At 39.0% G+C, this 72,089-nt stretch overlaps 2 long non-coding RNA genes across 2 annotated transcripts; one reads left to right on the top strand and one right to left on the bottom strand.

Annotated features, from left to right (window-relative positions):
• Positions 1-17,200: 17,200 nt before the first annotated feature.
• On the bottom strand, positions 17,201-18,402 carry LOC134073848 (uncharacterized). Its single transcript, XR_009937367.1, has 3 exons — positions 18,247-18,402; positions 17,970-18,060; positions 17,201-17,281 (listed from the first exon to the last, which is right to left on the bottom strand). It is a non-coding gene; the product is annotated as an uncharacterized LOC134073848 (long non-coding RNA).
• A 15,519-nt stretch (positions 18,403-33,921) lies between these two features.
• LOC134073955 (uncharacterized) lies at positions 33,922-53,529 on the top strand. The gene is made up of 3 exons (XR_009937468.1): positions 33,922-33,971; positions 53,067-53,161; positions 53,416-53,529. It is a non-coding gene; the product is annotated as an uncharacterized LOC134073955 (long non-coding RNA).
• Positions 53,530-72,089: the final 18,560 nt, after the last annotated feature.

Raw genomic sequence — 72,089 nt, 5'->3', positions numbered from 1 at the left:
TTGATTATTACGCCAGATGAGAGTGTAGTTCCATGTCAAATCAGCCTAGAAAAACGCCAGGTTTCATTTTCAGTTGGTCTTATTGCACTTTCTAACTTGAGAGGAGACATGCTTTAAATGGGAAAATTACCAGAAATCTTAGTCACTTTTAAACATGAAGCTAGCAGGCGAGAAGCTAATGGTCTAATCCGATTCAATGATCTATGCTAGGCTGAAGCTAAAAGTTGTATCGCCAGACTCACAGAATGGCTGGATGAACGGGAACAAGGTAAATATCGATTGTTTTGCTCGAGGGGAGGTGGAAAATGAGCGTATTTCCAAAAATGGCGGAATATCCCTTTAACAAATTTGATTTTTTTGTGTTTGTTGACACTTGGACACTTGCATTTTTCATTTATCAGCCGCCAACAGCTACGTTTGAAATCCTGCCGGATGGATCAATAATGTTGAAGGAACAGTTGAACTACACTTTGTCAAAACAGTACAAATTAACAGTGAATGCCAGGGTATGTACGACTTCTGTTAATAAGTATTTTTGTGGTGTTTTATCATAAAAACTATATTGTGCTGTCGGTGAGTTGGACACTGTGTGCATGTTCCCAGAATGCTGTGCAAGTACTATAGTAGCCTCTTGTAGGCCTACAGATCTTGGTCTTGTTGTATGTGTTAGAGTGTATTGTGTATGTCATTGTGACTACCCTTGTGTATCGATGTCCATGTCCTCCACTCTCATTCAAAGAGCTTTCAGTTCAAGCCCCTGTGTTTTCATCCTGATCACAAGAAATCTAAATATTTAAATATATATTGCATACATTTATTATACAATTATTTTGTTTCTCTTGTGCATAAACATTTGTTTATTCTGTGTCATGTTCTCATCCAGCTTCTAAGCTAATATGAGATCTGATTATTAGGATATTGATGGGAAAACAGGAGAAACTACTGTGGTTGTTCATGTGTTAACCTCAGGTCCTCGTTTTGAACATGACCTTTATCATGCCATCATACTTGAAAATGAGGTATGTTTAACAATTAGGCCTACAATATCTCAAGATGTGGTATTTTTTGTTTTATTTATATGTTCCGTGTTGGTGGAATGAGTTGCCCAGTGCTCTCCGTTCCAGCAACAGCTTTGGATCGTTTAAGAGGGGTCTTAAGGCATATTTGTTTAATATGCACTTAGTCCTTTGAGTTTGTGATGTGTTATGGTTTGTATAATAGTATTGTTTTGTTATAATTTGTCCATTGATAGAATTTGCCATTTATTTTGCTATTGTCCTTAAATTTAGCCATACCATGCTTTAGTTATTATTGTTATATATAATTAACTGAGTGACTTATTTGATTGCTATTCTCATTTCACTGTTTTATTTCTCATTAGGTTAGTGCTTAAAAATATTGTTTTACTGATAATATTACTATTCTCCCTATTTTGTATTAGTTCACTGTTAATTTAATTTGTATTGTTATTTATTTGTATGTGGCTTTGGACAAAGGCGTCTGCTAAATAACCATAACCATAACCATAACCATAACCATGTATTAAAATTAGAGAGAAAATAACTACAGAAAAAGGCTAGTATTGTTATATCAGTTAGTAGGGTTCAATTGTTTATATCACACCATAACTTTCCAGGTTGGACCATTTCGAGCAATTAATCCAGCCCCAGTTAAGGTCTTTGAGGGTCAAGAGGTCATTTACAGCATCAGTAAAGGTAAAAACAAACAAAATGCAGCAACAAATAATCAGACAATTAGAAACCATGGCAACCCATCCAAATGAACTAGAACCAGAGAGGGTTAAAGCGGAGCGAGAGGCGCAAACGTTCGATCATTTCCGCGTTCTGTCTTTGCAAAGGGGAGGGGGGCGATATCCCCCTTTAAGCAGACCTGTTAGCATTCAAACTGAACTGCTTGCCAATCTGACAGAGATCGATATCCCACTATGACGTTTTTGCGACACGCCTCTTTAACCAGACAGGAACTGTTCGAATTTTTATTCCATAGATGCATTATGTTGCTCTATCTTGTCAGGAATGAAGGATCTTTGCTAGAACTACCAACTAACAGAAAGTTCATTTCAGGCATGGGTCTACTTATCACATCATAAAATATGTCAATAACTCAGTGGTTCCCATGGAGGTATTATAAGAACTGGAGAAAGTGAACAAGTCCCGCCCCCATTCATTTCAATGGGAATGCTAGGCTAGTGAAAAGTGCCAAAATTGAACGATTTTTTCAGGCTTCAACATGGCGTTTCAAGAGGCTTGTTTCCGGTGCCGTTTTACTTAGCCAATTAAGTGCCAGGTTACTGACTGACGTAAGGTACAGAACGAGAGCTCGTGCCCATACTAAGCTCGTGCATGAGCTGAGAGTGGAACAGCCACCAATCAGCATGAGGAAAACGCAGGGAAAACGGCACCGGACATGATGTATTTCTGGAAAATGGCGACGAGGAAGTGCCCTGCTAATCGGCGAAGCTAATCAGTCAAATCCTGACCCCCTGGTGGTTCCCAAACTTTTTTGGCTCACACAGCACCCCTAAACATACCTCTCTCCATCCACGGCACTCCTAATTTTTTGCATTATTTGTACTTCCATGCCATTCTATTTAACCTTGTGATATGTTGGATAGGCCATAACTGATTTTATTACCATAGCATTACTATGAGAAGGTGAGGTTTACTAGCCTGATAAACCAGCCTAAATGGATTGGATGTCTAATTTAGTCTGGCTCCGATGAATGGATACAACGGAACATTGTTGATGAGCACAACCCGTTGTCTTTCAAACCGTGTCTGTGCCTATAGGCCAACGCTCCCTCAAAACCCCGCCCCAGAGCCCTCTGCCCCGCCCGCGTTGATTCAAAACACATCTCTGCGTTGTGATTGGTTTAGTTGCCATCTGCCAGATTCAGGGCAGTGTTTTCAAAATGTACAGTGGTCCGAGGCCAGACCCAAATGCAGGCAAAACATTTTGCCGTCCAGCAGTTGGCGCTGGTTTTCCAGGCTAGAGGTTTACCTCATTTTTGTTTTACTCAAATTAACCACTCTCTATTAATTCAACTAATTTATTAGAACTTTTGAAAAACAGATAAGAATATGAACAGAAATATCACGAATAGGCCGTCAACTAGTGCATAAAACATCTGTACCTCCATCACAACTGTATTTAAATTATCAAGCCTTGGACTATTCCATGACACCCCTGAGCATGCGTCACGGCACCCGCTTTGAAAAACCCTGTTCTAACCTATCCCTGTTCTTACTTATAAATGTTGTTTCCCTCAGTATCTCCTGGACAGTTTTGGGGAAACTTTGCTATTCAGAAGGAAACTGGAGTCATCACTGTCGCAAATGAACTGAATAGAGAGACAGCATCCACAATAAACATGACCATAATGGTAGAAACAAATTTTAATTTATTTTCATTTAATAATATTAAGAAAATATTCTACAATTTCCATCTCATATTTGCTGGCTTCTAACACTGTTAGCCCATAGTATCTTTTCCAAGTCAACACAGACACTGTGTTAAGGTGTTGCATTTTTATCCCCCTATAGGCCTCGCTAAAGAATGACAGCATGAAGACAACAGATACCATGGTAACACTCTGAGACCACAACACATTTCTATGACAGGTTGATATGAAAACAATGAGCGACCAGATCACAATTGGACTGTGCTAGATACCAGTGTAAACAATACAAGTTGTGGTCTGATCACACAAGCCATTTGCTATGGTGGCCTGATACACTTTGGCCACAATTTGTTTAGTGGAAATGTTAATCACTCTTGATTGGTACTAATGAATGTAGGCTGTGTAGCCTACTGGACATCTGGTGGTCATCTGGACACCTTGAAGGTCCACAGGACTAATGTGTCTTTCTCTAAAACCATGTAAACAGTGCCAACTAAATGAGCAAGTATTATCTTTTAGAAACAGCCAGTGCTGTCTCCTGGACTCCTCCTCCTTGACTTGTCCATTCTGTTTCTCTGTCCACTCCTCTGTCCCTGTCTCTGTCCTCCTCTCTTCCTCCTCATCCCTACAGGTGGTGGTTAATGTGACAGATGTGAATGAGCCTCCAGTGTTCCATGCTTTGGCGTACTCACCTGTGATCTCCAATGAGATGCCACCTGGCTATCCTGTTGTGAAAATAGAGGTCAGACAACCTAAACACCCATGCACCTACTGAAGTTACTCAGACAGAAATCCTTTACAACACATTTGGAATTATTAATGTCTTACTTATTTTATTTTTTATTTTTAATTTATTTCTCACCACAGGCCACAGACCCTGATGTGGGGGAGACACTGAGTTACTCCCTGGTGGAGCCCAGCTCCATGTTTGCTGTAGAGCCCTCTAGTGGCCAGGTGTATGTAGTGTCAGTAGCTGGTGAGAGTGGGAAGGTGAGCCTGCAGGTGAAGGTAGAAGACCAGCAGGGACTCTATGACACAACAACAGTAGAGGTGAGTTAATTTACCATAGAGACAAATTAGAAGAAGGGCATTAATTCTCCTTACATAGCTACACATGTTTAGTTTTTGCCTACTCACAATGTCATCAGCGAATTCATATGGATGGTCAACAAAACAACAATAAATAATTACTTTGATTGGTGAGACCAGTTTGAACTTCACATTGAACTACGTTGAACATGAAAACATGTTCACCACGAACGTCCACTGTTTGCCAAGTTTGAATGCACGTCTGTTCTTTAGCTGCATGTGAGCAGAGAAGCCAGCTTCACATAAATAGGTGGTACTAAAAGGCAAAATCACTCTGGTTGCATGGTGACCAATGGCAGGATATTTGTGCACAATGCTTTGCCAGAACTGAGGGAGAGTCAACTCTGAAAACTTCTTCTGCAGGACGCGATTTGTCTAATCATGTGCAGAACCATGTTCAGATATAATGTTAGAATGGGGGCTTGGAAGTTTGTAGACTGAGGAATTGTTTTTTTTTTAAAATTTATTTTCATTTATTAAAATCGGAATTCAGTCTGCGAACCTTTCAGAATGTCCCACAACCCAAATTTTGGCCATGACCCAAAGGTTGAGAAACTAGACTAGACTGTCCAAACATAATGTGTAGATGGTCCTCACAATGACCAACATATGAGCTTAAACTAAGAAAATGACCATTAAAATGACCTACGCCTCGAAGGGTTAGTCAGTTCAATAAAAGTTCTTTTAATCTTCCCTCAGGTGACTATAGAAGACGTCAGCAGCTCTGTGACTATTTCCCTGAACCAGCCTCATGATGTGGTGATGGACAAGGTTATGGAGATGAAAGAGTGAGTCTTGGTTGTGTAACAGCACCCCTCATTTTCACTCTATGGCTTACATACAAACTAGAACAAAGCTCATTTAGGGCACGTTGCAACTGATGTCTGACACTCCTGTGATCCTAGATTTGGTTTAGAGTGATTTCCTGAGTGATCTCTCCTACACCACAACCTTCTCAGTCATCCCAAGCCTCTCTGGCTCCAGATCTCATTGGTAGACACACACATGAGCACACACGCACATGTTCACTCTGTCTTTCAGGGCACTCCAGAAAGCACTCGGATTGGATGTGGAGATCATTAGTGTGACTGAAGGCAGCAATGGAGAGACACTTCTCATGCTAATCGCCAAGGAAACCAGTGGAAACATAGTTCCAGCTGAGGACCTCAAAAAGTAAGCTGTTATTTTGTGCATAAATCAACCTCTGTGAACATGATTTTGTGTGGGATTTTGTTAACATTAAAGAGCTATTGAAGGTACCCTTAACAGTTTTTTACCTAACTTTTCCAAAATCATTTTGATGCCACACAACCTCATAACATGATCGGCCTTCTGCACACGATTACAGACCTACAGTAACAACTTTTCTAAACGATGAACTGTATACATTTTTAAGTTTATTTGGAGATTTTGCCATCTACAGTATATTGGCATTAATAAACATGTACGCATACCATGAGTTTTGAGTGACTTATGTTTGCAGTAACACCACAAAACTACTTGTAAGTACTTAATGTTGTCTATAGTCAAGATTTAACTAACCCTTTAGAAATACCTATAAATGGTTAATGTGTTTATTAGTGACGTATAAACTACTTGTAAGTAGTTAAATGTTTAGTTAACATCCCTTATTATATGCATATATTTATATACATTTACATTATATATAATACTTTTGTGTGTGTGTTTGTGTGTGTGTGTGTGTGTGTGTGTGTGTGTGTGTGTGTGTGTGTGTGTGTGTGTGTGTGTGTGTGTTTACTACAGTGAATTGATTAACGGAAAGGAGAAGGTACAGACAGAGCTTGCAGTGGTCTTTGGGCCTGACGTGGACTTTGGCATTATTGAAAAGGATTCGGACATGACCATGACTATTGTCCTTGCAACAGTGATACCTGTGATTGGCATCGCGACAATAGTAGCCGCAGTTTGGTAAGTCTGTCACGTGTCACTACGGTGATCGAAACAGTGAAAGGCTGGGTTTACATGGAGCAGAATATTCTGATAATAATCTGATGAAAAGGCTGATTGGCTACCAATGACAAATATGCTTATAACTAGATGCACCACAAAGCGGTACACAATATGATCACTGCTCAGTCCTGCACATTCTCTCCGCAAAAATATATCACGCTTGTCAATTTGTTTCCATCGTCTACTCCATCTCCTACAACTTTTATGTACTGTATGTAAATTAGTGTGTTCATGCGTGTGCGCATGCTTTTGTGTATGTGTGCTTCTCTGTCTGTGAGTTTTCACTTGAGAGTGTGTGTGGTGGGGGTAATGGGTTTGTGTGTGTGTGTGACAGTCATCCAGCAACCCTTCCCTTAACACCACCATCTGCAGGCCGATGGGTGTACGGTCACACGGTCACTAAATGTACATAAATTAATTTATTTCATAGCCCCATATGGATGAAATTACACAAAACGTGGCATACTCCCAGAGGGTGTCAGGTTAATCATACACATGAAATTGGTGCAGTTCATAACATCTCATCTGAAGATAGGGGCGATGAAAGCAATAGTATATTGCATTTTAATGTCTTATCATGGGGGTGCAAATCACAAATGACTGTTTATAAGCTAAATTGATGCGGGCTCTTGAGACCAACATACCATAAACATTCTGTCATCCCTAGTGCCATGGTTTAGGTAGTTATTTGGGGGGGGGGGAGGGGAATTGAGTTTCGGGCCAGCGCGGGGGTGGAGGACCAAACAACATTTTTCCGTACAAGTCTATTGGGGCTACATGCCCACCAAGTTTCATGTGCTCTGGTGTTACGGTGTCCCGGGAATCGTTGACGAAAAATTCAGGAAGTAGATGACTTTGACAATCACTATACAGTGTGCAAAATCAACATTTAAATGGACAAATTCAACTTTATTGGACTTCTCTCTTTTCTTTTTTGAAAGTCAAACTTTTTACATTTTACACACAGGACATTGAGAAGACAGAGAGGACATACATCTGCACGAAGGTATTCTAAAACAAATCTATACATATACATATCAAAAAGCACATGACAGTTCTGGTTTCTAATGATCTTTTTTTTCTCACAGGAAAAGTGAAAGTTCACTTGACACTATGGGTAATTTTTAGTCAGTTTCATCATTACACTGTCTGAACTACCATGGACGTGAACTGGTGATGGAACACATACTGCACTATGTCTGTTTGGTGCTACCAGACTACACACCTCAGGACAGGATTTATGAACTGAACAGTCCATCTAGAGGAACAGATTTTTGGCTTACACCATGTCCAAACCAGACACAATGCGAGCGAACATTAGCGAAAAAATGCAAAGAGTGTCCTGACTGCAAGCGATGCGATGTGATGCTGCGATGTGCGATGCGATGTGACGCTTTGAGAACTTTTTTCGGGAGTTTTGCTGGAGTTTTGCTGGTCTTGCTGGTTAACCATCATAGGGTGGTCAAATAAGCTGGTTAACAAGCTGGTCAACCAGCAAACCACCTTTAGCTGGTCAGGCTGTTTTTTTCAGCAGGGGTAGTAGTGTATGACCTTTATTTTTTGCCATTGTCAGAAAATGTACACTTTGTAAAAAAAAGTAATTAAATGTTGAATTCAAAAGTAATTATGGAATTGTGTTTTTATCATATCAGAACAGATGAAGAGACAGTGGTGTGTATGTGTGTGTATAGTATAGAGGCATAACAAAATGGATTTTAAAAAGGTTACCAGTTAATTTTACATTTCATACATTTATATTCCAAACATGCGTATTATTGTTGCGCTAAATCAAGATTTTTAAACAAATGATAGTGTACTTGAGCTCCATCCTTTAGATTTGACTTCTTTCTTTTCAATCAAATGATACTTGAGCTCCATTTGATTTTATTTCTCAGAGTTGCTTTTTTGTTCTTGTTTGCATGTTTATTGAAATTCAAACGTTAACATGTTACACACAGGACATTAAGAAGACAGAGAGGACGTGATGCTGGATGAGGGTTTTATATATTTAAAAAAAAACACATTATTATGTTATATGCTATTATATATATTATTATATTCTATATTATATTTCCATATCCACACATAGCTCTGTGACCTCAGAAAACAGAGATCTACTGTGTGAAAAATCAGATTTCTCCTGGAGACTACAATTTACTTTGTGTTACTCATGTCTGACCAGGGATGTCTTACATAACCACTATTCCTTGCCCTACTTTCTACAGTACAGCCAGGCTTCATAGGAGATGTGCACTGAAGTACACTGGAAATGAACTATAGGACAAAAAAACAATTCTCACCGATAATATTCACATGCCTCATCAGACATGGCATCAGGACATCAACTGTCATTTCGTTGGTCTCCTTTTATTGGTCAGTGTCAGTGCCAGTCAAGGTGACATATCAAGAAACCCCAAATATGCTTTGATCACATCATTGAACACACAACTTCCCTCAGTGAATTTCTGGGGGGATATCTCCTGCATACATATAACTCATTGATCTTCATATTGAATCATTATTATTATTAAATCATCATTAACAGTGTACAGGTACAGTAATAAAATAATCAAATTATACCACTCTACTCCTTGTCTTGCCTTCAGCCAGGCTTCAAAGGAGCGGCCCTTTGACTTGAAACAGTCCTCATAAAATGGAGATCAGTGGTTGACCTCTTGATCCTTTCACCACTTTACGTCTCACAGGATCCCTGATCTAAGATTTACACAGAGTGACGTATTAAAGAAACTACAAATAAGATAACAAAGTGATCACATATCGCAACGCATAACTAATTTCAACAGCGATTTCATGATGGACTTCTCCTTCAATCACATAAAAACAATGGCATTACATTAGTATTTAATGATTTACACGTACAGTCATAAAATAATCAAATGTAATTATTTTTTGATAAACTGTTTGACAAGTGAAAACATCCTTACACGTACAGTCATAAAATAATCAAATTTAATTATTTTTTGATTAATTGTTTGACAAGTGTAAACACCCTCACAGTATTCTTGAGGACTTAAAGCCGAGCCTACTCTTTACTTTGTCTCACTTATGTTCAACCAGGCTGGTCTTGTGTACACACTTTTCCGTGCCCTACTTTCGACATAGGAGTGCCCCTTTGTCCTGAATCATCCCTTGTAAAATGCAGATAAGTGATTGGTTTCTGAACCCTGTTACCACCCTGTCAGCAAGTATCCCTGATATTGTTCATTCAGTGACTACAAGGACGGCAAGTTTCTTGACAAAGATGTGAAAACATGATATTCGCTTGATATGCTTTTGATTTTGTGTAGAGATTTTCAAGACTGTATTACCTCCATATTTCCTGCTGGGAGTGGAGCTGGAACTTAACACATGAGAACATGGTGATTAGCCTCTGGGTCTGGACTGTCCTGCTCTTGGGCTTGGGGTTCACGGACAGCTTTCGAGACCTTCCAGTGTGTAAGTAAGACTGAACAAAAGATTAACCTGATTACATTCAAAAATAGAAATGGTAATATTGTTTTCATGTATACAAATAGTAACTGTCTGACTAAATTCAGTGACCTGATTGAAGAATTATCTAAGGCAACAATTGGGGTGGGGAAGGTACAATTAACTTCATACTGTAGGTAGTTGACAGGAATTCTAGGGAAAACATCAGGCAGCGTGATGATTCCAGTTTTGAAAAACTATTAGAAAACTATTAGCACTTTTGCACTATTGTAGCACTTTGAGATCATCGGTTTGAAGTAAAGTGCAATGTAAATAAAATGTATTATTATTATTATTATTATTATTGTTATTATTAGAAAAGAGTAATAATATAATATAATGTAATAATAATATACGTTTTTGGAGCATCGTATCACAAACCCTCTTGAAGAAAATAACAGTGTGAGGACTGTAGGTATGTGTGTGTGAGCACCTTTGTGTGTGTGTGTGTGTGTGTGTGTGTGTGTGTGTGTGTGTGTGTGTGTGTGTGTGTGTGTGTGTGTGTGTGTGTGTGTGTGTGTGTGTGTGTGTGTGTGTGCGTGTGTGTGTGTGTGTGTGTCCTTGTCCCACTATGACTCCAACACTAACAACAACGAGTTGTAGCCCATTACAGTTCAGATAAACACTGTGTGTCATGTATTTCCCATAGTCCATTACAGTTCAGATACACACTGTGTGTCATGGCATGTTGTTTCTGCCTTGATGTATTATTGCAGATACATCCATAGACTGTGAAACTCCACAGCCATTTTTTCTGGCGATCATTCCTGAGGAATACGAAGGTAAAAATACAAATAAAAATAAACATTCTTTATGTCAATGGATTGCAAGAGGCTTACAACTGTAAATCACGCCAGTTATACTGTAATACCACATACTTCTGATGTGGACTATCTATTTCTCTTCAATCCTTTGTCTCAGTGTTAATAATTATATATATTTGGATTGTCAAATTAATCCAAAATTTAATTTCTAAGCAGACTATTTTCAGAATAATTAGAAAAACAATCTGTCTGCAGGTGTGGTCGAATTTGTGAATATTTCACGTGGAACAGAAATATTTCTTGAGTCACCAACATGTCCAGTTTGTGTCTCATTCCTGGAGCTAAACTACACTGTTGGAGATGCATCAGCTTCAGTGATCACAACAAACCCTCTGGATGCAGATGCCCTTAAAGATGTGAATATAAAGATATTTTCAAAATGCATTGACTACAAGTCTTTGGGCTTAACCAATATGTATTTTGTACTCATAGTATGTCATTGTCTGTTCCATCTTCCTCCAAAGCCAAACGACCCTATTCCATATGGAGCAACTCTCTCATATTCCATCACATGTAGTAAAAGTGGGGTAAGTTCTATGAATAGTTGCAGATCTCAACATGCAACGGAGACAACATGCAATGTAACACATGGGCACAGAAAGACACACCCACCACAGGCACACGCACGCACACACACACACACACACACACACACACACACACACACACACACACACACACACACACACACACACACACACACACACATACACACACACACACACACACACACACACACAGCACTCCCACATTCCTCACACTCCTGTTGACCCCTTCAAGAGGGTTTACAATTTAGGTGATCCGATCACAAGTGGCCTGTTCTAAATTCAAGTGTAAACAATCACCACCCTACATTGTTATCTGATCACTAACACCTCTTGCTGAAGTGGACAAAGACACATTTGACCGAAAATCGTTTAATATTTTTAGTGTAAGCGCCAATGCGTTCTGATGTGTCCCGTCCTGGAAAAAGGGAGTTCTAAACTTGACGAATATAACTTTGGCAGAAGCCAATTCTAAACACAAGTGGTCACCAACGTCTATCCAGCCTCCTACTTTGGTCATAACCAATGCTTTCCTTTATAACTGGCTGATGTTTTAATTTAAGTGTACAAGATCTGATTGTGTCCTAAAAAGTGAACTACTGTATATTTGTAGCTTATGGATCGGCAGGTTTTGTCGGGGTGTTTATTTTTTACAGATTTAGTATCAAAACTGTCAAGATTTTGAAAATGAACAGTGACAATATAATGTTCTATACCAACATAAAAATAGTTTTCACTACAGTAACCATTGCAACTCTTATTTTGTTTATGTAGGTCAGAAACTATCAAACACTGGGGCTAAATGACATCAATGACAATGCACCAGTGTTTGAAAAAGAAATGTACACAGTGAGCGTATCAGAGGTAAGATAACTAAATGTGGGACTTGGAATTTGTTTTTAAAATCATTTGACGTCAGTTGTGCAAACACATTTGAATTGAAGAACAGTGTCTCACTGTCTTGTTTGATCATAATCTCACTGCAACTTACTCTGTCACCAGTCGATGCCAGTTGACACTTTGGTGACTCGTGTCAAAGCATATGATGCAGATTTCACCACACTCTATAGCGAAGTTAGATACAGCATCAAGGCAAGTTTGGATTCCCCTATTTATTCTAAATAGTTTGTTTAGTTCAGGTTTGGCTAACGCCAACATATTTTGTGTTTGTTTGTTCCAACAACACTTACATTCTAACATATATTTTGTTTTTCTTATAGCCGCCATCAACTACATTTGAAATCCGAAAAGATGGATCAATAATGTTGAAGAAACAGCTGGATTACACTATAACAAAACTGTACAACTTAACAGTGATAGGCATGGTAAATAAGAAACAATGTTATGTCCTGTCGTAAGAAGTACACAATTGCACAAGAATAGCTGCCAAGTATTTGCCAATTATTATCAGTTTTTTGTCTGTGTGTTAATAAACGTGTATTTTGTGTCATGTTTGTCCTTTGTCTCTTAACTAATGTAAGATGTGTTCATTAGGATTTTAAACGTGAAACAGGAGAAACTACTGTAATAGTTCATGTGATGAGAACCCCAAGACTTCATTTTGAACATGACCTTTACAATGCCATGATACACGAGAATGAGGTATGTTTAAATATTACAATATCCAAATTTGTTATATACATTCTCAATATTGCAATATTGCAATTTGTCATTGGCAATAAGTGTTATTTATGTTAATGTACTGTATGTATTTTACAGAGAAAATTACACAAATGTACGTTTCAAACTTTCAAACTTGTATTACCATATGTATCAGTTAGTAGGGTTTAATTAATTATTTCACACCGTATAATTTTCCAGGTGGGTCCATTTCTATCGATTCTTCCAGCCCCAGTATGGGCTTATTATGAGGATCACGAGATCTTTTACAACATCAGTGAAGGTAAAAGCAAATAATCAAACAGATCTCAAACCAGACATTTGTGTAATTTTCATGTGACAAAAAACATTATTTTTTCATGTGCAGATAAGAAACGGCCGAAACTTTGTTTTTCTAACTTGTGTGAAATGTAATTTTGCCTCAGTATCACCTGGAGAGTTTTGGGGAAACTTTGCCATTGAGGTACAAACTGGAGTCATCAATGTTGAAAAGGAACTGGATACAGAGAACAAATCAACAGTAAACTTGGTCATAATGGTAAAACAACAATTATAATTTATTTTCACGTAACAATGTCAACAATTATTGTATGATAGTCATCCCACATTTGCTGGCTTCCAAAATTGGTAGCCCAATATCCAACAGTGTTTTTTTGTGACTGACCAGGTATTGTTTACTGTACTGTATGTTAGTATCCCATACAGTTGTTGTGTTTCATCCCCCTATAGGCCTCACTAAAGAATGACAGCATGAAGACAGCAAACACCATGGTAACACTCTGAGACCACAGCACATTTCTATGACGGGTTTCTACTGTATATGAACACAATGAGCAATCAGATCACAATTGGACTGCATTAGGTACCAGTGTAAACTCTGACCAGATCACAATTGGACTCCACTAGGTACCACTGTAAACTCTGACCAATACATGTTGTGGTCTGATCACACAAGCCATTTGCTAAAGTGGCCTGACACACATTTGGTCACAATTTGTAGTGTAAATGCTAATACACAGTAAAGTAGGTAGTACTGCAAATCTGGTGCCCTTGATGTTCCATTAGACTATGTGTCTCTGTTTGTAAAACCATATGAACAGTGCCAACTAAATGAGCAAGTTTTATCTTTTAGAAACATCCATTCTTGTCTCCTTGTCATCTCCTCCTTGACCTGTCTGTGCCGTTTCTCTGTCCACTCCTCTGTCTCTGTCTCTGTCCTCCTCTCTTCCTCCTCATCCCTACAGGTGGTGGTTAATGTGGCAGATGTGAATGAGCCTCCAGTGTTCCATGCGGTGGCGTACTCACGCGTGATCTCCAATGAGATGCCACCTGGCTATCCTGTTGTGAAAGTCGAGGTCATACAACCTAAACACCCATGCAGCTGCTGAAGTTATCATTACTCAGACTGAAAACCTCGAGAACACATTTGGAACTTAATAATCTTTCAACTATTTGTTTGTTAATTTATTTCTCACCCCAGGCCACAGACCCTGATGTGGGGGAGACACTGAGTTACTCCCTGGTGGAGCCCAGCTCCATTTTTGCTGTAGAGCCCTCTAGTGGCCAGGTGTATGTAGTGTCAGTAGCTGGTGAGAGTGGGAAGGTGAGCCTGCAGGTGAAGGTAGAAGACCAGCAGGGACTCTATGCTACAACAACAGTGGAGGTGGGTGTGCCGTTTGTGTTTGGATGGTATATACTGTCCAGAAAAAAACAATTACCCTTATAATGACTAAGATATGGGTTTAAAAGTGAAGATAGAAAAACAACTGCGAAAAATAAGCAGTTCTTGAATAGAAGTTCTTTTAATCTACCCCCAGGTGACTATCGAAGACGTCAGCAAGTCTGTGACTATTTCCCTGAACCAGCCTCTTGATGTGGTGATGGACAAAGTTATGGAGATGAAAGAGTGAGTCTCGGTTGTGTATCAGCACTCTTCCCATTAACTTAATGGCTACATAAAATATAAACATAGAACACTATAGAACACTAGAGCAAAGCTCCTTTAGCCCTCCTGTCGTGTTTGGGTCAAATCTGACCGTTTCACAACTTAAAATACTCATAAATATTATGTTTTACATCTGATTACCTCAAGACCTTATGATATCCTCCCCACTGTGTACTTGAACATGTAAAAGTGATGATCACCAGATTTCATTCAATTTTGAGTGTTTTAATCAATTTTGTTACACCTGTGGTGTTCCCGGTCAAAAGTGACCGCCATAGGAAATGAATGGGTATCCAGAGTAAATTCATTCAACATACAGAAAACATCCCCAAACACACTGCCACAGCTCACTCGCACACTCTCACACACACACACTCTCTCTCTCTCACACACACACACACACACACACACTCTCACACTTCTGAACATCATTTATACATTTTTTGTGCTAATTTAAGAGCAGTTAAAACAGACCGGTCAATTTTGACCGGTAACACTAAAGTAGGGGGCTGGAGGCTAACACGACCGGAGGGTTAGGGCATGTTGCAACTGATGTCTTTGTCACTCCTGTGATCCCTGAGTGCCTCTCCGAATCTCCCCTCCACATCATACAGTTCACTGCCACTGTCGACCAGTGTCACCTTCCCAATGTTTGCCTACCACTGTGGTAGTCTGGGCCTGTGGCAGAAATATTCCCAAAACACAAATACAACAAAATAACCACCAAAAAACGATATTTTACAAAATGCAACATATTAGCAATATAGATCCAGTGTCACCTTCCCAATGTTGGCCTACCACTGTGGTAGTCTGGGCCTGTGGCAGAAATATTCCCAAAACACAAATAACCACCAAAATACGATATTATGCATACAAAATGCAACATTTGAACACCCATATTGGTGCTGTTTTTAGTATCTACACTGTAAAAAAAAATCCCGTTAAAAAACAGGAATCAACTGGCAGCAGGGTTTCCAGGCAATTCCTGTTATTTAACGGTGGCCTGGTATAACATTAAGTTCCTGTAAAATAACAACATTAACTTAATGTAAATTATCAGGAAACAACTGTTAAGATTTCCAGGAGCTTCCTGTTATTTAACAACTTTCTTGCGGAATTTGTAAAATTACAGGAAATAAGTGCCATTTGACTACTGTGAAATCATCATATTAAAAGGTGTCTTTACTATTGTAACCTTGAAGAATACAAGTTGGTTTAGCAATATTAGACTATGCTCACAATAAAGCTGGATTTAGAAACATCAACCTGACATTATAGCCTAAAATAAAGGTCCAGCTCTTGCATAATTGTGCTCTTGCACAACGGTGCCAAAGCTGAAAATAGTAAATAAATGTTAAGGGAAAAAATCGAATATCTGAAGCATATGCCAAGAATAATAGACAAAGCATAACTAATTAAACATTTAACTCATTTTATTACATGTCAAAGACACAAATCCATTTTTTCCACATCAGTTATCATTGTTTGCTGTTTAATTGTTTATTTGTTATTTAACTGAATAACAAATTTAACAAGTATTTTATTTCACATCACAAACAGCAAATGTAGTAGAACATAGTGATTAAAGCAAATGTAGATTTACTATAATGATATTTTTAGTATCAGTGAATAAAGCACAGAGGTAGGTAATTAAAAACAAAAACATTGCATTAGGCTCATGTACGAATGAACAGTATGTATGTGTATAAAATAATAATAATTATTATTATTATAGAAAACATCGCATTAGGCTCATATACACTATATTGCCAAAAGTATTTTGTCACCTGCTTTGACCCCCATATGAACTTCAGTCACATCCTATTCTTAATCCATAGGGCTTAATATGACATTGGTCCACCCTTTGCAGCTATAACATCTTCAACTCTTCAGGGAAGGCTTTCCACAAGGTTTAGAAGTGTGTTTACGAATAAATTAGAGCACAGGCTGAGAGCCTGTCCAACATCAGTGTGTGACCTCACAAATGCACTTCTGGAAGAATGGTCAAAAATGCCCAAAAACACACTCCTAAACCTTGTGGAAAGCCTTCCCTGAAGAATTGAAGCTGTTATAGGTACAAAGAGTGCACCGGCGTCATATCAAACCCTATGAATTAAGAATAGGATGTGACTGAAGTTCATATGGGGGTCAAGGCAGGTGACCAAATACTTTTGGCAATATAGTGTATGTACAGAATGTATGTGTACGTACAGTATGTATTATTAGAAAAAGAATAATTACAGAAAACAAAAACATTGCATTAGGCTTGTGGCTATTGTGTGCTATGTGGTTCTGCATGCAATCCTAAAGAAGAACCCATCAAGTAACATTCACTTTACTGTACTTTCTGATTGTACATCTCTTCTGGGCCTTTTTTCTGCATGAGAGAGAGAGAGAGAGAGAGAGAGAGGGGGGGGGGGGGGGAGAGAGAGAGAGAGTTACTAAGACTGATGGAGTATATTAGGATTCAAGCAGGGAAAAATTTCAGCTTCCTAAGGAAGGCAGTTGTCATCTTGGAGGTGTGTTCTTAAAGCAATATAACACTCATGGTCGCGGCCTTGATAGCGGATAAGTAACCACAGCCTTGCAAAATACGCTACGCTATATTCCTTTTATACAACAGTCCCATTGCCAACTTACATACTTTTAAGACACAAAATAGTATTTTTCACTGTTAAGTGTTTATTTCTGTTCGTTCATCCTCCACCTCAAAAAATAGTTCTGGACAGCAGATTCAGACTACATTGTGTGCTTACATACTTGCAAAAGTGTTCGGCTGTTGCAGAAAGAAATGGCCCACTATTAACAACTATTCATCCAATGCTGCAAAAGCACATTCTGTTTACTACTCTAACATCATTTTAAAAGGCTAACTGAGAAAACATTGAAAAACCCTTTTGCAATTATGTAAGCACAGAATGTAATCTGAAAACTGCTGCCCTGGGTAAAAAAGCAATGCAAATTATATCAGTTGGTATTCTGTCTATAATGGAGTGGAATAAAAAAAAAAATATCTATGCGTCTCCAAACCTTTGACTGTGGTGCTACATGTACTTGACACTTACCTCAAACGTGGTGTCTGCCTTGAGAGGCAATTGCCACCCCTGTCCCTGGCACCAATCAATCAATTTGTCATGGAATGTTTCTTTCAGCTTCCTGCAAGAAAAGGTTTTATAGATCATTTAATCGTTTAAAATGTTCTAATATAGCCTACACGTCTACATTACTGGCTGCTGTAGAAAATGCACTGTTTCACCTCTTGGAATTCTTGATTCTTTGACTGGGAAAAATAAAACTATATCAAATTTTAATTGTAGATATTCATATAATTTAGGACCTTACCTTGCTCCAGAAATCCTGATTAAGCCTACCTTACACTGACAAACTTTGACAAGATTTGGGAAAGATTCTTGAAAGATTGTAGTCTTTTGAGTAGCCTAAAACTTGAATGAGGGGCATATTATATTATATTAGTTAAAAGACTACAATCTTGTCAAGAATCTTTCCCAAATCTAGTCAAAGTCTGTCAGTGTAAGGTAGTGCTAGGCTTTGCAGCTCCATCCAGTACACCACTACGTTCCTTGATAACCTTATTGGAAAAAAAATAAGGACGTTAACACATAAAAAACAACAACAATGAAACATTCCTGCAAACGGCAAGCTAAAACCTGATCAGCGGATATATTCACCTGTATTGGCAACACAACCTTCGAAATTTGAAATTCAAATTAACGTAGTGATGGTGGGGGCGAACGCTAACTTTGAACAGAAAAGTTCGTTGACTTTTAAACGAGATTGCTAACCATTGACGTTATGCTAGCGTGCTATCAGAAACTTCACAGTAGGCTAGCAGCTATAGCTTCTTCATCAACCCAGTCTCTTACAGAAAAGTAAAACATGTCCAACGCTTATATTTCCTAATTCAATCATGACCGGCGAATCCCAACATTTAACAGAAAAAAGAGTTTGGCCAGCTTTGATATGGCATGCTAAAAGTTGCTAGCTAGTGTGCTAACGATAACATTACCAGCTAGCTGCCCCGACACCTCGTCAACCCAGTATATCCTCAGCACAAACGTTAAGTTTAGACATAGACGACAGGAATGATTAAGTTACTCTAGTAACTATTCGGACAAACTACATCTTACATTGTCAATCTTACCTTGGCTTTTGCCGAAGTCAGACAACCGTTGACAGGCAGCCATTGTTCTCCGGGGACTTCACTGACTTCACTCCAGAGACATCCGACGACGTACGCTAATGTCGTCAGATGTGAACCCGACAATTAACATATAACCCGACAATTTGAAACAACAGTGAATTTAAAGATAGACATTGTGTGCTATGCTATCTTTCAGAATAACGTTATTCAAACATGCCAGCGATCCTCCAAATGTGGCGTGGTGTCTGTGTGACACTGGTGTGACACAGGTCCGGTTGTAGGATAACAGGAAGTGTCTGTGTTCCGGGGAAAACATTAGCCTATGTTAAATAACAGTATTTTAGTGAGATTTAACCCACTCATTTTACCAATGACAGGAAAGTCATGTTTATTCAAAATAACAGGTGAATAATGTTGGAATCTGGCTGTAAATTCACAGAAACTTTTTACAGTGTATTGTACGTGATTACACATATTTCAAGCGGTATTTCTCCGGCCCCTCAGTTGTGATACTTTTCATGAACTGGCCCCTATTACAAACTAATTGAATAGCCCTGATATAGCCTTTATCTTCCTCCCTGGCTGTCTCATGAACAAACACACGCACATGTTCACTCTGTCTTTCAGGGCACTCCAGAAAGCACTCGGATTGGATGTGGAGATCCTTAGTGTGACTGAAGGCAGCAATGGAGAGACACTTGTCGTGCTAATCGCCAAGGAAACCAGTGGCAACATACTTCCAGCTGAGGACCTCAAAAAGTAAGCTGTAATGCTTTACTGTCTGTAATGCTTTACTGTCTGTAATCCAGTTCGTCTAACAATTACAATACACAAACTTGCTGGTCAATCAGGACTGTTGACTGCAGTAACTGGGTTAAGTTTGACCCATTTGCAAACAATGTGTGCGTGTGTGTGTGTGTGTGTGTGTGTGTGTGTGTGTGTTTTCCTATAGTGAATTTATTAATGACAAGGAGAAAGTTCAAACAGAGCTTGCAGTGGTCTTTGGGCCTGACGTGGACTTCGACATTTTTGAAAAGGATTCGGACACAACCATGACTATTATCCTTGCAACCGTGATACCTTTGATTGGCATCGCTACAATAGTAGCAGCAGTTTGGTAAGTGTCTCACGTGTCGCTATGGTGACCAAAACAGTCAAAAGCTAGATTTACATGGAGTAAAACATTCTGACAATAATCTGACGAAAGGTTGATTGGAATGAAATTGCTTAATTGTTTAATTAAATATGTCTTATTATATGCAACATAATTACAACTTACACTGTGCCCTAACTGCATAGAGTGTAAGCAATATTCATGCAGTGTGACATTTTTTGCTTGTTTGTTGAAAACAAGCTATGTTTTGATTGTTTGTTGTTGTCCTGTGTGAAAACATTGCAATTTTGTACACAGGACAATAAGAAGACAGACAGGACGTAAAGCTAAACGAAGGTAATATAGAATTGGAAGTGGTATTTGTTGTTAAAATAGCAAAAAAGCATGTGAAAGTTCTGATATCAAACTTATATCTTTTTTTTTCTCCCCTCGCAGCAACAGTGAAAATTCACTTGACATCATGGGTAATTTTTAGTCAGTCTCACCATTAGACTCAGGACTCCCAGACTCTAATGCACGTTCTTGGTGCATTTCAGATGGTCTGGGCTCTCCCACTTTACGATCTTGAAGGGCATGAGGGCTGCATGTGGGTATTTTTTTAACCTTCGAAGCCTTCATACTCAATCACTCCTCAACAGATGTCATGTCAGTTAAGTGTTTGATGGACCTGCTTGAGAGCACAGAAGGAGCCAATGCTTCCTGCCTGGGGCTTTTGAGGTCCATTGTGTTAAATGGTCATGGTCAATCTGGTGCAGAGATCACTAAGCTGTGAATATACTACGGTGTAAAACTAAAATACTCTAGCCTGCACAGTATATGTCATAAATGTTAGGTCATAACTGATGGATTCACTCTTAACAAACCAACTGTGAGTAATAACAACATGCAATACAATTGTGTATTGTGGTCTTTATTTTAAACTGCAATGGTCTGTTGCTTTGTTACTTTCTTTATATGCACTAAGACAGTATTTTCTACCAGTTTGGATATAAGTATGTCCATATTACATGTCATATTTTGAAAACTGTTTAGTATTAATAATTAATGTATAATATACTGTACACTGTATAACATGTACTGTATTAAGAAACATCAACATCCAAGGACCAGCAGAAAGCAGTTTAAAAAACAAAGGAAGTGTATCACTTCATATTGATTTGATTTAGATCTTTGGGTTTACTGCACTGCATGCCTGTTTTGTTCTACTTCTAATGGTTCCAACCAGCAGCACTGTCACACACACACACACACACACACACACACACACACACACAGACACACACACACAGTTTCTCAGAACATATGAACTATTTTTAAAATGATTAAATGTTCATTTCAAAAGTCATTTTGGATTTGTGTTTTTATTATGTAAGAACAGATTAAACCAGAATGATCCGTCTTATTGCACATTCTCAGTGACTTATAAAGCATGGGATATTGCATATTATTCTAGTCTAGGTTCTGTTATTGTTTGTCCTTCTATTATGTTTTGCGATCATTCATGCATGTTGTGATTGATTTATTTGTAGCCAAGGCCTTGTTGCGCTAGACACGCAAGAAGGAGTGTGTGCTCCATTTCAGTCTGGGTACCCAATATGGGTAGCCTGGCAAGCCAATCTATACAGAAACGTATAGTCTGGAGTCGGACCATTCACAGAGCTGAAGCCTGTGGGTGGGATGAACCGGTGTCTTTCAAACTACTCTGCACGTAATAGGTCAGCACTTGTGACCAATCGTAGCGGTCCGCAAAACGGTAAATACATCTTTAAAACTAATGACTTGAGTGCTTCTTTCTGCTCAACCTTCAAAGAAAAGCTCAAGTCTAACTCTTCCAAAGCCGATTCAAACGAGCGCGCTTCGTTAACCTCTAATCCATCTTTCGTTGTTCTCTATGGTTGTTGCAACACGGTCTCACACCCAACTCGTCGAACGAGAACACATGGTCCAGCCCCCTGGCATCAATATCGGAAGCCGAAGGTGAGCTAAGGCGGGCTCAAGGACTCCGTACACAGATACGTAGAGCGTTCTGATTGGACCAACTGACTTGGTGTCGAACGCAGGCTTGGTCTTAACGGTGCGACCCTAGACCAATATTAATTAATGTATATTAATAATATTTTTTGCCGCTAGGGTGCGTCTAGATTTCTAGGCTAGGCCTACAATATGGGCTGATTAGCCTAATAGCGACTAGGCCTGAGTAGCCTTGTCAAGAGCAGGCCTGATTTTTCAATTCACTTGATCTCTTTAAAACCCACATGGTTGGACAAGGTGGAAGCCCCTCTGGATTGCACATGTTGTGTGTACCTGACACTGTTTGAGTGTTTAGGAATATTGTACGGCTAATTATAGAGTCAATGTGTGCCTTTTTGCTTTATATTTTTTTTTTATGTTTTTTTTGTAAGTTTTCTGTCGTTTGTGTTTGTACCGTTTATTTTTTCCACAAGGCTTTCAGACTACCGGTATATCCACCAAGTTAATAATCTTATTGACTTTACAAAAAACCCTGTTCACCTGTCCACCTTTCTGGACCACGAGGCTACCTGTTGACAGATCACTAATCAGGACACAAAACTACACTAATGCCAGACTAACCAGAGAGGTCTTATACAAACACTGTTCCTTGCCCTGCTTTCTACAGCACAGCCAGGCTTCTTAGGAGTGACCTTTTGTCCTGAAACAACCCCTCGTAAAATGGAGATACCGTAAGTCATTGATCTCTGGACCCTGTCATCAGTTTACGGGAACTTATGCGCTACCTGACATATTCTTACAGTTCCTTGTTCCGTCAACGACAAAGACATTTTCTTGACAGAGATGTGGAAATATGATACTCCTGCATGATCTTGATTTTGGGTAGAATTGATTTTTTCGAGACCGAATACCTCCATATTTTTTTCTGGGGAGTGGATTTAGAGCTTAACCCATGAGAACATGGTGGCCAGACGCTGGGTCTGGACTGTCCTGCTCTTGGTCTTGTTGTTCACAGGCAACACTCGGGGCCTTCCTGCACGTAAGTACTGTAAGACTGAACAAAAGATTAACCAGCTACATTCTCTACAACATAGAATTTGAGGCTTAGAAATGTATACAAATGGTTTTGGTTTTCAAAGTGCTATATGAATGATAGTTCTAATAATAATATATATGTGATAGTATTCTGCTTCATTTAGATCATTATTAAATGGTTGTTGAAATGAAGTTTACTTTTCAGAATTCAGAAATAGCCTGATAAAGAATAAAATGTGTGTACTTAGTAACACCCAGGTTCAAGGTACAATAGTACACTGCGTAAGGCCTAGATTGAAGGATTGTTTAAGGCAGGGGTTGGGTTGGAGTGTTATTTACTTCATGGGTGGACAGTATGATGCCTCAACGCATAGAGCTTTGACTAAATGTTTTTTTTTTATTTACCTGAATACAAATGTTAAAAAGTCTTATTTAGTCTGAATCATGTACTAAGAGCATTGTATCACACACTCTCTTGAAGGGAACAATAGGTGAGTGTGTGTGTGTGTGCGTTTGTTTGTGTGAAAGGTGTATGTTTTGTTTGTGAGAACAACAATCATATGAATCATATGGACCCCTAAAGTAATCTAGAATGCGTTTCAGTACACTTGATTTCAAGATGAAGTAGCTTCTTGTCCAGATATTAAATGTCCTCATTGTGGCTCTAATATGACAGCTTTTTTCTCAGGTGCTTTGGCACATTTCTCAGATCATCATCATAATTGACATTTTCTAAACTGTTTGTTCAAATTCTATCATCTTATCACTTCTCCCCATCTTGTTCTTCAAATTTTCAAATGTCAATGTCATGTTGGTCAAAATAGTCCTACCCAATAAAACAGGTTGGCCATATTTCATCACTTCTGTCTTTACATGCAAATGTAAAACTAGTATATAACTAGTTTTCATAATTAGTTGTCATACATTATACAATATGCACATATGTGTGACCTGATAGACAGTTACATTATGATGTATATAAAGATGTACAGAAGTGCTTAGCTCTGACCAAGGGGTGTTTTACTGTATATTGGTCATATGCTTTATTTACATAATGCCGTGAAGACCTTTGTGTTATTTAGGCCAGTATACTGTCACAGTGTGGGGCAACAGTAGCCTGACCAGCCAGACCCACATCAAGATGTAGGGTCTGGGAACTCACCGTAAGCAGGGCTCAATCGGAGGGGTGGGATAAACAGTTGTCTTTCAAATAAAAAAAAAAAAAATCCACTCTCTTGGAATCAACCCCCTCCTAACACAATTTTGTGTAACTTTTGAAATAGCAATGCTACTGCATTGTTAAATAGAAAATACTTACAGAATAAACTGTTATATTACAACAAGACAAAGCAGCTTGACTTTTTTGACACAAACAATGATGTAAGGACTTGTCATTTTCATTGGTATAAATAGTTGCATTTGAGACATAGACAAAGCATTTTGAGCAAGATACACACTTACAGTAGGTTACAGGTCATCCACTATGCAGCACAGTTTCTACTAATTGTTTTGAGAAATGCACCAGCTGTTGTGCAAATGTTAATTATGAATCAAGAAATGCACCAAAGTGATTGAAAATGTCAGTTCAGATTCACTCTGTGTGTCATGGTATGTTGTTTCTGCCTTGCTGTTTTATTGCAGATACTTATATAAACTGTGAAACTCCAAATGATCAGGATCTCTCATCTCATCCGGAGGAATACGAAGGTAAAACAAAACATAAACATTCCTTCTTCATGCCAATGATTTGTTAGAGGTTCATGACTGTAAATCATGGCGTTTATATTATTGTAGCAAATAATGGAGGTGGATAAGCTCTTTTTTTTCAATAATTTCTCTTAGTGTTGGTCATGATGTAGAAATTGTCACAACGTACTGTAGGTGATGTGAACAAAATACTAAAGATAGTCGAGTTGATAAATCAAATTCTGTCAAAATATGGCATTGTATCATCCACAGTTGTTATTTTTTGTTAAAATAGTCTGTCGTTACAGGTGTGGTAGAATTTGTGAATATATCACGGGGAGCTGAAATATTCCTTGAGTCTCCATCATGTCTGGATTGTGTCTCATTCCTGGAGCTCACATACACTGTTGGAGATGCAATAGCTTCAGTGATCACCCAGAAACCTCTGGACGCAGAAGCTCTCATAGTGAGTGCCTTTCAATGTTTACATTTCAAATGCATTGACTTCTGTCATTCTTTAAAACATATTTCAAAAAGACTTCCAAAGGATAGGTCAAAGCGCTTGAACAAACATTGTATGTACAAGATTTAGTTTCACACTGTTATGTACGGAAACCTGGAGGTGGCTTTGCAATATATTTTTTGGATAATATATTATATATCATATTATACTATATATTATATCCAGAAAATGTTCACTCATTTTACTAAAATGAGTGCACATTTATTCACACACACACACACACACACACACATAAGCACAAATATATATTTGTTGTATATATAGATATACAGTATATGTATATACACAAAAAATATCTATAGACTAGATATATGTTAAATTGTGTGTACTAATAAAATAAGACCGAACGTTTTAAAATGAGCAAACAATTTAGCAAAATGAGCACATTTTGTTGCTATACAGAAATACCTTGCATTGACACCTCCTGGGCTCAGTAATTATGCTGTGATGACTTTGATTAATCATTTCCAATCCAATACATTTTCCTTTAAAGTCAAATGGGCAGTTCTCAACTCTCTCATACTCCATCATATGTAGGAAAAATGGGGTAAGTTCCTTGAATAATTGCACATTTCAACATGCAGTGTTTAATGTAACGTACACACATACACAAGTTTTTTGTTTTCATTGGAACATGCTGTAGATCCCATTTACAATTGCTTGCCATATATCATTTCTAGTATCAACATTAATGCATTCAAATGCATCCCGGACGATGGGCAGTGTGTAATTCGCAGAAGTGGTCACAATCATGCCTGGCTGTATACCCTGGACACGTATAAATAACACATTCTTCAAACTAGAAAAGCACTCAAAGAGCGCAGACCTCCGCCAAGCGAAAACATAACCACCTCCTGGATTCAGACAGTGATACGGATCACTCCCAAAATGTTATCATTTCTTCCTTGGGTCATTTCAGACCTTTTCTGAAAATGTCGTCGAAATCCATCCATAACTTTTTGAGTTATCTTGTGAACAAACTGACAAACAAACAAACAAACAAACAAACAAACAAACCCCGATGAAAACACCTCCTTTGTAAACAAGCCCATGTGGTTTCCCTGTATCCAGCCTCCTACTTTGGTCATAACCAATGTTTTCTGTTGGTACTGGTTTATGTTTTTTGCATTAAAAAGTACACAGGTGTTCAAGGTCAGATCATTCCGTCTTAAAAAGTGAATAACGTGTGTAGTTCATTGATCGGCATATTTGGTGCAGGATTTATTTTTTCAGGAAGTGTGTCCAGATTTTTCTTTAAATAAGCAGTCATCAGACATGATATAATGTTCTATACCACCTGAAATTTGCCATTTTAGCATTCACTACTTCTGTAATTATCACAACTCTTATTTTGTTGTTATAGATCAGAAACGATAGAACACTGGTGCTAACTGACATCAATGACAATGCACCAGTGTTCGATAAAGACAAATACACAGCGAATGTATCAGAGGTAAGAAAGCTAAGAAAGAGACTTGCATTTCAAATAATTTCATTCAGTTATGGAAACAATCATTCATCACATCACAAGAACAGTGTATCTTCTTCACTGTTACTTCTTTTATCACCAGGCATTTCCAGTCAATACCCTGGTGACTCAAGTCAATGCAGTGGATGCAGATGTCTCCTCACTCTATAACCACGTTAGCTACAGTATTGAGGTAGGCTACAGTATGTGTTGGTTTCACATCAATCGATTTAGAATAATTTGTTTTGTTCAAGCTTGGCTAACACCTGAAATATGTTTGTGTTTGTTCCAACACTTAAATCTGAACTCATGTTTCACTCTACATGTAGCCGCCAATAACTACATTTGAAATCCGATCAGATGGATCAATAATGTTGAAGGAAGAGCTGGACTATACCATGTCAAAAGTGTACAACTTAACAGTGAAAGCCCAGGTTAATACGTGTAATTAACTTTGAGATTCTGTCATGATAAGTATTGGATTAACTTTCTATAGTAATCGGGTGATAATGTTCACAGCGGCCATATTGTTGACATAGCCAATGCAAAGGCATATGTAGGCCTGTTTAATGCAGCTGTCAACTGACTGCTGACAGCTGACAGCTGCAGGCTTTTTTTGTTTAACAAAATGTTATGTGATAGTACAGTATGTTGTGTAATACATGGTTGAGTTAACAATTGTCAGAAAGGGGAAGACTTGTGGCTATACTAATTAACTAACTAAACTTTCAGCCAACTCCTCACTGCCAATTTTATTCCCGACATTATTATATTAGTATTAAGGTGCACAATTCAGGTTTAGGTATATTCGGCTGCTCAAGAGCTTCCTAGACGATGCTGTTGGTGAAACAAATATTAGAAGTTTGCCGCCCTTGCTTCAAGCGACTTGAACGCCTTCAGCTCCTGCAACGTCATGATAGAAAAGTGACGGTTGAAGATCTGGCTGGAGTTGCACATTCAGGCAGGGGTGGGGGATGGGCTGCTCAGTGAGTTAACCCAGTACTTGGGCTGCCAGTAGTTAAGTGACCCAGGCAGTGGGTAAAATGCCCTACAGTACATCTGTTGGAGATTGAGTTCTAAACCACCAACCCTGTGGCTGGGTTATGATAAATAACCCAGTATGGGCTGACATAACCCAATAAATGGTAAAACTGCCACAACCCAGTAATTGGGTGCTGAAATAACCCAGCATTTTTTAGAGTGTGCAGAGGTACAGTGTGGAGGTACAGCTGACAATAATGACGGATCTGAGTAGGATCTTTTAGATACGGGTCCACAACGATGAAGTTTATCTTGTCTTGATATTGACGTGATGACGCCATTAGGCTGCTTAGCTCAACTCAAATCCAGCTCAACTCAAATCCAGGCTGTCATGTCAACAATATGGCCACAGCAGTGTTTGTGAATAAGCCCTATACACACTTAAACACAATAGTAAACATTCAGTTATTATACAATAGTTTTGTTTATTTGATCATGTTCTTGCTCAATCTCTAAACTAATTTAAGACATGTTCATTAGGATATTGAACGCAAAACAGGAGAAACTACTGTCGTAGTTCATGTGTTGGAGGCTCAAGGGCCTCAGTTTAAACATGACCTTTACAACGCAAAGATATATGAGAATGAGGTATGTTTAACAATTATAATAAATGAATGTGTGTTAATGTTAATGTGTGTACAGTACATGTAAATATGTATTCAAATTAGTGTGTTATAGAGAAAATAACATACAAGTAACTATTTCCCCTGAAACGTGTATTGTGTCTATCAGTTAGTAGGGTTCAACTCTTTATTTCACGCCATCATTTTTGCAGGTGGGTCCATTTTTATTGATTCTTCCAGAATCAATACATGCTTATTATAGGGATCAAGAGATCATTTACAACATTAGTGAAGGTAAAAACAAACAAACATACAAATAATCAGACCATTAAAAACCATGGCAACCCACCCAAATGAACCATTGCTTTGGACAAAGGCGTTCGCTTTGGACAAAGGCGTCTGCTAAATAACCATAACCATAACCATAACCATAACCATAACCATTGCTTGTAGAACGGATTCAATAAATCATTCTCAGACCAGACATGGGTCTAGTTATTGACTGATAAAAGATGTTACTGTTTTTTACAATCACTTTGCTACTAGCCTATTTTCAGAACCATATCATTTTTCACAACACTAGACACAAAACTCACAACCAATGATCAAAATGCATTTTTCAAACCTCTAACCCTTGGCTCAATTGCTTGGATACAATACACATACATACAGTACAACCTAAATCATTTGTACATCAACAAAAATCACATGTTCAATATGATACAACTTACAAAGTACTACTATTTCAAAAGGCAATTCACACATTACATTTCGAATGAATGTCTATTCATTTCCTATCCCATTACGTAAGGGATAACGGCCGACGAGGTGACCGGTTCGATGGAAATAATGGCTAGGTGGAGGTCTAGAACTCCGGCGACGTGCGAAGCACGGAGACGGAGTTACCTCCGCCGTGCCATTATTTCCATCGAACCGGTCGACCTCGAAGGCCGTTATCCCGCTTATCTCCCGTTTGTATTCATAACCTGTATATTTAGAACATAGTTTTATTCCACCGTTGCGTCCGTTAACATCGCTAAAACTGTCTTGACTGTGGGACTACTTTCCGCCACGTATCAACTTTCTACTTGCAGGACAAAACTGCCGTTACTAGTTCTAAATGGATAGTTGCTATGGCCAAAAGCCAGTCGTTAGTTCTAAATGGCTGGTTGCTACGGCCAAAAGCCAGTCGTTAGTTCTATCTCTCCCGTTGTCAAGCGGGCATTTCCCAGGATTCTGATTAACTTTAACTTTGAAAGATCGCTACTTTTATAGCCTACATGGCATCCAACTAGCTACAATCCACCTCCGTCATATGCTACAATGTTACTATGGTTCTGCACGTCTGTATTTCAGCTTGGATGCAACGTGACAGTTCATTTAAACTTGGCAACGAGTTTGGCGAATTAATATTCAAGTGTGATACGGGAACTACTTCGAAGGTAGCAGGTTATACGAAGTTACAGTTTTTCTCGATTGTTGACACACATTTTCTGAAAACATGCCTCATATTCTCAGAACTCTACACACAAATCCAAAACAACACACACAATGGGCAAAACTCCACAATTCTCCTGCAAAATGACACTTTACCTTCAAAACAATGTAATTTCTCCTCAAAATGCTCTTTTGTTCTCAAGAGACACACACAAACCATCATATATCAAGACATTTATAAGGACCAGTTGAACACTGATGTGCTCAGTGTAAAACACTGCGATGAATTAAAAACACTTCTTCTCCATTCATTATAATGACTTGGGCCTATTTTTGTTCAGTGTTACACTACAAACAGTACTACAAACAGTAGATAAGCTGATACAGTAAGTTGATATGCTTACCCTATCAATATTTTGAAATATCTCATTGTTTTCTATTATTTTTCTTTGTATTTGCCATAATGTTATGCCGTTTTTTCTAGGACAGTGCTCATGATTTCAGTTTCCTGTTCAGGAGACAGAAGCCCTTGTGTTGGTAATCTTTCGGCTACCAAACAAATAGTAAAATACTGTAAACTGTGTAGGAATACAAAGTAGGATTACTTTCCCCAAATACTTGAAACATACTTTATTTTTACAGTCCTACAGAACAGTCCACAGGCAATACTGTACTACTGTGCTCATTGAGCTGTATTGTACTGTCCGGTACTGTACTGTATTGATACGCAGCACTGCAATGTTCTAGTGGCTCGGATCTCATCAGAGATTACAGTCCTTGGCCTCCCCATCCTCCTCCTCTTACTCTCACTCCTCTAGCTCTGCCTCTGCCTGTACTACTATACTGTAATACTAAAGCTCTGATTGCTAATTGTAAGACTGTGTGACAGGAGTTTGCCCATCTGAAGAGTCAGTGTGCATGGTAGGGCAGTTAGCTTTAGAATTTGAATGGCAGTGTGCTCTTTGTGAAAACAAGACATTTTCTTCATGAAAATTGTGTCTAATGCACAGAATTGTGTGTAGTGTTTTGAAAACAGTGTGTTTTAGAACGGCAATTTGAGTGTAAAGCAGAAATTGTGCTTATAGTTCAGCAGAATCGGTTCAGGAGGTTGGTGCATGAGCTACATATTATTGGAATTGTGTCTCAAGTACCAGAAATTGTGTGTAAACAATTGAGAAAAACTGTAATGGCCACCCCATTAGCCAATCAGAGAAGAGAATTCCATTGTTGAGGGAGATAAAATGATCTAATTATCAATTGATACAACTGCTCAAAATGATAAGTAACTGTTGCATTACTTATATGCATAGTTACATGGAAACAGACAAACAATCTGCCATGTTTACCGCAAATCATAAATGTTTCCCGATGTAACAAGATTCATTGTCACCAATTAGCATGGAGCATGAACCAATTAGACTATATCCATGGATGTAGCCTAATATTTTACAATGCTTCATCAGACACTGTGTCTATGGTCCCAAATACTGTACCACCTTTTCAGACTATTTACAGTATTGACAGTACTGCACTGTATAGATGCAGGCCCTTGTAATTGCTTGAAATGGTAAATTCTGCCAACTCGTTATTGATGATTGAGTGGAAGGAGGATTGAGTGCACTGAGTGCACTGAGTGCACTGAGTGCACTCTAGGTGCGTTGTACACACTTTAGGTGCTTTCACACTACAGCACTCCAGCAATTTGCCCGTCTTCTTTGGGGTTTCATACTGGAGCTGCACATTGACAGTCAATTTTGCGCCGGGAATATTCCTCATGTAGGGGTACACTTATTGCCCTCTCCAGTGTAGCGGTCGTTCGATTACTACTGTATTTTTGCTTTGATTCAAATAAACCTATGTTGTGATCATACTGTGGTGTTTTGCATCAGTATATTACCAACTTTACTTTGTTCAATGATTCCACTGTGTCTGTAGTATTTTCTCTACTACTGCAGTACTTTTACAGATATGTATTTACTGTACTATACATGTAGTACCATAATGAAACCTGTATCACTTATTTTGCTCTACAATATTCAATGATTGTACAAACAATGACACAGTGAAACTATTGGTTGCTTGTGTGTGGGTGATCTAGTTATGTTTCAATGGTTTTTCACAGTAGATTTGTTTTTTGAACCAATGATTGTGCAAGTGCAAGATTTATTTCAAGGTGTGAATGCACAATACAATGTTTTGAACATTAGACAGCCTGTGTTACAAGTGATAACCGTTTTGAGTTTTGTGTCTAGAGTTGTGAAAAATGACATCACAGTTCTAAAAATAGTAGTAAAGTGATTGTAAAAAACTGTGTTGTTGTGTGCAGATAAGATTATTCTAACATTGGTGAAAATATTACATTTCCCTTAGTATCACCTGTGGAGTTTTGGGGAAACTTTGCCATTAACACCCTGAATGAAACACCCAACATCACAGTTGAAAAGGAACTGGATAGTGAAAAAGTATCAACAATACACTTGGTTATTATGGTAAGGGAACAATCATATCATAATTATAGCGTATCTACAATTTAATAGTTTGTGATGACAGCCATCCCCATATTTCCAAATTAATGTTTAAAGGATGTTGTTCCACCCCCAGGCTTCCCTAAAGAATGATAGCAAGAAGACAGCAGTTGCTACGGTAAAAGTCCAAGACCACTACTGCATCCAAGACCTAATGTCATCCAATACATTTCCACAGATGACCAGCTATTACAACATTGTTATATCTGATTGTTTTGACACTTATGTGACAAAACAAAAACACAGGAATAGAGCTCGCTCACAAAAAGTATTATCCAAAAAACTGAGAGTTCACATCAAAAAAGTGATTTATTGGCCCACCATGCTTATAAAAGAGACCTAAAGTGCAAGTGCAGCGCAAACGTTTCGGGTGACCCCATCCTCAGTGCAAATCTCAATCAATCAGTTACACAGCTTATGTAGGACATGACATCATTCTCAACATTCAAATGGACCAATCAGAGTACATCAGCTCCAACCCTCAATTAGCAATCAATTAGTAAAACAGATACTGACTGCATGTTCAATCTACAACAGACACAAACATTTCATCAATACAACCATATTGCATATATCACAAGTGCATATTCAAGTTGAAAAACCATCACTCACATAGAAATGTCCATCACACAAAAAAAATCACAAAACTCAATGAAGATTTAGATTTGACTTGTTTTTTGTGATGGACATTCGTTTTTTTGGATTATACCTTTTGTGAGCGAGCTCCATTCCTGTTTTTTTGATATAGCACTTGCTAGGAGCCTACGCACCTAAGGACAACAGATACATTTACAGGCGCAGATCCTCTCTTTGAAAATTACAAAACAAAAACACAACATTTTGTCATGTCGTGTCATATTGTGTCATATACCGATTTGCAACTTTTAAGTTCATACATAACAATTACTGTCTCTCTCTCCATTGACAATGAATGGCTTTTCTGAACTCACTCAATCCATTTATACCCGTCTTTCTCCCTCTCATTAGGTGGTGGTTGATGTGGCGGACCTGAATGAGCCTCCAGTGTTCAGTGATGACGTGTACAGAGCTGAGATCTTCAGTGTGGTTCCAGCCGGATATCCTGTTGTGGTAGTCAAGGTCACACAATCACTGGGCATCCATCCACACACACATAGTTACCATCGTTACCTACTGTATGCTGACACATTTCCAATAGTGAGATGCTGATGTTGAAAACAATTCCTATATTGTAATTCTATATTATGTATTACACATGTTTTTACCAACAAATCAAAAGTAGTGTTTTCATCACTTTAACTGATAGATATTTTTCATCTGGAATTTCTTTGCATAAACAAATGGATTAATGCTCCTCTCAATTTCAATTTCTCACCCCAGGCCACAGATCCTGATGTGAAGGAGACACTGAGTTACTCCCTGGTGGAGCCCAGCTCCATGTTTGCTGTGAATGCCTCTAGTGGCCAGGTGTATGTATTGTCAGCTGCTGGTCAGAGTCAGAATGTAACCCTACAGGTGAAGGCAGCTGACCCACATGGACTCTTTGACACAGCAACAGTGGAGGTGAGGAGATGGGGAAGGACATTTTCAACACATCTGGCAATTGCAAATATATGAATTTATCCACATATCCATAACTTGTAGAAATCTGTACACATAATTGTCAATATTGTATTCACTGCACATCTATTCTAGACATTTTTTGCAGCTACAAATCACATACACAGTTCCACATTATGTTACCGTTACAAAGTGGAGATTTGAGTAGCACCTCGATCAGAGAAAAAATGCTCCCGTCTGCCTTCATGCATGCAGCCAAAAACAGACAATGCCATAAACACATTTTTTATAGGGGCCCATCTCTGATGTTGAATATATATATTTAAATGTAATCCAATGAAAATGTAAAATGAATATTTTACAGTAGTTCTAATGTTATAGATCCAAATAATCGGCTGGGAGATATTCACAGAAACAACGTTTTTTGCAAAATGTGCAAGTTGAGATCATGAAGAAGCCGCTCCATGTTTCAGATAACATATTGGTTGCCTCAAAAGTATACATTTTGTGTTTGAAATCAGTATAGTTTGCGTGTGTGGGGTGGGTATAATGGGGTGTGTGGGGAGGGGGTTCTGGGGTTATTAAGGTGCAATGAGACGTGTGAGTGCACCTGTATGTGGGGGGTGGGGTTGGGGGCAAGTGGCAAGTGGCAAGAAGAATAGAGAGAGACACACACACACACACACACACACACACACACACACACACACACACACACACTCGCACACACACACACACACACACACACACACACACACACACACACACACACACACACACACACACACACACACACACACACACACATATATACTCACATATACATTGTGCACAATATATAGTAAAATGAGACCACAATTTAGTAAAATGAGTGCATCTCTTGACACACAGATAGATATTGCAATGATACCTCCTGGGCTCCCTAGATGACACCAAAATAAAAAAAAGAGAAAAAGTATATCTTGATCGGGGGAAGTTGTATTTCTACGGTCCGTGGTTCCATAATGCCTTACAATTTTGCCGCAAATGAACCGATAGAAGCACGGCAGGGCACACCTCCAGTGAAAATAAATGAATGGAACGCAGAGCCTCTCTTCTCTCGCGTCAGTCACTGACAATAGAATGCATCGGGGAAAACACTGTTCACCAAGGCATGGTGATAAGCTATTGACGTGGTGCAGCAGCAGCTGCTTGTGATGTTTACTGAGTATGTTGGTGATGTCTTATGAAAACTATTATTACCAGGAAATACTACAATGAAATGTATTATCACACCATATTTTCCCAGGTATGGGTAGTCTAGACTGTTGTGAAAACAAACATTCAAAATATATGCATACAGTAGATGACCCTTACATTAACGAAGGTAAGCAGTTCTTGAATATAGGCTAAGTTATTTTCCTTCTTCCCACAGGTGACTATCAAATACATGCATGCCAGCAACCCTGTGACTATTTCCCTAAACCAGCCTCTTGATGTGGTGATGGACAAAGTTATGGAGATGAAAGAGTGAGTCTTGTAACAACATACCTCCCTTGTTCCTTTCACTTTATGTGTACATGTAATATGAACTACAACAAAACATCGTTTGGGCATGTTGCAACTGATGTCTGTCACTCATGTGACCGCGTCAACACACAAATACACACACAAACTATCTTCCTCTCTGTCTCTCTCACAAACACATGCACATGTTCACTTTGATTTCAGGGCACTCCAGAAAGCACTCGGATTGAATGTGCTGATCATTGATGTAATTGAAGGCAGCAATGGAGAGACACTTGTCATGCTAATCGCCAAGGAACCCAGTGGAAACATACTTCCAGCTGAAGACCTCAAAAAGTAAGCTGTTATGCTTTACTGTCTGTGTCAATGGCCAACAGTCCTGCTCAACTAACAATACATAAACATGCATGATTACTGCAGTGAACTCATATTTGGAACTTACATTTTCCGAAAGATTTCTATTATTGTGCATTAATTCACTTAATCGCTTTTCACTAATATCAGGATCACATTTTTTGTCACAGAAACAGCACAATTTGTATAGGGCTCGGGATCATGACGTGAAAACTTCGCGGGCACAGCCATATTGGCAGCCTCACTCCTTAGTTTACTATGGATTGCTATGGATTTACTCCCGCCTATTAGTGTGTTCCTGTTACTTAGTTTTTGCCTTCTTGGTCATATGTTGCCAGAGGTGTAAAGTAACTAAATACATTTACTCAAAATACTGTATTGAGTAGCTTTTTTGTGTATTTAGGATTTTTTGAGTAGTTTTAAAAATCGGTAATTAAAATTTTACTTGATTACATTTTGAGTGAAGTATTGTACTTTGATACATCACAAATCCAATCAGTTACTTGAGTAAAAAAAGAAAAGAGGAAAAAAGTGAATCGTCGGAACTACTAAGGTGACAATGATCAGCCAATAAGGCATGAATCTGTCCACTAGCGATGTTCAACTAAATTCAACAAAAGATAGCCTACTTTATGAATTGTTGTGCAGATGGACTATAGTACTATAGGACATTGAACTATATGCTTTTGGTCCATATTTTAAATATTTTGGCAGAGTAAGAGCCTTTTTTGCAGGCAAAATGAGTCATTTTGACCATTGGTGCCACTGTTTAGGCCTTTGCGTTAACAGTTTTGAAAAATGTGGATTTTGAGTCGACTAAAAAAGAACTGTTATTTGGACATTGAAATATTCAGGTAAAATAAAATATACAGTGGAAAGCATACATACTGTAAGCAGAAATAGCACCTACTTTCTAACAACAAATTAGTATTAACCCTGATGTGTCCGACTTTACTTTAGTACAATTTTTCATATACAGTAGATCTCCATTTCTCAAGGTCATGGAGTAGCCTACTGTCAGTATGGAAAAAAACTAAGACAATTGGTATTACCTGGCAATTTAGCTGCTTTAGCTGCCTCCCTAAACAAAAAAAGTAACTAAGTAACTTTTACTTAAAGTACATTTTTAGTGAACTACTTTTTACTTTTACCTGAGTATATTTTCAGATGGGTATTGTAACTTGTACTTGAGTAATATTTCTGCAAAGTATTGGTACTTTTACTTGAGTACAATATTTTAGTACTTTTTCCACCTCTGTATGTTGCTGTGTAATGGGGTAAATAACAGCGCCACCCATGATCGCAAGAGGAAAAGAATCGCTAATACTACATTTCTGCTTCTTGTCTTCTGCATATGAATGAATGGATATTACGTTCGATGCGCTACAAAAATGGCGGCAATATTCCTAGAATGCTAGGCGTGTGCCCGAGCCCTATTGCCATGTCTTTTTCCACACAAGAAAAACAACAACAACAACAACAAAAAAAACAAGGAATGTCTAGGGGTGAGCGAACAAAAGGTGTAAAATGCAACGTTGGTGTTGAGGAGCTGGTAACGGCCTGCTGAGGCTCTCCCCAGTGGAGCAGCCACCTAACGACCAGTAGCGAGGCAAGATCCTAGAGCAGAGAGAGCGACCGAAGGACATGAGGTCTTCTTAAAGAAACGGGCATTAATCCCTCAGTTTTTCAGGTGCTCTGTCAAACCGGGCTAATGTACTGTGGAGTTATGCTACCTCGCAAGAGCAGTGGAAAGAAAACTCACAATCCACTGTTAGAAGTACACGTCACTTACGGTAATGTTGAGCTACCTCAACGAACAACGGTTCATATTTCACGTCTGTCAAACGAAATGGCTAAGCTAAGAATAATAATAAAAAAATATTACAAAAAAACAGACATGGCCTACTGTATTCAGGTTTTACAACCTCTCCTTTTACAAACATGTGTTCTTAAGTGCTGTCATGTGCTACTTAGCATTTGTCTATCATACATGATAGTGTGTGGCTTGTAGAGGTATTTTCACATGCAGAACAGCAGCATATTAATCAAAAATGCTATTGATTTGCACTACGGTAGCTCATCTCGACAAAATAGCATAACTCGATACGGCACCAGCCCCATACATCTTTGTAAGGAAGTGTTCCATTTTGTCTTTATGATTTTGTCAGAATGCATCAGAAAGTTTCCAAATATTTAGCCCCCCCTAAAATCAAATTCACCAGTCACAAGGAAACAGGGACCCAGGCAAAGATACAGGACACACAACCAGGAACAGGGATAGGCTACAACCAAAGTTACGGGGGCACAGTCAAATAATATACAGGGACCCAAAGAAAGACACAAAGACACAACCAAACACACAGGAACCCAACCACACACAGGGACACAACCAAAGACACAGAGCCCAATTAACTCTATTTTTTTGTTGTCAGTGCTCCTCATTTAGGGGAGCGCCGTGACGGATGAAACAATTTTCGGTTAAACATTGTTTTCAAAGACGACGTTACAAAAAGAAACGTTTTTTTTGTGTGATCAGCAACTCACATATGTGGTCTCTTAAAATCTTGTGATATTTGGTAGGATATGTACTGTATGACGATTGTGGTGTAATTTCAGTTTGAACAGAAGTGGTCATTTGTTTCAAATGTCCCGAGTGGCAGGGACAGTTTAAACGCTGGGATAGGACAAATGAAACATTATAAAATCTAAAGAAACTGTAAAAATTATTCACGTTTTCATGCAATATACCTGTCAAGGGACATGTTTTGTAAGTGCTGTTAAATTTTTAGGAGAATTCTCGCAATATTTAAGTAAGTATCAAATAATATTTGCTGCATTTGGATTAATGAGGTCGGTGGGAGTCATAGCTATACTAGCTATATCATTAATATACTGATTTAACTTCATTATTTCACAGATTTAAGTCATGTTGAGTGACGAGCACTTGATCAGCCCAACATATTTGTTTAAAAATACAAGGTCAACCGGATGACGACGTCATGTTACATTTGTCCCGACAGTGACTTCTCGCAGTAAAACCCGTTTTTCTCCTAAACTAACTAACTTTGACATTGTAGGATAAGTTACACTACCAATTCATCTATTGTTTGAACATGATAGCATTACATGACGCCATAAATACAACTTGATATTTGAAAAAATCGGCGTAATAGAATATTTACTTGGTATTTACTAAGTCAAAATGCTTTGTCGGGTCTAACTCAAGTTCAGCGTGACATATCAACACGATTTTTCCCTGGTCTGGCAAGGCTTGCGTGCTGTGCTTGGTGACAAATTTTGACATTTCAATTTTGAACGGCTTAGGAGAAAATCGCAATGTTTCATTTGTCCTCCGTTTCATTCGTCACTCCGCTCCCCTACTCTGGCAGTGTCTTCCTGTCCCTGACATGTTGGCTGTTTCTCTGCAGGAAACTGACGAATGAGGAGCAGAATGTTCTGACGGAGCTCCAGGCTGTGTTTGGTCCCGATGTGGATTTTGACATCGTGGGAGATGAACCTTCCTCATGGCCTACCATCGTAGCAGCTACTCTGGGAGCAGTGGCAGCGCTGACAGTCATTGGTCTGACTGTCTTTGGGTTCAGGTACGTGTGGCTTATCCCAGTTACAAGAACACATGAATGTGCTCATTACTAAAACATTATTCTCAGTAATATAATGTTGCCATGCTCTCCATGGTCAAGTCACATTACATTTCAAAGGTGGTTTATTTCTTTTGTCACCATCATTCATGTTTTTGTTCACAGGCGAAAAAGAAACATGGGCAGGCGAGGGTGAGATGAAAACATGATCAGCCTTTATTGTCTGGAATTAGCCATTTTTTATTTGTTTGTCATGAAATTCATACTTACACTCTTTCTCTCTCTCTCTCTCTCTCTCTCTCTCTCTCAATCTCTCTCTCTCTCTCTCTCTCTCTCTCTGTCATTTGCTTATTTTTCCCAGGAGCGGAGACTCCAGAGAAGAGAACCTTAACTTCTAGGCCACTGGCATGCAGTATAATGGGCATCAGCATACATAAAAAATGCAACATCTATCACCAATTATTATGAACTCAGGCAGATCTTACCACTAGATTATCATTAGTGGTTATGTGTGTGCGTGTGTGTGTGTGTGTTTGGATCAGGTTGGTCTTATTGGTACGGAGCTTTTGGCATATTGTGAGTTAACTGTTATATTGTGATTAACTTTGCTGACTGTCCTGCTGATCGCTCCCTTGCTCTTACATCGGTGGAGATCATTCAGAGCGCCTTCGCCTGCCAACTCTTGACGCTTTCTCAGCAAGCCTCTTGGCAACGCACCTCCCCCTCATACAGTGTCTTATTTAGGGATTCAAAGAGATTTAGTTGTCATATACACCGTTATAGCACAGAGAACTGATAAATGTACACATTCACAATTAGTATGGCCAAAGCTTAAAGGAAGGAACGTAAGGAATGTGGCAAACGTGTAAATCTGCCTAGAGCAAGCCATCTCCACACACTGAGTGGCTGTGCAAGATGAAGACCGGTGAAGTGTATCACTTCATATTGATTTGATTTAGATCTTTTGGTTTACTGCACTGCATGCATATATTGTTTTACTTCTCTGGTTCCAACCAGTGGGATTGTTACAGTTATATTGTTAGCAATTTTTACAGTAGGCTATATGACAAACATTGTTTACTGTGTCAGCAAATGTGAGCTATTTACAAGATAATTAAATGTTGAATTCAAAAGTAATGCTGTTTTTAATGTAGTAACAAATTAAATGTGTAGTCTTTGAATTGCACAGTAAGTTGTGATGGTTTGTTTTATAAGTATATGAGTATATACCTTTTTGATCCTACGCAGTGAAAACACTGTGAGGTGACGCACACACTAACCCAGAGCCTGCTCAACAGCAGTGCTCGGGGAGCAGTAAGGGGTTAGGTGCCTTGCTCAAGGACTGGTCAGGGATTGAAACGGCAACCCTCCGGTTACAAGCTCGAAGCCCTAACCAGTACACACCAAATATACAACACAGCAGGACACAGGCAAAAACTGGATTGTGTAACTCGGTGTCATCATGTCAACATTGTGTACAGTGTGCATACATTTACACACCCACGCTAAAGTTGACCAAAAAGAGGAATAAAAAAAAAAAAAAAATCTTTTGGATACTGATCTTAAAGGAACACTGTGTAGTTTTTTGGGTCGACTCTTAGCAAAAACATGTTTTCTTCCAAAAATGTGTGCTCATTCATGAGTAATTACTTCCATCAATAAATCAAAGTACTCTTGTAAGCATAGAATCTTACGCGCAATACGTCTCTATGGCGAAAGCCTTGTTTCGGCCTCCATTTTAAGAATACGCTAGGCAAAGGGACATAGGCCTACCTTCAATAACCTTTGTCTTTCGCATTTACAGTCAGTTGCCGAACGACAGAGTTGTGCTCGCGGCTGCGGTATCCTCTGATGATTTCCGACTCTTCGTTTGGAGATAGAAGACCATGTTAGCATTATGTTGAACTAGCCCTACATATTGTGTACAGTAATGTCGAATAACGTTAGCACTGATATCCGAACTTGCTCAAAGCTCATGACACAGCCAAAACAAAAAACGAAACCTACCGGTCTGCCAGCGAACTACCATGCCAGCACTAAACTCCGAGTGTGGTAAACAAAAACAAAACATTTTCAGGGAAGGTCTGAAATTACCTTAGGAAGAAACTATTACATTTTGGGAGTGATCGGTATAACTGTCTGGATGCATGGGGCGGTTAGGCTATGTGTTTGCTTTGCGGAGGTTTACACTCTCTGAGTGCTTTTCTAGTTTATCAAATGTTATTTTGAGGCATTAAAAAACGTTGTTATTTTAGAATTGAGAATGAAGGGGCTAGGCAGAATGAAGGGGCTCTAGGTAGCCTACAGTTGCTTCCTCAACAACACTATTCAAATCCACAACAAAATTATTCATCTTGCATGAAGTAGCCTGTATGAGCTATAGTTTCAAAGACTAAATACTAATTATGACCGCTAGCATCGAAGCGGTCAGATAGTTGTAGTCAAAGTTTTTTTTCTTTCTTTCTTTTTTTTCTTTTTCCCCCCATCATCAATCCTGAAATTTTGGTCAACAATTCCCGGGACACCGTAACACGGGGCATATGAAACTTGGTGGGCATGTAGCCCCAGTAGACTTTACGGAAATATTTAGTTTGGTCCCCGGGGGCCACTCCACCCCCACGCTGCCCCTCCCCAAAGCCCAAAAATGACAGATTTTCCTAAATAACTACCTGAACCGTGGCACCAAGGATGACAAAATGTTTTTGGTATGTTGGTCTCAAGAGCTCGCATCAACTTAGCTTATAACCAATCATTTGTGATTTGCACCCCCTTGGTAAAAATTGATAATGCAAGATAGTATTGCTTTAATCGCCCCTATCTTTAGATGAGATGTTATGAACTGCACCAAATTTCATGTGTATGTTTAACCTGACATCCTCTGGGAGTATGCCAAGTTTTGTGGAATTTCACACACACACACATAAATACACACACACCGACACATAAACACACACACACACACACAAATGCATCAGCACACACACACACACACACGTACATAAGAAATTACACAAACACATGCACAATACACAATATGACCGCCGCTCAGTCCTGCACATTCTCTCCACATATATCAATCACACTTTTGCTTCCATCGCCAACTCCATCCCCTACTGCAACTTTTATGTATGTAAATGAGTGTGTGCATTTGTGCGCTTGCTTTTGTGTATGAGTGCTTCTCTGTCTATGAGTGTGTATGTGCGTGTGCGTGTGTTTGTGTGTGTGTGTGTGTGTGCGTGCGTGCGTGCGTGTGTGTTTGTGTGTGATCTGATATTGGAGTGACAGTGACGGCAGTGAACATAGTGAACATATACACATAGACATAGAGACATATAAAACACACACACACACACACACACACACACGCACACACACACTCATAGACAGAGAAGCACTCATACAGAAAAGCAAGCGCACAAATGCACACACTCATTTACATACATAAAAGTTGCAGTAGGGGATGGAAACAAAAGCGTGATTGATATATGTGGAGAGAATGTGCAGGACTGAGCGGCGGTCATATCGTGTATCGCTTTGCGGTACATCCAGTTTACGATTACTTTTCTAAAAGAACCTCATTACGAGAATTATTATTGATTAGGTTGTGTATTCATGATAGGCTATGTTGTGTCAACAGACATTTATGAAGCATGCAGCTTCCCGTAGATTGTAAATTGTGAATTTGTTGCAATATACCATTTCACCGCTAGATGGGAGAATTTCTCTAAACCATTAACTCAAGAAATCCACAGTGTAGCTTTAAAATGCAGAGAGTATACACTCCCCTATGTTGAATACCCCATAGAGACAGGTAAATTCATTCATTTGTAATAGATGTATTTAATGCTTTAGATTTTCAAAAAAATTAACACGCAGGTCTAAACAAAAGCACCAAGATGACACATTTTGCTTGCAAAAGGCTTACTCTCTCAAAGCACTTAAAGCATGAAAGAAAATAACTTGTAGCCAAATTAGTATGATTTCAATCGAGCATTACTGGACACACTGGACAGCAAAATGCAAAACATAGTTCTCTTTTTGTATTTGTCATTTCTTTCTAATTTTCTGGTATTATAAAATCTGTGAAAAGATTATGTTTTGAATAAAAAGATAGAACTGTATTCATTCCTCCCAAGATGTAACACAGTTATAGTAAGCACATATACAATACAAACTTCATTGAACTACAACATGTAATTTTTCATTGAAATAGACATAGTTACAGTAAACACCAAATTGGCAATACAGTGGTTATAGGAGTTGCACGGATTTGGCAGACACTTTTCTCTAGGGCGAAGATCAAGCACTTATCCTTTAGTTCTGCACTTTTTAGACACCAGTTGCACAGATTGCAGTGTGTGATTTTTAGTGTAGGCTAATATCGGATGAACACACAGTTTTTGCACATTCCCAGTGTAGTTCTAAAACATGGGGCAGAATAAAACAAGGGACATGGCACACACAAAAAAACACAACACAGCAGGACACAGGACAAAAAAAAATGTCCAAATATGTCCATGGATTGGGCAACATGGTGTCATGTACTGTATGTATAAATGGAAGAACCTCTATTTTACGCAAGTATTTGCACGTGTTTGCTGTACATTCAAACACGGGCAAACATGACCATGGATAGGGCAATGTGGTGTCATGTGTACAATAAATATATGTTGGAACCTTTATTTTCTTTATTTGCTATACATTTAAACCATGTGTTGTACCAAAAACACAAGCTGCTGTCATATTGCTCACACTTCCATTTGCATTGTTGTATACACACACGCAAACACTTTATGGTAATAGTACATGACTTATCATGAATTTGTGCATGAGTTAATTAATATTTTATGTATTACTTTATTCCTTGATATATAATGAATAATCTGGAATTGAGTCCATAGTCTGTCATTCATGACCTCATACAAAGGTGACTGAAAATAAACAATTTATATATATTTTTAATGAAAACATTTGCTTCAAATCATTTTTTAAGGGCATTGACAAAAGGGAGGACTGGCGTCACTGTCACTGCATACCCAGAACCCCTGGTGTAGGCTTGATGCACGGAAGGCTATGCAGGTACCTCGCTTGTTTCCGGTGGAGTGTCAGCTGAATTTGTAACTGCATCATCTGTTATATTTTGCTCCTTACATGTTCACTCCAATTCTGAAGATATGGTTTGCCCAAAAATAACAATTTTAACACTCGCATAAATCAACAACTAAGCATGTCCGTATATACACTATAGGCAGGTTTAAACACACCTGACTCCAAAATGAGGTACCTGAACAGCATTCCAGCATATTATGTATACCATCGCGTCATTTACTGTAACAACACAACATCTGTCACTTTTCTATCTATCTATCTACCTACCTTCCTACCAACCTACAGTATTTTCTAACATGGGTCAGTTAGCTACCAATGGCCTTTCATGGAACCTTTAATATTGACATTGACAGATGCCACCTGTGGTGAACTCTATCCAGTAGTACACTTAACATTTTATTGGTCAGACTTAGTGACAGTCAATGTACACTATAAGCGCAATGATCCCACATATACATTAAAGAGACCACAAATATTATAGAGTGGTCATGTGACCCACATGCACTAGATTTTTAATTAAATCATTTAACATTTGTTGTGTTTCCTCATTGTAGGATATGATTTTCTTCTAGTCTAGGTTCTGTTATTATTTGTCCTTCTATTATGTTTTGCGATCTCATTTATGCACGTTGTGTGATTGATTTATTTGTAGCCAAGGCCTAGTTGCGCTAGACACGCAAGAAGGAGCGTGTGCTCCATTTCAATCTAGGCTACAATATGGGCTGATGAGCCTAATAACGACTAGGCCTGAGTATCTTAGTCAAGAGCAGGCCTGATTTTTTGCAACACGGTCTCACACCCAACTCGTCGAACGAGGACACATGGTCCAGCCCCCTGGCGTCAATATTGGAAGCCGAAGGTGAGCTAAGGCGGGCTCAAGGACTCCGTACACAGATACGTAGAGCGTTCTGATTGGACCAACTGACTTGGTGTTGAACGCAGGTTTGGTCTTAACGGTGCGACCCTAGACCAATATCACAGTAATTACTGTATATTAATAATATTTTTTGCCGCTAGGGGGTGTCTAGATTTCTAGGCTACAAAATGGGCTGATTAGCCTAATAACGACTAGGCCTGAGTAGCCTTGTCAAGAGCAGGCCTGATTGTTCAATTCACTTGATCTCTTTAAAACCCACATGGTTGGACAAGGTGGAAGCCCCTCTGGATTTCACATGTTGTGTGTACCTGACACTGTTTGAGTGTTATGATTTTTTTGTATTGTCTAAGTGTGTGTTTGTACCGTTTATTTTTTCCACAAGGTTTTCAGACTAGATCCACCAAGTTAATAAACGTATTTACTTTACAAAAAAAAACCCTGTTCACCTGTCCACCTTTCTGGACCGCGAGGCTACCTGTTCACAGATCACTAATCAGAACACAAAACTACACTAATGCCAGACTAACCAGAGAGGTCTTATGCAAAGACTATTCCTTGCCCTGCTTTCTACAGCACAGCCAGGCTTCGTAAGAGTGACCTTTTGTCCTGAAACAACCCCTTGTAAAATGGAGATACCATAAGTCATTGATCTCTGGACCCTGTCATCAGTTTACGGGAACTTACGTGATACCTGACATATTCTTACAGTTCCTTGTTCCGTCAACGACAAAGACATTTTCTTGACAGAGATGTGGAAATATGATACTCCTGCATGATCTTGATTTTGGGTAGAATTGATTTTTTCGAGACTGAATACCATATTTTTTTCTGGGAGTGGATTTAGAGCTTAACCCATGAGAACATGGTGGCCAGCCGCTGGGTCTGGACTGTCCTGCTCTTGGTCTTGTTGTTCACAGGCAACACTCGGGGCCTTCCTGCACGTAAGTAAGACTGAACAAAAGATTAACCAGCTACATTCACTACAACATAGAATTTGAGGCTTAGAAATGTATACAAATGGTTCCCAAATGATTTTGGTTTTCAGAGTGCTATATGAATAACAATACTAATGCTAATATTAATACTACTAATAATAATATAGTTAGCATTCTACTTCCTTTAGATAATTTTAAATAATTGTTGAAATGAAATGTACTTTTCAGAGTTCAGAAATAGCCTGATAAAGAATAAAATGTGTGTATGCTTAGTAACACCCAGGTTCAAGGTACAACTGCGTAAGGCCTAGATTGAAGGATTGTTTAAGGCAGGGGTTGGGTTGGAGTGTTATTTACTTCATGGGTGGACAGTATGATGCCCCAACCACATAACGCTTAGCATAGAGCTTTAAATGTTTTTTTTTTTTTTACCTGAATACAAATGTTAAAACATCTTATTTAGTCTGAATCGTGTTCTAAGAGCATTGTATCACACACTCTCTTGAAGGGAACAATAGGTGTGTGTGTGTGTGTGTGTGTGTGTGTGTGTGTGTTTGTTTGTGTGAAAGGTGTTTGCTTTGTTTGTGTGAACATCATGAATCAAATCATATGAATCGTAAGGACCCCTAAAAATCTAGAATGCCTTTCAGTACAATTGATTTCTAGATGAAGTAGCATGCTTCTCCAGATATCAAGTCCTCATTGTGGCTCTAACATGACAGCTTTTTTTCTCAGGTGCTTTGGCACATTTCTCAGATCATAATTGACATTCTCCAAACCGTTTGTTCAAATTCTATCATCTTATCACTTCTCCTCATCTTGTTTTTCAAATGTTCAAGTGCCAATGTCATGTTGGTCAAAATAGTCCTACCCAATAAAAGAGGTTGGCCTTATTTCATCACTTCTGTCTTGACATGCACATGTGTTGAACTTGTTCTCATAATTAGTTATCATACAGTATGCATATGTGACCATACAGTATGATGCATACTATGCACATATGTGACCTGACAGACAGTGTGATACATATAAAGATGTTCTGTACATAAGTGCTTAGCTATGACCAAGGGGTGTTTTACTGTATAAGAATAGAAATAATAGAATATAATATATACTTTTTTGATTCCATGAGGAAAATTTGTGTCTCTGCATTTAACCCAATTTACTGTAACTGAATTAGTGAACACACAAAGCACAGAATGAACACACAGTGAGGTGGATCACACACTAACCCAGAGCAGTGAGCTGCCTGCCCAAGCAGTGAGGGGTTAGGTGCCGTGGTCGGGGATCGAACCGGCACACCCTCCGGTTACAAGCCCGAATTGTATATTGGTCACATGCTTTATTTGCATAATGCTGTGAAGGCCTTTGTGTTATTTAGGCCAGTATACTGTCACAGTGTGGGGCAACAGCAAAATAAAAGCTTTGAAACATATCCACTCTTATCAACCCCCTCCTAACACAAGTTTGGGTAACTTTGTAGTTTTGAAATAGCAATGTTACTTAGTAAATAGACAGAGAGTGTCATGTATCCCTTCAGCCCATACAATTCAGATAAAGACTGTGTGTCATGTATCCCTTCAGCACATTACAGTTCAGATACACTTTGTGTGTCATGGCATGTTGTTTTTGTCTTGCTGTTTTATTGCAGGTACATCTATAAACTGTGAAACTCCACATGATCAGGATCTCTCATCTCATCCGGAGGAATACGAAGGTAAAACAAAACATAAACATTCCTTCTTCATGTCAATGATTTGTTAGAGGTTCATGACTGCAAATCATGGCGGTTATTATTGTAGCAAATAATTGAGGTGGATGAGCTCTTCTTTTTCAAAAAATTCAAAGAGTGTTGGTCATGATGTAGACATTGTCACAACGTACTGTAGGTGATGTGAACAAAATACTAAAGATAGTCGAGTTGATAAAACAAATTCAGTCAAAATATGGCATTGTATCATCCATACAGTTGCTATTTTTTTGTTAAAATACTCTGTCGTTACAGGTGTGATAGAATTTGTGAATATATCACGGGGAGCTGAAATATTTCTTGAGTCTCCATCATGTCTGGATTGTGTCTCATTCCTGGAGCTGACATACACTGTTGGAGATGCAATAGCTTCAGTGATCACCCGGAAACCTCTGGACGCAGACGTTCTCATAGTGAGTGCCTTTCAATGTTTACATTTCAAATGCATTGACTTCTGTCATTCTTTAAAACATATTTCAAAAAGACTTCCAAAGGATAGGTTAAAGCGATTGAATAAACATTGTATGTACAAGATTTAGTTTCATATTGTTATGTACGGAAACCTGGAGGTGGCTTTGCAATATATTTTTTGGAAAATTATATTATATTATATATTATATCCAGAAAATGTTCACTCATTTTACTAAAATGAGCGCACATTTATTCACACACACACACACACACACACACACACACACACACAAATATATATATTTTTGTATATATATATATATATATATATATATATATGTATATACACAAAACATATCTATAGACTATTTTGTGTGTACTAATAAAATAAGACCAAACATTTTAAAATGAGCAAACAATTTAGCAAAATGAGCACATTTTGTTGCTATACAAAAATACCTTGCATTGACACCTCCTGGGCTCAGTAATTATGCTGTGATGACTTTGATGAATTATTTCCAATCCCATACATTTTCCTTTAAAGTTAAATGGGCAGTACTCAACTTTCTCATACTCCATCATATGTAGGAAAAATGGGGTAAGTTCCATGAATAATTGCACATTTCAACATGCAGTGTTTAATGTAACGTACACACATACACAAGTTTGTTTTGTTTTCATTGGAACATACTGTAGATCCCATTTACAATTGCTTGCCATATATAATTTCTAGTATCAACATTAATGCATTCAAATGCATCCCGGACAATGGGCAGTGTGTAATTCGCAGAAGTGGTCACAATCATGCCTGGCTGTATACCTTGGACACGTATAAATAACACATTCTTAAAAATAAAAAAGCACTCAAAGAGCACAGACCTCCACCAAGCGAAAACATAACCACCTCCTGGATTCAGACAGTGATACGGATCACTCCCAAAATGTTATCATTTCTTCCTTGGGTCATTTCAGACCTTTTCTGAAAATGTCATCGAAATCCATCCATAACTTTTTGAGTTATCTTGTGAACAAACCGACAAACAAACAAACAAACAAACAACCCCCGATGAAAACACCTCCTTTGTAAACAAGCCCATACAATATGTGGTTTCCCTGTATCCAGCCTCCTACTTTGGTCATAACCAATGTTTTCTGTTGGTACTGGTTTATGTGTTTTGCAATAAAACGTACACAGGTGAACGCAGTCATTACATTATATAATGTTCTATATCATCTGAAATTTGCCATTTTAGCCTTCACTACTTTACTGTACTGTAATTATCACTACTCCTGTCATTTTGTTTGTATAGATCAGAAACAATAGAACACTGGCGCTCACTGACGCCAATGACAATGCACCAGTGTTTGATAAAGACAAATACACAGTGAATGTATCAGAGGTAAGAAAGCTAAGAAAGAGACTTGTATTTAAAATAATTTCATTCAGTTGTGGAAACAATATTTTATCATAAGAACAGTGTGTCTTCACTGTTACTTCTTTTCTCACTAGGCATTGCCAGTTAATACCCTGGTGACTCAAGTCAATGCAGTGGATGCAGATGTCTCCTCACTCTATAACCACATTAGCTACAGTATTGAGGTACAGTATGTTTTGGTTTCACATCAATTGATCCAGAATAATTTGTTTTGTTCAAGCTTGGCTAACACCAAAAATATGTTTGTGTTTGTTCCAACACTTAAATCTGAACTCATGTTTCACTATACATGTAGCCGACAACGACTCCATTTGAAATCCAACCAGATGGATCAATAATGTTGAAGGAAGAGCTGGACTATACCATGTCAAAAGTGTACAACTTAACAGTGAAAGCCCAGGTTAATAATCTACTTTGAGATTCTGTCAAGATAAGTATTGTTTTGATTTTCTAGTAATCAGGTAATAATGTTCACAGTGGTCATATTGTTGACATAGCCAATGAATATGCATATACATGTAGGCCTGTTTAATGTAACTGACTGTTGACAGCTACAGTATCAGTATTTCCCCTGTAGTTTTTTTTTGGTTTAACAAAATTTAATGTGATGAATGTGATGTGATAACGCGATGAAGCCATTAGGCTGCTTAGCTCAACTCAAATCCAGGCTGTCATGTCAACAATATGGCCACGGCAGTGTTTGTGAATAAGCCCTATACACGAATAGTAAGCATACAGTTTTTATACAATAGTTTTGTTTATTTTATCACGTTCTTGCTCAATCTCTAAACTAATGTAAGACTTGTTCATTAGGATATTGAACGCAAAACAGGAGAAACTACTGTTGTAGTTCATGTGTTGGAAACTCAAGGGCCTCAGTTTGAATATGACCTTTACAATGCCATGATTTATGAGAATGAGGTATGTTTAACAATTATAATATAATGTGTGTTAATGTTAATGTATGTACATTTGTATTCAAATTAGTGTGTTACAGAGAAAATAACAAGTAACTATTTCCCCTGAAACGTGTGTTGTGTCTATCAGTTAGTAGGGTTCAACTGTTTATTTCACGCCATCATTTTGCAGGTGGGCCCATTTCTATCGATTCTTCTAAAACCAATATGTGCTTATTATTACGATCAAGAGATCATTTACAACATTATTGAAGGTAAAAACAAACAAACAAACAAACAAACAAACAAGCATACAAATAATCAGACCGTTAGAAACCATGGCAACCCACCCAAATGAACCAATGTTTGTAGAACGGATTCAATAAATCATTCTCAGACCAGACATGGGTCTAGTTATTGCCTGATCAAATATGTTATTTTCGTGTGCAGATAAGATGTTTTTCTAACATGTGTGAAAATGTCACATTTCCTTCAGTATCACCTGTGGAGTTTTGGGGAAACTTTGCCATTAGCAATGAAACTGGAGTCATCACTGTTGAAAAGGAACTGGATAGAGAGAAAGTATCGACAATAAACTTGGTTATTATGGTAAGGGGACAATAATCATAATTATACCCTATCTATAATTTAATAGTTTTTGATGATAGCCATCACCATATTTCCACATTACGATTGACACAGTGTTTAAAGGATGTTGTTCCATCCTCCAGGCTTCCCTAAAGAATGATAGCAAGAAGACAGCAGTTGCTACGGTAAAAGTCCAAGAACACTACTGCATCCATGACCTATATGTCATCCAATACATTTACACAGATGACCAGATATTGTTACAACATTGTTATCTGATTGTTTTGACACTTATGTGACAAAACAAGAACACAGCATTTTGTCATGTCTCGTCATATACTGATTTAAATTAAGTTTTAAGTATGACAAATAGCCTACTATCTCTCCATTAACAATGAATGACTTTTGTGAACTCACTGTGAACTGTTTTTACCCGTCTTTCACCCTCTCTAGGTGGTGGTTGATGTGGCGGACCTGAATGAGCCTCCAGTGTTCAGTGATGACGTGTACAGAGCTGAGATCTTCAGTGTGGTTCCAGCCGGCTACCCTGTTGTGGAAGTCAAGGTCACACAAAGCATCCACACACATAGTTACCATCATCACCTATGCTGACACATTTTCAATAGTGAGATGCTGATGTTGAAAATAATTACTATATTGTTGTAGTTTATTCCATTTTACAAGTGTTTTTACCAGCAGGCAGGCATACGCATACACACACACACACACACACACACACACACACACACACACACACACACACACACACACCATCACACACACACCATTACCCACACAGACATGCTCACAAGTGAACACACACAGAGAGACAAATGAAACACACACACACACACACACACACACACACACACACACACACAAAATGCAGGCAAGCAAACACACATCTCCACACACTAACATACAAAAACTTACAAACAGAGAAGCACACATACAGTACACAAAAGCAGTCATATTTTGTGCCACTTTTCAGTACATCTAGTTAATTGTATGGTCAATTTTCATGTTTTCATCACTTTAACTCTGATGCATCTCATTCTCATATTTTTCATTGCATAAACAAATGGATTCACCTCACCTCTCTCAATTTAATATCTCACCCCAGGCTATAGACCCCGATGTGGGAGAGCGACTAACATACTCCCTGGTGGAGCCCAGCTCCATGTTTGATGTGGAGCCCTCTAGCGGCCAGGTGTATGTACTGTCAGCTGCAGGCCAGAGTCAGAATGTAACCCTACAGGTGAACGCATCAGACCCGCATGGACTATATGTCACAACAACAGTGGAGGTGAGGAGATGGGGAGGGACATTTTCAACATTGTACACATCTGGCAATAGTACATATCTGAGTTCATACAAATATCCACCTATGGAATCAAATATTTTTTTATGTGTGTTACCTGACTTGAAACTGTAGAAATTATTTGTAAATTGTAATTGTCAAAATTGCACATATGCACTGCACATCTGTTCTACAAATCTGCAACAAATCGTCAATTGCAATTGCAAATATTTTACCTTTAGAAATATCTAGCTAGTCAAAGTATGTACACCTGTCTGTCTGCTGATTGCGCTGAGGATGATGTGTTTTGTTGTTGTTGTTGTTTTGTTACCCAAAGGTCACTATAATCTACTGTAATCAGAACAATGTAGTGAAAATTTTCCTCAACATGCCAGTTGACAGCGTGCTGAACAACTCAATGGAGATGAAGAAGTAAGTCACAGTCTGCTGCTCACACTGCAGCCAAGGGTGATATCTGGGTTTGGGTGCCTTAAAGTGAAGCTGCAACCAAATTATTTATTTCCCGCCTATCGTTGTCATTGTTTTTAGTATGAAAAGTTAGCAATGATGTGTCTGTACTGTAGTGTGTCTGTACTGTAGTAGTATTTGTCTGTCATCATTGCCCTACACCCCCTCTCTCTTTCTCTTTCTCTCTCTCTCTCTCTCTCTCTCTCTCTCTCTCTCAGGGCTCTTGAGAGGGCATTAAGCTGGACTGTGAGGATTATCAGAATCAGCGGTGAAAAGGCATGGAGCTCTCCCCTGAGCAGATCCTCCTCCCATCAGACATACGTCGACTTTATCGCACTCACACATGACAATGTGACAATGCCTAAAGACGACGTTGAAACGTAAGACCCTGAAAAACTTACCATGCTCTCAAGGCTCGAGTGATAATGATGAATGACTTCTCCAGAAATTCCTGGTGTCTCCTGAATAAAAACAAAAAACAAAACAGGCAACCAATCAAATGACAAACACAGGATGGCTGCAGTCTGTCTCTCAGTGGTAACAGTTGAGCACACGTCTACAATGTGTAGGGACCCAACCAAAGACACAAGGATACAGGGTCGCAGGGTCAGGGACACACAGCTAAAGATACAGGAACATGACTATACAGGGACACAACCAAAGATACAGGAACACGACTAGGAACAGGGACACAACCAAAGATACAGGAACACGACCAGGAACAGGGACACACAGCTAAAGATACAGGAACACGACTAGGAACAGGGACACAACCAAAGATACAGGAACACGACATGGAACAGGGACACACAGCTAAAGATACAGGAACACGACTAGGAACAGGGACACAACCAAAGATACAGGGACACGACTAGGAACAGGGACACACAGCTAAAGATACAGGAACACGACTAGGAACAGGGACACAACCAAAGATACAGGGACACGACTAGGAACAGGGACACACAGCTAAAGATACAGGAACACGACTAGGAACAGGGACACAACCAAAGATACAGGAACACGACTAGGAACAGGGACACAACCAAAGATACAGGGACACGACTAGGAACAGGGACACAACCAAAGATACAGGGACACGACTAGGAACAGGGACACAACCAAAGATACAGGCCAGGTACACGACCAGGAACAGGGACACACAGCTAAAGATACAGGAACATGACTATACAGGGACACAACTAAAGATACAGGAACACGACTAGGAACAGGGACACAACCAAAGATACAGGTACACGACCAGGAACAGGGACACACAGCTAAAGATACAGGAACACGACTAGGAACAGGGACACAACCAAAGATACAGGAACACGACTAGGAACAGGGACACAACCAAAGATGCAGGAACACGACTAGGAACAGGGACACAACCAAAGATGCAGGAACACGACTAGGAACAGGGACACAACCAAAGATACAGGAACACGACTAGGAACAGGGACACAACCAAAGATACAGGAACACGACTAGGAACAGGGACACACAGCTAAAGATACAGGAACACGACTAGGAACAGGGACACAACCAAAGATACAGGAACACGACTAGGAACAGGGACACACAGCTAAAGATACAGGAACACGACTAGGAACAGGGACACACAGCTAAAGATACAGGAACACGACTAGGAACAGGGACACAACCAAAGATACAGGGACACAACCAAAGATACAGGGACACGACTAGGAACAGGGACACACCAAAGATACAAGCCGGGTACACGGCCAGGAACAGGGACACACAGCTAAAGATACAGGAACATGACTATACAGGGACACAACCAAAGATACAGGAACACGACCAGGAACAGGGACACACAACTAAAGATACAGGAACATGACTATACAGGGACACAACCAAAGATACAGGAACACGACTGGGTCATTCCACCTCAATTCAACGGATTTCAGAGAAAATTTCTGCTTGACCTTCTCAGATTTGCTTCAAACTTTTACCATCTAAAGAGTAACCATTTAAACTAACTTAGCCAAAATATTAGATCGGTATACCTAATACATCCAGAGAAAAACATTTTTGAACATGGTACCCCCCTTCTGATTTTTGGCACATTGGCGCCCTCATCTAAATCTGCAGCAAAGTTCAGATGTCATTATCTCAAAAAGTGTTCCAGCTAAAGACTTCAAATTTTCTGTGAATAATGATTGCTACCTATAGATTCCACATATTCATTCCTAAGTCGTATGTGTTGACACTGACTTTGTTTCAATCTTGTGAAATCAGAAGAAAAATTGCAGATTTCTTTCACACCCCCACATTGGGTGCCCCATTACACAATTTGTAAACAAAATGTTTGGCAAATGGTTATGTCTCTCTACAGGAGTCTTTAAGCTGTCTTTGAAAAAGTAATGAAGAGGTGTCTATATTGTTTTTTTGTTGGAAGTATTGTAACACAAAACTGAAAAACAATCAATTTGGATAATATTGTATCTCCCCATTACAGAGGTATGACAAACTATACCAATGAATTGAACACATCTCCAGAAAGAGTATGGAATGGGCTTTCAGACTGTGAAATTTCAAGATGGTATTATGGCTATGGTTATTGAAATGTTATTTTTGAAATATTGGTCTACTATAACAACACATTGCTGATATCCATGAACAGTGACATCTAGTGGCATTAAATAGTGACAGCAGCAATTTATTTCGGAAATACAGGAAATATTTTATTAGTTCATCACTCAGCAAGTAAATGAAAATATAAATGTTTAACAGTATGAGACATAAACATCTGATACTTAGGAATAAGACAAGGATTATGAAATCATTAAATAATAGCACAAAAAAGCAACGCTAATTGTTGTAATAGACCAATATTTAAAAATATATATTTTAATAACTGCAGCCATAATACCATCTTGAAATTTCACAGTCTGAAAGCCCATTCCATACTCTTTCTGGAGATGTGTTCAATTCATTGGTATAGCGTGTCATACCTCTGTAATGGGGAGATACAATATCATCCAAATTGATTATTTTTCAGTTTTGTGTTACAATACTTCCAACAAAAAAGCAATATAGACACCTCTTAATTACTTTTTCAAAGACAGCTTAAACACTTCTGTAGAGAGATATAACCATTTGTCAAACATTTTGTTTACAAATTGTGTAATGGAGCACCCAATGTGGGGGTTGAAAAAAAATCTGCCATTTTTCTTCTGATTTCACAAGATTGAAACACAGTCAGTATCAATACATACGGCCTACGAATGAATATGTGGAATCTATAGGTAGCAATCATTATTTCCAGAAAATTTGAAGTCTTTAGCTTGAACACTTTTTCAGATAATGACATCTGAACGTTGCTGCAGATTTAGATGAGGGCGCCAATGTGCCAAAAATCAGAAGGGGGGTACCATGTTCAAAAATGTTTTTCTCTGAATGTATTTGGTATACCAATCTAATATTTTGGCTAAGTCAGTTTAAATGGTTACTCTTTAGATGGTAAAATTTTTAAGGAAATCTGAGATGGTCAAGCAGAAGGCATTTGTTGAATTGAGGTGGAATGACCCGACTAGGAACAGGAACACAACCAAAGATACAGGAACATGACTATACAGGGGCACAACCAGGAACAGGGACACACAGCTAAAGATACAGGAACACGACTAGGAACAGGGGCACAACCAAAGATACAGGAAGACGACTAGGAACAGGGACACAACCAAAGATACAAGGACACGACCAGGAACAGGGACACAACCAAAGATACAGGAACACGACTAGGAACAGGGACACACAGCTAAAGATACAGGTACACGACTAGGAACAGGGACACAACCAAAGATGCAGGGACCCAAACAAAGACACAACGTAATATGTTGTCTTCATCCATTCACCAAAAGAATAATCCAGATATATCTACTTTGGTATGTGTACAGTATTAAATGTAATGTACTGGCAACACACATCAGTACCCAATGGAGTAGTAAGACGTTTTGACCATTACGTTTCACATTCACTTAACATCATTTGTCAAAGTAAAAGTCCTCTTGATTCACAACACATGCGCACAATGAACTCTGCCACATTTTAGCATACAGTACAGTTAGTAGTATAATTCCAAAACAAAATAAGAGTAGTAAGCGACATAAAATAATATAAATTATATAGATAATGACTCTAATTAATTAATAAATATACTAACTCATTTTTTTGTAGTTAGTCCTCCTCATTTACTCTGGCAGTGTCTCCCTGTCCCTGACATGTTGGCTGTTTCTCTGCAGGAAACTGACGGATGAGAAGCAGAAGGTTCTGACGGAGCTCCAGGCTGTGTTTGGTCCCGATGTGGATTTTGGCATCGTGGGAGATGAACCTTCCTCATGGCCTACCATCGTAGCAGCTACTCTGGGAGCAGTGGCAGCGCTGACAGTCATTGGTCTGACTGTCTTTGGGTTCAGGTACGTGTAGCTTATCCCAGTTACAAGAGCACATGAATGTGCTCATTACTAAAACATTATTCTACATTATTCTACATCATAACATTATTCATTATTCATTATTCATATACAGTAATATAATGTTGCCATGCTCTCCATGGTCAAGTCACACTACATTTCAAAGGTGGTTTATTTCTTTCATGACCATCATTCATGTCTTTGTTCACAGGCGAAAAAGAATCATGGGCAGGCGAGGGTGAGATGAAAACATGATCAGGCTTTATTGTGTCTGGAATTAGCCATTTTATGTGTCTGTCGTGCAATTCGTGCTCACTCTCTCCCCCCCCCCCCCCCCCCTCTCTCTCTCTCTTTCATTTGCTTATTTTTTACAGGAGCAGAGACTCCATGGACGACCAACCTAATTTCTAGGCCACTGGCGTACAGGAAAATGGCATCAGCATGCATACGAAATGCAACGTCTATCACCTAACATTATTAACTCAGGCCACAGAGGTCTCACTCAGCTTCTTAACTTTGCTGACTGTCTTGCTGATTGCTTAGCTGATCATCACTTGCTCTTACATCGGTGGAGCCTACTTCTGCCACTTTCTCTACAAAACGTATTTAATTTTCCAATTCAGCACAACTTTACTTTTTCCCGTAGACAGTGGCCCAATCCCAATTTGAGCCCTGAGGACTAAGGACTAAAGACCCACAGACTTACAGTACTTAATTGATCTCAGGTAGGCTAAGTGAGTGTGTATGAAGCCATATGAGTTTATACTGCCTTCATGCCTAGTAAAGTGGGTTTTCCTGGCCATGTTTTGTTAGCCACTAGATGGCGCTAGTTATTATGTGGGTTAACCTGGTGGCTTTGTTCTAGAATAGAGCGAGTAACAAGTAGCTAGAAGCTGCAAGATAATACTGTTCCTTGTACGTTGTCTTACTAATAAAAGTCAATATCAAATATGACTCGGTTACTACATATGGCAACGAGGATTAATCTGAAGGAAGAAGAGCCTGAGAAGAGTTTTTTTTTCCTTTTGTCTTGAGAGCAAAGGAGCCTACACCACAACACTAGCCGGTGGACCTGTCTACTGAAAGGAGCAGCATGGCGAGTTTGGTAGGAAGTAGGCCTGCCGTGCCATTCAATAGTCAGGAACAGACCTGGGAAGAATATTGTGAAGTTCTTGAACATTTTTTTTAAGCAAATGGGATTACGGAAGCAGAAAGGATGAGGGCTATTTTGTTAAGTTCAGTGGGAAGTCAGACATACTGTATAGTTTGATCAGAAATCTACTTAGCCCGGTAAAACATTTACTACAATGCCGATCATAAACTCGGAGGACCCGCCTTTAAAAAGTCCCGACCTCCGAAAAAAGTGTGTTCATGAGATCAATTCGGGAAATAAATACAGGACACGCATAAATATGTTATTAGAACTGCTTACTATGGTTGAGCAAGAAGGAAAATGTCTCGGGCGAGTGTTTTCATCTGTGTTGTTAATTTAGTGACAAATTACCTTGCCTATTTGTAATGACAGTGAAATTCCCCTCTTGTGTTGTTTCAAGGGAGGCCGTTGTGGTTGAGATGAGGCATTGGGACAGCGCTTAGCCCATACAAATTCTGTGAGAATGTGCAGCAAAGTCTGTGAGTCTGGACTTGGGCCAATATGTATTTTGTGTGCACCTAAATAGGCTATGCCCATAAGATGTATCTATCGAGGCTGTGCTGTTTGATATTGTTTAATAAGACTTTAGTGGTGGTGTTGAAGCCTATCATAGCCCAATGTGTTCTTGTCAAGTGATCTGTTTGTGGCATTTGTTTTATAATAAAGAGAAAAATATAAATACCTAATGTTATGTCCTCCATAGTAGAACATTCAAGACAACGACTATGGCAAAGGGTAGGCAATCCCCACTAATTGAGTGGCTGTGCAAGACAAAGACTTATGTTCAAGTGTATCACTTCATATTGATTTGATTTAGATCTTTGGGTTTAGATCTTTGCATTGCATGCATATTTTGTTCTATTTCTGGTTCCAACCAGTAGCATTGTTGCACACACACACACACACACACACACACACAAATAATTAGATGTTGAACTTTTTTTTGTGTAGTAACACATTAAAGGAGCCATCAGTGCCATCAGAATTGCACAGTAAGTCTAGCAGAACTCAGGCAACAGCAACAAAAAAAAAAAAACATGTCCAACATTACCATGGATTGGGCAATGTGGTGTCATGTATATACTGTATGGAAGAACCTCTATTTTACATATTTGCAGCAGAGATAAACCATGTATTGGAACAAGGTGATTACATATCACAACACAAAACCACATTCATTCACACAGTGATTTTTCAGAGATTCATCCTTCATACATATCTACAGTAACAACACAATGAAATCACTCATAATTTACATCAACAGTTAAGACAATCAAATAACATACGCTGGATAAACTGTTTGACAAATGAAAACGTCGCAGCAGTGTGCTTGAAGACTTCAGCATTTTCACTATGTATGTGTAACCAGGGTGTCAGCATGTCTTCAAGACAGTAAACTCGATTCCTTGCCCTACTTTCTAGTATAGCCAGGCGTCATGGTATGATAGATAAGACAGGTGTTTATGAAGATATCCAATTCAAATTAATGTGTTATAGATTTGTTGTTGGTCACTTTTCAAAAGCATTTTTGACCCTAATCTCAAGAATCAGTGATATACTGTATGTATATGTATGTATATGTATATGTACACGTTTGCCGTTCATTTTGTCCTGAAACACTGCTTGCAAAATATAGATAAGTGATTGACCCCTGGACTCCAGATTACGGGAAGTTACGGGACACCTGACATTGTCAAACAGTTCTTTGTTCTGTTGACGACTACAGAGGACGTTTCTTGACAATGTGAGGATGTGAAAACATGATATTTGCTTGGGATCTCGATTTCGGGTAGAGATTTTCAAGACAGTACTGTACTGTACGTTCACCTCCATATTTCCTGCTGGGAGCGGAGCTGGAACTCAACGCGTGAGGCATGGTGATTAGCCGCTGGGTCGGGACTGTCCTGCTCTTGGGCTTGTGCTTCACGGGAAACACTCGGGGCCTTCCAGCAAGTAAGTCAGACTGAGCAGCAAGATTAACCAGCGACATACTGTAGGCCTACACTACAACACAGAATTTGAAGCATATACATTAGAATACATTTTGTTTGTGAATCATCACATAATATCATTGCATACCCTTCACCATACCTAGACAATGGCATGGTTTTATTTCAGTTAGCCTAATAGCTGGTCTGATTTGCATTGAGAGATTATTTTGTAACAATCAGACTTATATATAAATATGACTATTACTTAAAATTGGGTATTTCTTTGATCTGGCTGTGTACTGATATGTCCCGGTCAGAATAATAAGAGAAAGCAGCAAACAGAAAACGTCAGTCTAGTTTCAACATATATTTTGCATTCACTCATTCAAACACTTTTCTACAACTCATAGTCCAAAAAGTTCTTAATTGTTCTTAATTCCATACACAGAACGTCACCTCGGATCTGCACACTCCCAGCGCGCACGCCTGTTCAGCCGGTAGGCCGAATATGCGCATCCGTGACGCAACTTTAGATGCTCCCAAACGAAAAAGGTAATCCACAAATCCCAAGAGTGATAGTAGATGAATCCAGACACCCGTCTTAATTATCCATCCGAAGAAATAGCAAAAATAACTCACGACGAGCCTTTAGAAGGAAACAGAAAAAGATGACTCCGGGTCACAGACTGATCAGTCTCACCGGCGCAACGTAGACTAGCGACAGCAGTTGTTGTTCAGCTTCCAAATAGTCCTCGAGTCCGGTGAACGGTGGTCTTTAGCTACTTCCACCACTAGCTTTCTGTGCACATACAGACGCGAAATCGTCAGGTCTCCAATGGTCTCTCTGTACGTGATAAGCGCCCCGTTTCTCCCTCGCTTCTGCCATTTTAAAGTCTTTCAAATTTGGCGCATCAGCTGATTGGAACGTCAGCTGACAGCTTTGGCAATCAGCTGACTAGTTTGCCCAGCTGATCAATTCCACCACACATAACATAACGAAAACGTGCATACACATAAATAAGATATACAATAGGCTACAGGTAAACAGGGACATAAACAGGATGGAAACAAAAAAGATAGGAAATGCACTTAGGCTACCAGTATTTATTCTCACTGTATAACCGAACTGACTCCTATATGCTAAATTATGTGGCAGTGTCACAATTTTATGGAAAGAACCCATGCCAATCTCTAGGTATGGTGAAAGGTATGTGATGATGTGGGGGTATTTTAATTCCAAAGGCCAAGGGAACCTCATCAGGATGCATAGTATCCTGGATCAATGAAATATGGCCTTTGGAAATTAGAATCTGCCTGCCTCTACCTTTCACCTGGTTGTATGTATAGAATAGAAGAATAGAATATATACGTTTTTGATCCTGTGAGGGAAATTCAGTTCTCTGCATTTAACCCAATTTAACCGAGTTAGTAAACACACAGTGAGGTGAATCATCACCGCTGGTTGGGCAGTGAGCTGCCTGCCCAACCAGCGGTGCTCCGTGAGCAATGAGGGGTTAGGTGCCTTGCTCAAGGGCACTTCAGCCGTGGACTGGTCGGGGATCGAACCAGCAACCTCAGGTTACAAGCCCGAAGCCACGGCTGCCCCTCAACTTATGCCCCTATACTTATGCCCCTTATGCATCCTGTAAAGGAAGAGCATTCGTTTATTTACGAGACATTATTCATTCTCAAAGATAATTGGTGTCCTTAAATGTTGGAATTGTCCTTGTTTTTTTTTTCAAATGAATCAATTTCAAAAGAATACATTTTATTCCTCTTTTTAGTGAACTTTAGCATGGGTTTGTAAACTTTGTAATGTTACTGTACACATACATGCATGGCTATGCACCAGCTTACTGCCATTGTGCAGATACACAACTGGAGAGAGAAAAAAAAAAACTCTTTACTTTGTTTTGGTGGGCTAGACACAACGCTTGGAGCCGGAGGGCATTGAATGCTCCACATCTGTCGTTTTTACTCCTCACTATAAAATAATTAGGTCTGGTTAAACTGTTTATTGCTGTACTACAGTATCTGATTGAATGAGAGAGAGTCTATAAGTCATTACAAGTGTCGATGTCTCAGGACATCCCCCTTTGGGTGTTTTGCAGCTGATGATCACTCTGAGCATTGCATGTGTACAGTATGTGTGTTGGGGGAGAGGGGTGTGTCAACATTGATTATAGAGTCACATTGATTCATGGAATGTCTATAACGACTACTTAGGCATCTACTTGGGATGCCGTTCACTTCAATTGATTTATATCTGAGTGCTTGTCCTGATATCTGATGTCTTTATTATGACTCCAATACTGACAACAGAGTACTGTGTTACTTCATCATCGTGTACAGTTCAGATGACAGTTACACAATTCCTGTATGTGTCATTCATATGATGTTTCTGCCTTGCTGTGTTATTGTAGACACGTCTATAGACTGTGAAACTCCACTGTCAATTGATCTGCCAGCCAGGAATGAAGAATACCAAGGTAAAAACACTCCTTCATGTCCATGATTTGATAGACGTTTCATAGCCTACATCAATATAATACCTAATATTTGCTCTGTTGGTGATCCCTTTGTCTTTAAATGTTTGTCCTGGTGCTATAATAAATGATATTATAGATGATGTGGACCACATACTGTAGATAAATGAAAAATGTAATTCCATGTATTATATTAAGCTATCATCACCCATTCAGTTGTTAATTTATACAGTGTACAAATAATATCTGGCATTACAGGTGTGGTAGAATTTGTGACTATACCACAAGGAGCTGAAATATTTCTTGAGTCCCCATCATGTCCAGTTTGTGTCTCATTCCTGGAGCTGAACTACACTGTTGGAGATGCATCAGCTTCAGTGATCACCAAGAAACCTCTGGATGCAGATGCTCTCAGAGACGTGAGGGCCTTTTCAAATGCATTGAATTCTGTCATAACAGTGTGCTTATCAGATATGATATGTCAAAGTGCTTGTTATAAATATTGGAGTCATATGATCTAGTTCTATGTTGTTATGCTGTAATGACTTTGGCTAATCATTTCCATTTTCCTCCAAAGTCCAACACATCTTTTGATGGCTCCACTCTAACATACTCCATCACATGTGAAAGTAATGCTACGGTAAGTTCTGTGAATAACACATTTCTGCATGCAGTACTTATTGTAGCACAAAGCCAGCCAGACAGACAGACAGACAGACAGACAGACAGACAGACAGACAGACAGACAGACAGACAGACAGAGGCACGCACGCACGCACGCACGCACGCACGCACACACACACACACACACACACACACACACACACACACACACACATACACACACACACACACACACACACACACATACTCAATTTTGTTCAATTTTGGGTCATTGTATCTTAAAGCCTATTTGTAGTATTTGTGTATGAATTGGTGGATTTGTTGGGGAATTTTGGTAGGACATACTCAGTTTCAATGTCAAAAAATTTTAGTTTTCACTACTACATTTGAAGTCTTATTTTGTTTTATAGATCAGAAACTATCGGACACTTGTACTATATGACATCAATGATAATGCACCGGTGTTTGAAGAAGCCACGTACACAGCGAATGTATCAGAGGTGAGAGAGTTGATCATGCGACTTTGAATTTGTATGTTAAATCATTTGATTTCAGCTATGCAGGCACAGTTGTTTATCACAAGAACAGTGAGTCTTGTCTGATTTTAACCACACTGCTACCTAATTCTGTCACCAGTCAAAGCCAGTTACCAGCTTGGTGATCCAAGTCAAAGCATTTGATGCCGACATCTCCTCATACTATCACACTTTTAGCTACAGTATTGAGGTACGCTTGGGTTCCAATTACATTGTGTCATTGTGTATGATTTGTTTTGTGCTTGGCTTTACCAGCAATATGTATGTGTTTCTTTGTTCCAACCCTTACAGTACATCCTGATACATGTATTTCACTTATCTTACAGTCGCCCACAACTACATTTGAAATCCTGCCAAATGGATCAATCATTTTGAAGGAACGGTTGAAGTACACCGTGTCAAAACACTACAATTTAACAGTGAAAGCCAAGGTGTGTAAGGGCTTCAGTTAAGTTTATTTGTGTTCTATCATGATAAGTATACAATACAGTTTATTAAAATATGTCTTACATACATTTATTATGCTTTTTTTTTATTCTGTTCAGAAACTTTATTTCTTTTCTCATGTTCTTGCTCGGTCTCTAAACTAATGTAAGATGTGTTCATTAGGATCAGAATTGCAACACAGGAGAAACTACTGTTATAATCAACGTGCTGGAAACCCCAGGACTCCATTTTGAACACAACCTTTACAATGCCAGGATACCTGAAAATGAGGTATGTCTTAATGATTTTAATTTGTGATGTTTATGTAAATTCATACTTATTCACAAGACTTACAGAGAACATACAAGTGTTTATTGTCTCTGAAACTCATGTTGTATGCATCAGTTAGGCTCAATCGTATTTTTCACACCTTCATTTTCCAGGTTGGGCGATTTCGAGCGATTCATCCAGCCCCAATAAAAGCCTTTGATGGTGATCATGATATAATTTACAGCATCAGAAAGGGTAAAAACAAACAAACCAACAAACACATAATCAGGCAGTTTGAAGCCATTGCCACCCACCTAAATTGAGCTACCATATGGCTGTAGAAAGTTACAACAGAAAATGACTCTCACACCAGGCATGAGTCTGTTATCACATGATCATTTCTGTACATGATGACAGTTGAGACCACTGCTTTTTCTAACTTGGGTGAAAATGTTATGTTTCCTTCAGTATCTCCTGGAGAGTTTTGGGAAAACTTTGCCATCGAGAAGGAAACTGGAGTCATCAATGTTGAAAAGGAACTGGATAGAGAGAAAGCGTCCTTGATAAACATGACCATAACGGTAAGAGACAATTATATTATTTGATAGAGTATGCTGGCTCAACTCATTGCTGTGGCCGTTTATGATCCAATCAGCAACACACACGATGCAAACCTTTGATGAGGGCACCAGCAAATACCAACAGACAGTTCAGTCGTTCCTCCTTGCTGCTGTGGCAGTTTATGTTTCCATCAGCAACATACACCAACAATTAAAGTTCTTCAGTCATTCCTCTTTGTTACTGTAGCCGTTTCAGTCATGATATTATAGTACAGTTACCTACAATAATCATTTGTGATGTTAACCATCCACATAATTGTGAATTCAAATTGATGTGGTCACTAATGCCAGCCAATATATTTCACAAATGGCAATATATTGTCACAACACATTGTTATAAATGTTGTTTTTCCATCCAGGCTTCACTAAAGAATGACAGCATGAAGACAGCCAATGCCACGGTAAAAATCCAAGATGCAAGATACAGCATGCTTACACACTGAGACTGCTTTGATTTTTAATTATCAAAACAACAACATGAGAATTTTGTCGTGTTGTCTCATGTTGTGACTCAAATTCAGAGCAACTTTTTGGTTTCCAAACGACAAACACCCCTAACTTCTAAATAAACTATCCATGTCACTTGGTCCATTTCCCCTGTCTCTCTCCCCCTCTCCGTATCCCTACTGTACTGTAGGTGGTGGTTAGTGTGGACAATGTGAATGAGCCTCCAGTGTTCAGTGAGAGAGCGCACAGAGCTGAGATCTTCAGCGTGGTTCCAGCCGGCTACCCTGTTGTGGCAGTCAAGGTCACACAATGACTGAGCATCCACACACATACAGTAGTAACCTATGGCCTATGCTTACAGCATTGAGAAGACATTTAAACTAGTGAAATGTCAAAAATATTTCCTGTATTAGTGTTTCTAATTGGTTATTGATTTGGATAGACCAACACATCAAAGGTATTATTATTATTATGTATTTGATCAAGTTGGAGTACCAGATTGTGTTTATTTTCATCATTTGAACAACTTATGATTCACCACATGCTCCTCTCAATTTACTGTAATGTCTCTCCCCAGGCAACAGACCCTGATGTGGGGGAGACACTGAGTTACTCCCTGGTGGAGCCCAGCTCCATGTTTGCTGTAGAGCCCTCTAGTGGCCAGGTGTATGTAGTGTCAGTAGCTGGTGAGAGTGGGAAGGTGAGCCTGCAGGTGAAGGTAGAAGACCAGCAGGGACTCTATGCTACAACAACAGTGGAGGTTATTATCATTTGACAATTATTTGTACAAATCATTTTAAACTTGTAAAAGAGAATCCCGCACACTGTCCATTACACATGCATACATTTATTCAAATTCACCTGAGGAAGGTCCATGACCGAAACGTTGTGAATTCTAAATAAATGTAAGCATGCGTAATGGACAGTGTGCGGGATTCTCTTTTGTCCGCATGAAGAGGTGTGCAAAAGCCTTTTGTAAACTGATACAAATCATTTTAAGTCACAAATAATGTATAGAGTTTGAGACAAAGGTACAGAGCTTTTGATTCTGATTTCATGCATACGCTGTGTAAAATAGATTAATAAATGTAATCCCATTGTTACCTAATTTATACAACACTCACTTGTTTACGGTTGATTACTGATTACTGTTTACACATTTTCTATTGAAGACCGAATTTCACCAGTCAAAGTATGTACACCTGTCTAATGCAAGCATCCAGCCGTTTGTGCAGAGGATGACATGGTTTGATTTGTTGTTGTTGTTTTGTAACCCAAAGGTCACTGTAGTCTACTGCAGTCAGAACAATGTAATGGAAATTTCGCTTAACATGCCAGTTGACAGTGTGATGAACAAGGCCATGAAGATGGAAAGGTAAATCCCAGTCTGCTGTTCATATTATAGCCTATGTCATTAGTGCCTATAAAGGGAAGCTGAAACCACAATTTTTTTATATTTTGGTTATTGTTTTCCCTCCTATAGTTGTCATTGTTTACAGTATTCAGAACCCCCCCCCCCTTTCTCTCTCTCTCTCTCCCTCCTCTCTCTCTCTCTCAGGGCTCTTGAGAGGGCATTAAACTGGACTGTGAGGATTATCAGAATCAGCGGTGAAAAGGCACGGAGCACTCCCCTCAGCAGATCCTCCTCCCATCAGACATACGTCGACTTTATTGCACTCACACATGACAATGTGACAATGCCTAAAGACGACGTTGAAACGTAAGACCCTGAAAGAACTTACATTATTGTGTTCTCGAAGCTCTAGCTAGGATTCAGGTTTAGGGGCAGCATCACGCACTGTAGCGTCAGCCCTGCGTGATGAATGATTTCACCAGAAATTAATTTAAGGTCATGAAGAAAAAAAAAATACTGAATAAAAAACACGCAAACAGACAAACACAGGATGAGTTTGTCTCTGGTAACTGTTAAGCACTACAATGTGAAGGGACTCAATCAAAGACACACAGACACAACCAAACCAACCAACCAAAGATACACAAACAAAGACACAGGGCCTTAACCAAAGATACACAAATAAAGACATACAGTAGGGTCTTAACCAAAGACATTAAGTAGGGCCTTAACCAAAGATACACATCCAAAGACGTAGGGCCTTAAAGGGACACTTCACCGATTAGCATTAAGCTTTGTATCTTTAGAAAACCAGTCATGTTTTTGAATGGTCGTGCATCATTCCCTCAGTTTGCCTTGAGATGGGAGAAATACGGATTTCAATGTTGGACTTCCTGCTTTCAATGATGTAAAAGTCATCATTTTACATCATTGAAAGCAGGAAGTCCTATTCATGGGCTTCATTGAAATCCGTATTTCTCCCATCTCAAGGCAAACTGAGGGAATGCTGCATGACCATTCAAAAACATGACTGGTTTTCTAAAGATACAAAGCTTAATGCTAATCGGTGAAGTGTCCCTTTAACCAAAGACACAGGGACACAACCAAAGACACAGAGCCCAACGCTTAGACTAAGTGAGGCTATGATGACAGACAGTCAACTCTAACTCGTGTTTGTTTGTCTGTATTTACTCTGACGGTGTCTCCCTGTCCCTGACATGTTGGCTGTTTCTCTGCAGGAGACTGACGGATGAGAAGCAGAAGGTTCTGACGGAGCTCCAGGCTGTGTTCGGTCCCGATGTGGATTTTGACATCGTGGGAGATGAACGTCCTCCATGGTTCTCCATCATGACAATTCTCCTGGGAGTATTGGGAGCTCTGTCATGCATTAGTCTAATTCACTTAGGAGTTACGTAAGTGTGGATTATCTCATTTACTGTACAAGCCCAGTACTGCTTAAAATTAAAAGAGATTATTCTTGAGATTATTCTTGTTCAAATGATGTTGCCAAAGCTCTGCATTGTTAGTACAATCACATTTCATACATTGCAAAAGTGGTTTCTTTCTTTCTTTCTTTCTTTCTTTCTTTCTTTCTCTCTTTCTTTTAGTCAGTCATCATCATTCATGTTTTTCCCCCCACAGGCGAATGAGAAAAAGGCGCCAGCAAAGGTGAGATGGAAACATGATCAGTGCTTTATTGTGTGCAGATTCAGCCATTTGATGTATTCATCATGAAATGTATATTTTATTTGTATCTCTACATTAATGTATGTACTTGTTTTCCCCAGGAGAAGAGACTCCAAGGAAGACATGCCTACTTTCTGGACCACTGGCTGGCAGGGAAATGGCCCTCAGCATGCAACTGAGATGCAACGTACACCACCCCATATGATTCACTCAGCCAGATTTTACCGCTAGTGTGTGTGTGTGTGTGTATGTGTGTGTGTGTGTGTGTGTGTGTGTGTGTGTGTGTGTGTGTGTGTGTACAGTATGTGTGTGTGTCTGTGTGTGTGTGTGTGTGTGTGTGTGTGTGTGTGTGTGTGTGTGTGTGTGTAGGTTTTCTGGATGTGCTTGGATGATGGTGCTACAAATGCACGTACAGTAAATGCATCTAATGTATGCACATATGGCGTAGTACAGTACAGTACAGTATGTAAAACAAGAGGAACATTTCCCATGTGGACCTACTGTACATCATTTAGAGAGCAGTAGTTCTTGGTGTACAATCATTGTTAAAATGATCACGTGAGATTAATTTGAACATCTTATAGATAGAATACAGTTATTTGTTGCTACGGAGACCCCGGAGGGGCCGTAGCCTTATTTGGACATGACTAATTAAGATCACATCAATGCAGTGGTAGCAGAGGGTATAGAAGTCTTCTGTTTGGTGGGAGAGCACTGCACTCCCCTGCACTCTTGTATGCTACTATGAAATTAAACTCACATCACTGACACTGAAATGTGCACATTCAAGATTAGTGTTGAGTGTGAAGCTTTCAGCTTCATTCATTATTGCACCGTGTACCTTATTCATTATCTCTGAACAATCACAATGATGACTTTTCATAGTTCAATCATAACATGTAGATGGGGTGGTTGTAAAGATGTTGACATGCTGTGTACATCACATTGTAATATAAGACAGATCTGCATTAAAGTGTGTACGTAATGTCTATAATGTCTAATTTCATTGTTGTATTATGGGTACTTACTGTATAAGTAAAAGCTATCCTGTTATAGTCACATTAGAGTAGAACATTTTGTTTTTCTAAATGTCCCTGACTACATTTACTTGATAAATGCTATAGCTTGGCATTGCTGTTCTGCAGCCTAACTAGATAATGGTTCCACCAGCTTCATAAGAAGCTGTTGTCCTAGCCCATCAATATGTACCATTTATGTCATCACTGGTGAATTTTTGCTTTGCCTGCTTTCATAGGCATCCATAGCTGTTGTGATGGGTAATCTTATTTGAATTCATTCTGTTGAGTGTAAAGCTTTCAGCATCATTCATTATTGCACCGTGTACCTTATTCATTATCTCTGAACAATCACAATGATGACTTTTCATAGTTCAATCATAACATGTAGATGGGGTGGTTGTAAAGATGTTGACATGCTGTGTACATCACATTGTAATATAAGACAGATCTGCATTAAAGTGTGTACGTAATGTCTATAATGTCTAATTTCATCATTGTATTATGGGTACTTACTGTATACGTAAAAGCTATTCTGTTATAGTCACATTAGAGTAGAACATTTTGTTTTCTAAATGTCCCTGATTACATTTACTTGATAAATGCATTGCTGTTCTGCAGCCTAACTAGATAATGGTTCAACCAGCTTCATAAGAAGCTGTTGTCCCAGCCCATCAATATGTACCATTTATGTCATCACTGGTGAATTTTTGCTTTGCCTGCTTTCATAGGCATCCATAGCTGTTGTGATGGGTAATCTTATTTGAATTCATTCTAGGTTGCTATGGCCGACAGCTGTCAATGAATAATAATAAAATGATAAAAAAAAAAAAATACAATAAGTAAGTAAGTCAGTAAGTCAGTAGTATGCCTCTTGTCTCTATCTACTTATTGAAGCACAGTAATGCCTTGACTACAAAAAGGCCTTTTCCTGGCCTCTTTTGTAGCCAAGGCATTTACTGTGCTTCAATAAGTAGAGACAAGAGGCTGGGGATAACATATGGAGCTGGCTTACGAGAAAAGAGACAGGTGGTTTGCAGACGCAGAATGCTTGGTTGGGGTGGGGGTGGGGGTGTGGTTTGGGATGTGGATGTGGGGGGTGGACAGCCCTGCGAGAGAGAAAGATTTTATCATTTGTTTGAATAGTGTCACATGCGTTGATGTGATGTTCTTTGCGGTTACGTGATTTTGCTTCATATATGATACACACATTTGGGTCAGTGAACCCTGTCACAACAAAGTTTCCGTAAATGGCGTTGTTTTCTTACTCATTTCCTGTATTACAGTGTTTCAACACACACATTCTGCGTCAGATTATATTAATGACCCAGGAAGTCATGCAATATTACTGGAAACCCACAAACATTCTGATTTACGTAACAAAAAACTGGTTATATATTGAAAACTGAACATCAATGGGGAAAAAAAAGTTTTCCAAACATACTGACAAACATACTGACTTCTTTATGATACATTGTTTTTCCTCAGATTAAATGCGCTTCCCTTTAAAGATGGATTTTCTTTTTTCAAAAATCATTAGACCAGACAAAACATACTGTACATACATGATCCTCATTACAGCTATGGTGAGTTTGTCCCACTGCACTGTCTGATGATGAATTAGAGCCTTCACATTTTCATGTGTATTCTTCCTTGATTAATAATTAACCTCGCCGGTGCATCATCATGTGTGCCAATATGAGCCGGGCTCTTATCACAGTTCGAACAGGCAGTAAAACATAAACGTTCCCAGAACTCTGTCAGTGAAACGTCTCACTCGAGAGGACTGCCATCAAACGAGGACAGGGGAAAATATATACTCTAAGGATTTGTTTGAAGTGCTGTGATAACTGAGCTACAATATGGCGACGTGTCCGTGTGTTTGGATTGTGATCCTCTCG

Source organism: Sardina pilchardus, chromosome 1 (genome assembly GCF_963854185.1).
Source record: "Sardina pilchardus chromosome 1, fSarPil1.1, whole genome shotgun sequence".
Taxonomy (NCBI): Eukaryota; Metazoa; Chordata; class Actinopteri; order Clupeiformes; family Clupeidae; genus Sardina; species Sardina pilchardus.
Note: the sequence above shows the minus strand (reverse complement) of the source record. Positions and strands in the feature narration are given on the sequence as shown.